Source organism: Erpetoichthys calabaricus, chromosome 10 (genome assembly GCF_900747795.2).
Source record: "Erpetoichthys calabaricus chromosome 10, fErpCal1.3, whole genome shotgun sequence".
In the NCBI taxonomy this organism is placed as follows: domain Eukaryota; kingdom Metazoa; phylum Chordata; class Cladistia; order Polypteriformes; family Polypteridae; genus Erpetoichthys; species Erpetoichthys calabaricus.
The window spans coordinates 6,209,509-6,281,597 of record NC_041403.2 but is presented as its reverse complement, the minus strand read 5'-3'; the positions used below and the strand labels follow the sequence as shown (position 1 = coordinate 6,281,597).

The 72,089-nt window shown below is 42.1% G+C and overlaps 1 protein-coding gene across 1 annotated transcript; it reads left to right on the top strand.

Moving 5' to 3' along the window:
• The first annotated feature begins 14,350 nt into the window (after positions 1-14,350).
• On the top strand, positions 14,351-67,718 carry LOC114658750 (cytochrome P450 2J2-like). The gene is made up of 9 exons (XM_028810794.2): positions 14,351-14,591; positions 18,660-18,822; positions 20,416-20,565; positions 20,903-21,063; positions 32,516-32,692; positions 45,361-45,502; positions 54,473-54,660; positions 57,632-57,773; positions 67,195-67,718. The coding sequence occupies exons 1-9, from the start codon at positions 14,400-14,402 to the stop codon at positions 67,380-67,382; spliced, it is 1,503 nt and encodes a 500-aa protein (XP_028666627.2). The 5' UTR covers positions 14,351-14,399; the 3' UTR covers positions 67,383-67,718.
• The last annotated feature ends 4,371 nt before the right edge of the window (positions 67,719-72,089 follow it).

Here is a 72,089-nt window from a genome sequence, read left to right as displayed (position 1 = left end):
TCAGTTTCGGTTAGCGCAGGGAAGCCGCCTACTAAATTTCGTGAAGATGGGGCCATAAATAAGAAAGTTTAACATGGCGGATGTTGTCGACCGTTATGACTGTTACTCGTAGAATTTTGAAATGAAACCTGCTTAACTTTTGTAAGTAAGCTGTAAGGAATGAGCCTGCCAAATTTTCCGAAGATACTTTCCTTTTCCCGGTCCTTCCCGTCTTCTGGCATCCCGGTGGGGCAAGTTCCCTGGACAACATTTGTCACTACAGTATATATAAATATATGTAGCTGGTCCTCCGGGTACTCCGGTTTCCTCTCACAGTCCAAAGACATACAGGTTATGTGGATTGGCGATTCTAAATTGTCCCTAGTGTGTGATTGGTGTTTGTGTGTGTGCGTGCCCTGCAGTGGGCTGGCATCCTGCCCGGGGTTTGTTTCCTGCCTTGCGCCCTGTGTTGGCTGGGATTGGCTTCAGCAGACCCCCGTGACCCTGTAGATAAGATATAGCAGGCTGGATAATGGATGGATGGATATGTAGCTGGAAATCCACAAATGGAGCACATGAATCACTTACCTAAATATATCTGTTCAGAAGATTTCACACCCATTGTAATACCAAGGAGACTAAAAAGAATGAAAGGCGTTATCTTTACCAACTGTTCACATCAAACAGCTACCCAAAGACATTCATTCATCAGACAATGCTTACATAGGAGATGCCAGAGACTACAGCAAACCATTGACTTCAACTTGACCCCCCATCCTACCTGGCATACACTACCTTATCATCACGGGTTATCAGAAGGTACAGGACATACCCTGTCCCGAGCAGGCCTCAAGCATGCTGATCACAGTCCTTTTTAATGTCAAAATCAAGAAATCAGCAGCAGAGGCACAGAGCGCAGTTTAGAGCATACCATGCAATTATGGGCTATGGAAAAATAAATTTTAATGTATTGTATCGTATTGTATGTAATTTGTGTCCATTAATTGTGTGTCCAATTATCGCCCTGTGGCCCTCACTCCGGTAATCATGAAGTGCTTCGAGAGACTGGTTCTCCAGCACATCAAGGACTTCGGTCCATACCAATTCGCATATCACGCGAACAGATCCACAGAAGATTCCATCGTCATAGCTCTCCACTCTGTGCTGAGCCATCTGGAGCAGCAGCAGCAGAGCTACGTCCGGATGCTCTTTGTGGATTACAGCTCAGCTGTCAATACAATCATTCCTGACATTCTCATCACAAACTGATCACTCTTGGCTTACCCCCTCTCACATGTGTCTTGATAAAAGACTTTCTTACCAACCGGCTCCAGACTATGAGACTCTGCCCCCACCACTCCTACATTCGCACACTGAACATCGGTACCCCACAAGGCTGTGTGCTGAGCCCCCTCCTGTACTGTCTCTATACCAATGACTGCAGTCCGGCCCACAACAACAACCTCATCGTCAAGTTTGCATGACGACACCACAGTGGTCGGACTCATCTCAAAGGGAGACAAGACAGCTTACAGAGAGGAGGTCATGAAATTGGTAGCCTGGTGTTCAAAGAACAATCTGGCTCTGAACATCAGGAAAACCATGGAGATCATTGTCGACTTCAGGAGGTACAGCACCGACTTAGCTCCCGTTTACATCAACAGCGAGTGTGTGGAGAGGGTCCATACTTTCTGGTTTCTTGTGTCCTTATCTCTGCTGACATCTCCTGGACAGACAACATCACAGCAGTCATCAAGAAGGCTCAGCAGCAGTTACACTTCCTGAGGGTCCTCAGAAAACACAACCTGGACTCCAACCTGCTACTGACCTTCTACCATCGAGAGCCTGCTGACGTATTGTATCACAGTATGGTATGGCAGGCAGGAAGAGGCTTCAAAGAGTAGTAAAGGCAGCACAGAAGATCATCGTCTGCCCTCTCCGCTCCCTGATAGACATTTACACCTCAGCAGAGCAAAAAACATCATCAAGGACAGCTGCCACCCTGGCTCTGATCTGTTTGACCTGCTGCCCTCAGGGAGGCGCTACAGGGGCATCACAACAAGGACAAACAGACTCAGCAATTGTTTTATCTCCCAAAAGCCATAACCATTCTAAACTCACACATGCACTGACTACACAGTCTGACCCCCCAACCCCTGGACTTCCTTCTATCCATCAACTGTGCAATATCTAATATCTAAATGGTACTGATAATAACTGTGTAATATCTGTATACTGTACAATATCATTACTCTCAGGGTCCAACATCCACTACTCACTGCACATGATCAGCATTATTGTGCAATATTTAAATAATGTGCAATAACCCAATAGTGTAATAGTTATTATTCTTTCCATATGCATACTTTTTTGCAGCTTCTTTGCACCATCTGTTTATTTGTTTATTTATTTGTTGTGTTTTACATATATGTCTGCACTGAAGGAGCTGCTTTTAATCTCATTGTACATGTGTATAGTGGCAATAAAAGGCATTCTATTCTATTCTATTCTACCAGCAAGCCCGCGATTCTCGAAAGAATCGCAAATCCAAGGCGTGGCAGAAGCCTCCGTGTATTGTTTTTATCCATGCGGTCTCGTCTTTGTTGTTCTGTGGCTGTGTCGTAAGGTAGACGTCGTTTACTGTTAGGAAGCATAATCCAACTTACATTTAATACTGAATTACCGTTATGTGATTCACATATGCCACACTGACTGCTGGCACAGTGGATTAGAGCTTTGGGCGCCACATACTGACTCTGGGAAGTACGGGCTCGGTTTTGTATTACAAATCGTTGAGCTCTTTCCATTTGGAGCCGTGACTCCTTTGCCTCTGCTGAGACCGACTGCTGGCACAGTGGATTAGAGCAAGTTTAGTTTACAGGTTGTGTTGTTTGGGCGCCACCCACTGACTCTGGGAAGCCGCTGGGTTTGACTCTGGGGCGCTGCGGTGCATTGCGCATGCGCTTCGGTGCGTCCGCTGTCCATGCATAAATTAAACTGTCGTTTAGTTTAACGCCACACGTATACAGGAACATCGCAATGCAGTCAGAAAAGAGGACCCGCGATCGCTGATTTACACACATACAAGTTCAGCCAGACACACATATGAATGGGACTCAGTGCAAGAAAAATTCAAGACTGACACAAAGAGTGCCAGTGAGCTGGCTGAATCATGGCTCTCAAATGATAACACCATTAACAGACACTTACACGTGAACCCAGCATACGCGACCTTGAAAAAAAAAAGAACATGCAAATAATAAATAAGACTTTATGACCAACACCTCCAAACTCCCACCCACCTATCCAACAACAACAACAACAACATTTATTTATATAGCACAGTTTCATACAAAAAGTAGCTCAAAGTGCTTTACATAATGAAGAGAAGAAAAATAAAAGACAAAATAAGAAATTAAAATGAGACAACATTAGTTAACATAGAAAGGAGTAAGGTCCGATGGCCAGGGTGGACAGAAAAAACAAAAAAAAAACTCCAGAAGGTTGGAGAAAAAAATAAAATCTGTAGGGGTTCCAGGCCACGAGACCGCCCAGTCCCCTTTGGGCATTCTACCTAACATAAATGAAATAGTCCTCTTTGCAGTTCTGGTTTTTCACGGAGTCACTTGATGCTGATGGTCATACAGACTTCTGGCTTTTAATCCATCCATCATTGTTGGGACATCATGGTGCTTTGGGTAGATGGTGGTGGCGCACGCCACCACCAACAGGACACCGGAAAAGGAAACAGAAGAGAGAGTAGGGGTTAATACAGTTTTTGAATGAATAGTTATTATAATGAATTAGATATACAGAGTATCAGGATTAAATTACAGTGAAGTTATGAGAAGGCCATGTTAAAATAATGTGTTTTCAGCAGTTTTTTAAAGTGCTCCACTGTATTAGCCTGGCGAATTCCTACTGGCAGGCTATTCCAGATTTTAGGTGCATAACAGCAGAAGGCCGCCTCACCACTTCTTTTAAGTTTTGCTCTTGGAATTCTAAGGAGACACTCAGTTGAGGATCTGAGGTTACGATTTGCAATATAAGGTGTCAGACATTCCGATATATAAGCCGGGGCGAGATTATTTAAAGCTTTATAAACCATAAGCAGAATTTTAAAGTCAATCCTGAATGACACAGGTAACCAGTGTAGTGAAATCAAAACTGGAGAAATGTGTTTGGATTTTCTTTTCCTGGTAAGGATTCTAGCAGCTGCATTCTGCACTCGTTGCAAACAATTGATGTCTTTTTTGGGTAGTCCTGAGAGGAGTGCGTTACAGTAATCTAGCCGACTGAAAACAAACGCATGCACTAATTTCTCTGCATCTTTCGATGATATAAGAGGTCTAACTTTTGCTATGTTTCTTAGGTGAAAAAATGCTGTCCTATTGATCTGATTAATATGCGATTTAAAATTCAGATTACAATCAACGGTTACCCCTAAGCTTTTTACCTCCGATTTGACTTTTAATCCTAATGCATCCAGTTTATTTCTAATAGCCTCATTGTATCCATTATTGCCAATCACTAAGATTTTGGTTTTTTCTTTATTTAATTTGAGAAAGTTACTATTCATCCATTCTGAGATACAAGTGAGACATTGTGTTAGCGAATCAAGAGATTTAGGGTCATCAGGTGCTATTGATACATACAGCTGTGTGTCATCAACATAGCTGTGGTAGCTCACGTTGTGCCCTGAGATAATCTGACCTAATGGAAGCATGTAGATTGAGAAGAGCAGCGGACCCAGGATAGAGCCTTGTGGAACACCATATAGAATATCATGTGTCTTTGAGTTAGAATTACCACAACTAACAAAGAATTTTCTCCCTGCCAGGTAGGATTCAAACCAATTTAAGACACTGCCAGAGAGGCCCACCCATTGACTAAGGCGATTCTTAAGAATATTATGATCAATGGTGTCAAATGCGGCACTCAGATCTAAGAGGATGAGAACAGATAAATGGCCTCTGTCTGCATTTACCCGCAAGTCATTGACTACTTTAACGAGTGCAGTTTCTGTGCTGTGATTTGTTCTAAAACCTGACTGAAATTTATCAAGAATAGCATGTTTATTGAGGTGCTCATTTAACTGCATAATGACTGCCTTCTCTAGAATTTTACTTAAGAAAGGCAGGTTAGAGATGGGTCTATAATTTTCAAGAGCAGAGGGATCGAGATTATTTTTCTTAAGTAGGGGTTTAACTACCGCAGTCTTAAGACAGTCTGGGAAGACCCCCGTATCTAATGACGAATTTACTATGTCAAGAACATTATCAATAAGCACACCCGATACTTCTTTGAAAAAATTTGTTGGTATTGGGTCAAGGGTACTGGTGGAGGGTTTAATTTGAGAAATTATTTTATGTAAATCAGGTAAATCTATCCTAGTGAAAGACTTTGTTTATTATGGGGTACTGGGGTTTAGGAGGATCCACCCCTCCTTATTTGCTATATATTGCCTTGGGTTCCTGTAAGTTTAATTATTTTCTTCTGACGATGATTACTGGCAGGAATCGAAAGCTTAGGAATAAAAAGCTATTTTAAGATATGAGATTCATTTGCTCCTTTTGTGGATTTCTAGCTACAAATATGCAAACTGTACCTTCACCTCCATATATATACAGTAAATATATATATATAGGGCGGTACGGTGGCGCAGTGGGTAGCGCTGCTGCCTCGCAGTTGGGAGACCTGGGGACCCGGGTTCGCTTCCCGGGTCCTCCCTGCATGGAGTTTGCATGTTCTCCCTGTGTCTGCATGGGTTTCCTCCCACAGTCCAAAGACATGCAGGTTAGGTGAATTGGTGATTCTAAATTGGCCCTAGTGTGTGCTTGGTGTGTGGGTGTGTTTGTGTGTGTCCTGCGGTGGGTTGGCACCCTGCCCACGATTGGTTCCTGCCTTGTGCCCTGTGTTGGCTGGGATTGGCTGGGATTGTGTTCGGATTCAGCGGGTTGGAAAATGGATGGATATATATATATATATATATATATATATATCTATAATAATAAAAGGCAAAGCCCTCACTGACTCACTCACTCACTCACTGACTGACTGACTGACTCATCACTAATTCTCCAACTTCCCGTGTAGGTGGAAGGCTGAAATTTGGCAGGCTCATTCCTTACAGCTTACTTACAAAAGTTAGGCAGGTTTCATTTCGAAATTCAAAGCGTAATGGTCATAACTGGAACATATTTTTTGTCCATAAACTGTAATGGAGGAGGCAGAGTCACGTATCGCGTCATCACGCCTCCTACGTAATCACGTGAACTAAAAACAAGGAAGAGATTTACAGCACGAGTCACACGCGGGAACGAAGGTAAATGACGTTAATTTTTGACTGTCTTTTAATACTGTGTAAGCATACATATTAACACATGTGCAATTAAACGTTAATCCCATTGGGATTAATAAAGTATCTATCTATCTATCTATCTATCTATCTATCTATCTATCTATCTATCTATCTATCTATCTATCTATCTATCTATCTATCTATCTATCTATCTATCTATCTAAACGTGTGCATTTACGGGGTGATTTCTCAGGCTTAAAAGCTCACCTTTTATCAAACGCGGGAACAAAGGTAACTGACGTTGTTCACTGTCTTTTAATACTGTGTAACCATACATATTAACACATGTGCAATTAAACGTGTGCATTTACGGGGTGATTTCTCAGGCTTAAAAGCTCGCCTTTTACTAAAAAGGTAAATGCAAAACTATTTTCAATCAGTTTATTGAAACGCTCCCGTTAAGGATTGCAATAACATATTCGCGAGATAAAACAACGAAGTAGGGGGAAATGGAGGAAGAGCCGCAAACAGCGAAGAGCAAAAAATTAATTAAACAATTGAGAACGGAGCGAGTTAAGCATACAAGCATGTTCATAAGGGAAACAAAGCACGGTCTAAAACGTAAGTTTAAATTAAGTTTATAGAAACGCTCCCGCTGCGGATTGCAATAACATATTCGCGAGATAAAACTTTATTGAGAAGACACGAGGTATAAACAAACCACACGCCGTGGCGCAACGTTAGGGGCAACAGTTTCAACCATTCTATGATCTGCTTCTCGCAACTGAAAGACGGCACATGGCGGATGTTAGCCGACTTGCTGACTGCAACGTTAGGGGCTTCAACTATGGCGCTGACGCCACATCTCAGTGCCAACACTTTGCAGACTGTACTTAAAAGACACGCCCTCCTCACTGGACAGTTAAAAAGACCAATCAAACTAACGATGACATCAAGTATTACCCAATCAAAAGTAGGAAAGGAGGCATCTTCATAAAATGCGTGTGGGATGATTTGCATGAGACGCTGCTTTAAAAAAAAAATTATAAAAAAAATACGGGATAAATCCCGTCCAGTATTGATTCAAAACGGGACGTGCAATTTCATTCTCAAACGCGGCACGATTCCGTATTTTAAAGGACGGGTGGCAACCCTACAGTGCCAGGTAACCACCCATACAATCACATTGTGATTCAGACTAGGAATGCAATGAATGTAATTACCCCGATCTACATCCAAGGCGAAAGTCTTGCAACATTCAAAGATGATGGTTTGGGATAAGTACACCATACAACATAAAAGAGCTTATGAAGCCTTGAACCGAAAAAAGCAAGATCTCAGAGATCGTAAAAAAAAAAAATTGGAGGTAATGTCGTTTTACTCGCTGTAGATTTTAGTCAAACATTACCAGTTATTCCACGAGGGAGACCAGCAGATCAACTCAACGCGTGTTTAAAATCCATGCTTCTCCCACGCTCGGTTATATGTCGCGTGTTCTCGGGTAGGTACACCAAAAAATGTATACATTTAAACATGTAATGGGCAAAGAAAAAATGAGGTATACCCGAAGGCACCGCAGTAGTACTTAATGTAACTTTACTTCTTAAATGTTAATGTTTTACTGTTTAATAATTTATACGGTTGTTATATGTTGTTCAAATTCTTTTTATCAAAATACCAGTGACAGCGCAATGCACGATAACATGGAGTGAATACACCATACGCATCTGCCCACGGCCGCCCTGGTGTGCGCAGATAGGAGTTGATTCTACAATAAAATAAAATAAAGATAAAAAGAGTAAAACAATCATCACCCATAAAGCGGATAGTAGACGTGACGTACTATATGTGTACCACATTTCAAGTGTATAGGTGAAACGGTTTGCGAGCTACAGGTCATTTAAAATCCTGGACAGACACACAAATTGCCACGGTAGCAAATTACAGAAGAAGATTTTACTGTTTAATAATTTATATTTATATGAAATGTGCTTCTTATATATTACTTCATATTCTCATATGATAATGATGTTAATGTTTATATTGATTTCTGTGTTATTAAAACTGCATGTATGTGTGTATATGTATATATATATATACTAGCAAAATACCCGCGCTTCGCAGCGGAGAAGTACTGTGTTAAAGAGGTTATGAAAAAAAAAAGGAAACATTTTAAAAATAACGTAACATGATTGTCAATGAAAGCCCGTTTCAGTCAGTAAGTCTTATGTGTGTGTTTATGTATGTGTGTATATATATGTAGATGTGTATATGTAGATATGTATATATATGTATATGTATATTAATGTTTATGTGTGTGTGTATATTATATATATAATATATATATATATATATATAAAAGACAGCAACAGTTATAACAATGACAACACAATTACATTGACAATCATGTTACGTTATTTTTAAAATGTTTCCTTTTTTTTTCATAACCTCTTTAACACACTACTTCTCCGCTGCGAAGCGCGGGTATTTTGCTAGTATATATATATATATATATATATATATATATATATATACAGTAGAACCTCTGGTTACGACCGCTTCCGAACACGTACAAATCGGGTTACGACCAAAAAGTTTGCCAAAATTTTGCATCTGTTCACGACCACACGCTCTGGTGGTGAACAAGAACACTGGCAGCCAGTTTCCATACGCGCGTTCGTACGCGCCAATGATTTCCCATTCTCCATTTTCTTTTGTTTGCATATACAGGGCCTAACAAAGCAGCTGATGTTGCAAAAGGAGTTACAGTGTTAACCAAGCAGAGGTCTCAAGTGCTGGAAGAGGTGCAAAAACTGTTGCTGGTGTGGCTGAATGAGAAGCACATTGCAGGGGATAGCTAAGCGAGGTGATCATATGCGTGAAAGCCAGGAAGATTCATGGTGATTTACTGAAAAAAAATCCTTCTTCGAGTGGCGGAGGTGAGGAATTTAAAGCCAGTAGAGCAGGGGTGCCCAATACGTCGATCGCAATCGACTGGTAGATCGGAAAGGTAGTGCAGGTAGATCACGTTGCATTTAGAAAAAATTTTTTTAAACGTTAGTCTATCATATATCCTCCCTATGGCATTTGCCACTTGATTGACATACAGGCGGCCAGTCTGAGATCTCTTTTCTTCTAACACACTGGCCATCCCGCACACACGATTAAAAATGTGCGAGCTACTCCAGAACTCCGGCTGTGATCTAGTTAGCCTTCCAATTTATATCGACTAAAGAAGGGATTTAAAAAAAAATTTGTTTGGGGAGGGTATGGGCTGGATGTGGAATTGGAAGAGGATTTTTTTTCTCACAATGTCACAGTCGAAGTGCGTTTGTCTGATCTGTCAAGCTAACATTGCTATTCCAAATAAGGAAAATGTGGAAAGGCACTTTCAAACTGTTCGTAAAAATTACAAAACTGACTTCCTTCCAAAAAGCGATTTGAGAAAGGGAAAGGAGAGGGAACTAAAATCGCAGTTAATCGGACAGCTGTCATTTTTCACTCGGCTGAATTCAAAAGCAAAGGCAGACACAACGAAGCATCGTTCCAGGTGAGTCACTCGATCATTAAGCATGACAAGTCCTTCCAAGATGGAGAGATGATAAAAGAGGCCTTCGTTGAGACAGATGGCTAAGGAGAAACTCCTGCTGAGATTTCAAGACCCCTGTCTGGAGAAAAAGGAGTTTCTTCTTGTCATTAAACATGCAGAACACAAGCAACTTAATAACGATCAATGGCCGCTAGACTTGGTATTTTTTTTCCGATCTGACCAACATGTTGAATGAGCTTAATTTATAGCTGCAAGGAAAAGAGAACTCCATGGTCAATATGATTAGCTCAGTTAATGCTTTCAAATGAAAAATACAACATCTGTCCTCAAAGCTGCAGCGCCTTGATTTGGGGAACATCCAAAACCTCGCGTCAGAGCTGGAGACACAATGGAAGGCGTGAGCGCAACTTGACAGCATCCGCTACACGGGACAGATTGAAAATTACCTGTCAGACTTTGACAGACGGTTTCAAGACTCTGGCCAGACGGAAGCCACTCCTTAGTAAAAGGAACAGGCAGCCCGCCTGGAGTTTGCCAAAAGGCACCTGAAGGACTCTCAGACCATGAGAAAGAAAATTCTCTGGTCTGATGAGACAAAGATTGAACTCTTTGGTGTGAATGCCAGGCGTCACGTTTGGAGGAAACCAGGCACCGCACATCACCAGGCCAATACTATCCCTACAGTGAAGCATGGTGGTGGCAGAGGATGTTTTTCAGCGGCAGGAACTGGGAAACTAGTCAGGATAAAGGGAAAGATGACTGCAGCAATGTACAGAGACATCCTGGATGAAAACCTGCTCCAGAGTGCTCTTGACCTCAGACTGGGGCGACGGTTCATCTTTCAGCAGAACAACGACCCTAAGCACACAGCCAAGATATCAAAGGAGTGGCTTCAGGACAACTCTGTGAATGTCCTTGAGTGGCCCAGCCAGAGCCCAGACTTGAATCTGATTGAACATCTCTGGAGAGATCTTAAAATGGCTGTGCACCGACGCTTCCCATCCAACCTGATGGAGGTTGAGAGGTGCTGCAAAGAGGAATGGGCGAAACTGGCCAAGGATAGGTGTGCCAAGCTTGTGGCATTATATTCAAAAAGACTTGAGGCTGGAATTGCTGCCAAAGGTGCATCGACAAAGTATTGAGCAAAGGCTGTGAATACTTAAGTACATGGGATTTCTCAGTTTTTTTATTTTTAATAAATTTGCAAAAACCTCAAGTAAACTTTTTTCACGTTGTCATTATGGGGTGTTGTGTGTAGAATTCTGAGAAAAAAAATGAATTTAATCCATTTTGGAATAAGGCTGTAACATAACAAAAGGTGGAAAAAGTGATGCGCTGTGAATACTTTCTGGATGCACTGTATATATATATATAGCATTTTTAATGTAGGTAGATCATTTTGACCTGGTCATTTTAAAAGTAGCTTGCAAGCCAAAAACAGTGTTGGCACCCCTGCAGTAGAGGATGGTTTGAAAAGTTTCACAAGAGAAGTGTCATTTAATTTTTTTTCCCTGTGCTTAAAACTCATTAAAAAAATTGTTTACAGTGAGTGGTTCATAAGGGTCTACCGCCAACTCTTACAATGTTAGTTTTGACTGTTGTTCAAGGTTTTCTCAGTATTATTCAATGTTTTTACATTTAGTTTACTATTACACTGTACATTCTATGGTATAATTAACTATTTTTGTGCTTAAAAAATATATATATTTACATACAGTTCATACGGTCTGGAACGGATTAATTATATTTACACACAATCTTATGGGGAAATTACGTTTGGGTCACGTCCAGAGTTTTGGAACGAATTACAGTCGTGACCAGAGGTACCACTGCATATACAGGGTGGGGCAGAAATAACTCCCACATTTCAAAGGAGGATTGAAAAAAAATGGTACGAGGTATCACCAAAAACTTTTTATTTCCCAAATGTAGATATAAACAAGTTTTTTTACTTTAAGTTTTAAAAATTATATCGTCCAAATGGTGGCCTTGACGGCTGATACACATTTGGAGCCGTTCTTGGAAGTTTTCCATCACTCTCATTAGCATATCGGGCGAAATTCCTTCAATTTCTTCTTCAATGGCCTCCTTTAGTTGGGCCAAGGGCCGAGGACGATGTTTGAAAACCTCGGCCTTGAGATACCCCCACAGAAAAAAAGTCACAGGGACTTAAATCAAGCGAGTGTGGTGGCCACGGTCTGGAACACTTTCATTAGCACATAAACCGAACCGCGTGTGAAACGCCCTCTGCGTCACAATTACAGATTCGCCATTTTTGAAAAAAGCCTCCACTACAAAGCCTCGATGCTCACCCGACCATGGCATGGTGACGACTGAAAACTTTATTATGTACCCTACCTAATGGAACGGACCGCACCCTTCTACCTGCTTTGGGGACCTCACAGTGATTTTTCGAAATGTGGGAGTTATTTCTGCCCCACCCTGTATGTACCACTAGGGGGCATTACAGCACCCCAAACACAACTCACAGATTTATAAATAAAACAGATTTATTGTACAAATACCTTGAAGAGGTTTCTTGTAGTCAAAATAATTCTTCTCTTATCTCTTTCTTAGCTCATTGGAAGCATTTCTGGGTCAACAGGAAGCCCCAAAAAGCAGGGCGGCCCCCGTGAAACCCAACAAGACTACCCAAGGGGACTACAGGTTCCAGCATGCTCTGCGGGTGTCTGTATGGGGATCCCAAACCAAGGATGCTGCCATATAACACACTGGGGGAGCCTGTAGTCCTGACAGCTTATCTCTCCCTGTCCTTCTGCCACACTGGACTCCCAGCTAGATAATGTTCTTTGGTCCAACCCTGCCAGGATGTCAGCATGCCTACTTCTGCACTGGGGTCTGCTGCCACCATCCTGGCTAAGGCAGGGAACACCCTGCCACTCTTTCTGCACATTTCCCACCTGAGCTTTTTGGCCAAGGGAGTTCATCCATTACAATATATGTATTAATCTAAAGTATAATGTTATTCACAATTATTACTTGGCACTGTCAACTCAAGTCAAGTTGGGGAGCATGCACTGGTACAGTGTGTTGCTGCACCCACTACACGTCAAAACAGCTCGGGATCCCGGCTGGCAACCCCCCAGGCAGACACGTGGTCCAGTCCTACCCTCCGGAAATGACCCTCTATCCGCCTCAGCCAGGTGTTACGTGGGCGACCTCTTGGCCTAGTCCAGCCACTTGGGTCCCCAACAATGAGGATCTTACGAGCTGGATCACCCTCGGGGAATCGTGCCACATGGCCGCAGTGCCATAACTGACGCTCCCTCACAATGCAGGTAATGTGCCTCATTCAGGATTCCATGAGCAACACAAAGTCAAACCAACGGTACCCAAGGATTTTCCGGAGAGACACAGTACCAAAGGCGTCCAGTCTTCATCTCAGGTCACTGGATAACGCCCATGTCTCATAACCATATAACAAGACAGGAAGCACCAGGACTCTAAAGACTTGGACCTTCGTCCTTTTGCATAGATATCAGGAGCGCCACACACCCCTTTCCAGCGACCTCATGACCCCCCATGCTGTGCCAATCTGTCTACTGACTTCACAGGAAGAGTCACCAGAGACATGAATGTCACTGCCAAGGTAAGTAAACCTCTCAACGAGGTCGATGCTCTCTCCGCAGACAGACACACTGCTGATGGCTGTGCCCAGGAGGTCATTAAAGGCCTGGCTCTTTGGTTTTCTTCCAGGACACTCGCAAGCCCAGACACTCAGACTGCTCACTCAGTCTCTGGAGCGCCACGATCAGAGACTACAATGACTCCGCAAAGATCACAGCATCGTCACAGCCTGGCACTGTGTGAAAAAGCAGTTGCTCCAAGTGAAATCTACCCGCTGATTGAACACGGCCAGGCATTTGTCACTATTACGATGACAATCTTGATTTTTTTTTTTTTTAATGATTATTATTATGTTTTTTCGTTGAGCTTTGCTGTGCCCTTACAGCAGTTGTATCTCCTCCAGTTACTATTCGGTGGTGAGTAGACTACCCATAGTCGTGAAGCTGCCTTTTAAGGGGCTTTAGCAAGGCTGTGTGTTTCCCGGTTTGTCTTCGGTATTACAGTAACAGACGTGAACGATCAGACCGACAAGACGCAGGTGTCTGTAACGTCGCACTGCTTTTAATAAACCAACTGTGGATTTGTGGCTGCGGATCTCCCGACACTGGCTTAGTGAACCTGTAACGGATAACTCGGTTCAGTTATTTCAGTTTTTCTCTGACACACAACTTCGTTCATCATCTTTTCTTAATGTGGGGCGCAGGTGTGAAGCCCTGGACTGGACGCCGACAAGTTCGGTGAATTGTAATCTCGTTATCCTGACCGAGCAGACAGAGCCCGGCTGTCGCGTGTTTCGAGGAATGTTATCAGATGTCATTCCCTTTCATGAGTTGTTCTCCAGTTGTTCTCCATCCAGGCTAATATTGGGCGCGTGAATGAGTGACGTCACATTCAGTGCCCGCCCTAGATGGGCTGCACGAATTCCGTCGGCTTCAAGTTAAAGGCAGACTGACAGCCGAGCGGAGCGCAATTCAGTCCGCAATGTCGGTCTGGTGGCTGTGGGAGCAGCTGGACGCCCGGAGCGCCTTCATCTTCATTGTGGTGCTGTTGCTTGTGTCTGATTACCTGAAGAACAGAAATGGCAAAAACTTCCCGCCGAGTCCTATTTGGATGCCGTTTGTGGGCGACTTGTTCAGTATGACTTCAGATAAGCCGCACCAGTACATGGCAAAGGTGAGTCCGAACCCCCGACTCTTCTTGTTCTTCTTCCTTTGACTGTCCGACTCCAACACTTAAAAATAAAGACGACACATACAACCAAAAGTGAATAATAATAATAATAATAATAATAATAATAATAATAATAATAATAATTCTGGGCGGCAGTTCGGTGGCGCAGTGGGTAGCGCTGCTGCCTCGCAGTTGGGAGACCTGGGGACCTGAAGTTCGCTTCCCGGGTCCTCCCTGCGTGGAGTTTGCATGTTCTCCCCGTGTCTGTGTGGGTTTCCTCCCACAGTCCAAAGACATGTAGGTTAGGTGCATTGGCGATTGTAAATTGTCCCTAGTGTGTGCTGGGTGTGTGTGTGTGTGTGTCCTGCGGTTGTTTGGCACCCTGCCCGGGGTTTGTTCCCTGCCTTGCGCCCAGGGATTGGCTCCAGCAGACCCCCGTGACCCTGTGTTCGGATTCAGCGGGTTGGAAAATGGATGGATGGATAATTATTTACATTTATATAGTGCCTTCTTAGTGCCAGTCTGTAGTTGCAGAACAGAAAAGATGGCACTTGTCCAACTGCAGGTCATCAGTATTGTATTTTCAGATTCTGCCTGCATGCTTTTCTTTTTCTTTCTTCCATTCTTTTTTATGAAACCGCAGTGTGTCATGGATAAGCACTGGCTGTCACCTGTACTGCAAAGCAGGGCAATGCCACAGTGGAACTGTTTTTGGTTCTCAGAAGGACCATCCATGTGAAGGTTTCAGAAAGAACTGGTATTTATTTAGATCCATAACAGATTTTATTAATAACCATGAAGAGATAGTGTGATGGACTAGCACCCCATCCAGAGATTGTTCCTGCCTTGTGCCCCAGTGCTCACTACTTTAGAATCCAGCATCCCCACCACTCTGCACACTGGATAAGCAAGTTAAAAATGGATGGATGTGAGTTATAAAACACTGATGAGCTCTGCTGTGGCATACAATGATGCAGGATAAGTTTATTCATTTTTTAAAATTTGTTCAATCCTCTTCCGTTGCCCACTACACATTGAAGATTTCTGCTTTATTCAAATACTGTATTGGCTACAAGCCCAGATGTTAGGTGATCGCCTTTGTTTGTCATTTTTCAATAGAAATGTCTGCTAAGTGAATAAATGTAAATGCAGGACTGATTTTATCTCTTCATGGAGTGAAATGGCTCCTTATGAAGCTTTAACGAGGAACTACGCAACCCAGTAAAGAGCTGTTTAAGAGCTGTTATTTTAAATACGGTGAGTGCTTATGGGTTGAAACAAAAAATGTCACCCGCATCTCTCCATGTCAATTGCCACTGCATCTCCAGTCTCATTTTAAAAATAATCCAAGGAATGGGAAAACCAGACCTGGACAATGCCTACCCTCCGCACTTCATCTGTAAGACACTTACACTCGACTGACATGTTGACAGCCTGGCATATGTCACCTGCTACAGGTGACAATCAGCCAGTGCTTATCCATAACACACTGCGGTTCCATAAAAAAGGATGGAAGAAAGAAAAAGAAAAGCATGCATCTATCTATAATATAGTGCATTTTACATCTATCTATCTATCTATCTATCTATCTATCTATCTATCTATCTATCTATCTATCTATCTATCTATCTATCTATCTATCTATCTATCTATCTATCTATCTATCTATCTATCTATCTATTGTGGATGAAGGTTCGAGGCAAACAGCAGGCAGACAGCAGATGTAGAGTAAAAAAGCAATTTCTTTATTCCTGATGAGCAGAGAGACCACTGCAGGCCCTGTCAGTTTGTGTCACTGACAGTTACCAGCAATAGCCCAATCTTGCGGGGGTTGAGTTCCCTTTTTATAATTGATACATCTTACAGAGACAGCTTATCATGAGACAAGGTTACACAATTCTTTGGGGGGGTTCAGTAATATGCCCAAAAACTACAACACATTTGTTCAAAACAACTTAAGAAGAAGTGAAAAAGCCTGTTGCTGCTGATTTTACAATCCTAGATGTTTTTTAAGATTAACAGTTTCCTGAGTACAGACTAAAAAGTCAGCAGTTTGACAGAAATGTTGCAAGTTTGTTCTTTTAGCTTTTGCACATAAATACTTAATACTTTGATATGTAAGTCTCATTAGAAGCAATTAATCCATAGCTTATTAATACAAACTATTAATATACTTATACTGTTAAAATGATTATAGAAGTAATGGTTTTTCTCTTTCCCAGTTCCCCCCTTTGAACATAAAATGTTCACATTAGTAATTTAAACAGAGTCGGTAAGTTCATCATCATCATATTCAGAAAGTAAAGGGGCGGTCAGGGATTCTTGGGATTGTTGGGAGTAAAGGAAGTAGGATTTTGTGACAGAGGCATCTATTAGTCTCTGCAGAAGACCACGGATACAGGGGATGAGGCAGCAACCACAAACAACTAGTATTGCAAAGGAAATTATGGCAGTGATGAAAATAGATTTGATCCATCCAGCCCATGATCCGAACCATTTAGCAAATAGTTCATCCAGTGGATTATCAATACCAGAATTTTCCGCAAGTTCCTGAAAAAAGGGCAGTGAGGCCAGCAAGTGCACGGGTTATTGATCCGTCAGGAGCGGTATTGTTAGGGATAAAAGTGCAACAGTTATCTCCAAACATGGCACATACACCGCCTTTCTCAGCTAAAAGCATGTCAAGTGCGATTCGATTTTGTCAGGTCATGAGAGATGTTTTATCTAGTTGTTCATGAATGCCTTCGACGGCTTCACGAGTGTATTTTAGAAAGTGTTGTTAATTGTGATAAAGGTAATTTATCCAGTCTACATTTTTATTTATCATTGACCACCAGAAAATAATTGATTCGAACCCGGCGGCCACTTGATCACATGCTTTGTATTTGTTTGGAACACCTATGGGAACTCCGATACAATCTATATATACACCTTTGCCATGTAAGGCGTGGTCATATTTGTTTTGGTAGGTAAATCCCCATTCAGATTGTTTAAATCTATGAGGTTTAGGTGTAGGGATATTAGTAGCAGATGAGTGAAGCGGTAGAATGTGGAAGGGCATAATCAGTTGGACTAGAGTACAACAGCCACTCCAATCAGAGGGAAGGATTGAAAGTAGCATATTTTTTTTACACCACCACCATATATCAGCACGAGGGGTATTGTGGGAGGAAAACCAAGAATGAGAAAGGTTTTTATGGGTGTTGGCGCCAGGAGTTACATTGTAAGTCTCCTGACACCACCGAGGGAACAGACTACCAACCTTTGGAGAGGATGAGTTGAAACTTTTCCGGGAGAAGCAGGTGTAATTAGCCCAATAGGTGCGGTACATTGGCGGAGTCATAAGGGGAAAGGGACGAAAAAGGTGGTGGAATGAGGTGCATAAAGGGTCAGTAGAGGGAGTTGGGGAAGAGAATAGCTGTAATACACAAGAGTCCTGCTGGAAGTGAGGGGTCAGCTAGGGGAAAAGGGGTTGTGGCCAGGTGAGGTTGGGCTGTGGCACAAGCATAGCAATTTGATTGGTTTACCTGTGTAGCAGAGAAAAACACCCACTGGAGCCAGCGATTGTGGTCTCCATAGCCTGTTTCCACCGCAAAGGTGGATGACAAAGAAGTAAGAAGATAGTACCAACACGGCCCTCCCTATTTACTGATAAGTTACAAAACAAAAATAACACGTGAAGGCATGAGAAAAGACAACAAAAGCAAGTGGCACTTAGTCAAGTGGTGCCTAAACGTTATGGCTCTCCTGATGGGTCCTCTGATTTGGAGCTCATCTCTGTGATAAATGACTCCTTTTTCTGGGCCATCGCCCCTTTGAGGCTCCAGGCCCTGAAGGGGCAGGGTCAGTTGCCCTCAATGAGCGGTTTCTCAAGATTGTGGAGGAAGAAAACGACAAGACTGTTAGCAGCTGTGCCCCCTTTCAGCCCAGGGTGGTATGACCTACTTGAGAATATCTTGGATAGTGATCCTTAGATGTGCCTGTGTGACAACAGATACTGTACATGAATATATTTTGAGAAAGAGAGAGAAGAGTGTGTAAGTGAAGAGTTTACCTTTGATTTCTGTTCAGCTTACAGAAAAGTATGGAAATATCTACAGTCTGCGACTTGGGGGAAGTAAAACTGTGATTGTCAACGGGTACAAGTTGGCCAAGGAGGCTCTGCTGACGCAAGGATATGCCTTGACTGGCCGGCCACAACCTGCTATTTATGGCAGGATCTACAAAAAACCTGGTAATCATCTGTATATACTGTATATTTATATTTACACATAGTATATAATAGGCCTGTGTCACCTGATTACTTTTTTATGTTTTTGTTAGTAATGTATAAGTAGAACTGTGTGTGCTTATAGACATTTCCAGATGTGAAAGTGGGACCTGAACAAAGATCTGACCAGAGGAGGGCGCTCTGCAAGTTTCTTTGTATAATGGGACTTGAAGGATGAACCTCCTAATGACAGTGAAGTCCACCACTGCAGTGAACATCTTGAATGATTACTCAGTAGGAATGAATAGATAGCAAGCTGTGAAAGGCACTATATAATAGATAAATAAGTAAAAAAAGCATAACATTAGATAGACACAGACAGATGAAAGGAACTACATAATAGATAGATAGATAGATAGATAGATAGATAGATAGATAGATAGATAGATAGATAGATAGATAGATAGATAGATAGATAGATAGATAGATAGATAGATAGATAGATAGATAGATAGATAGATAGATCTTTACTTATCCCCAGAGGGAAACGTGTTAGATTTTTTTTTCAGAAGCTCAGAAAATAAATAAATATTAATATAATATAATATAAGAGGCAACAGCCTCCTCTCAAACATACTGTACATCAGAATGACTAAAAGGAAAGGAAATGAAAATGATTGAAAAACCTCTGCCTTGGCTGTCACGGTCCTAATGAGGCATTATGGCAGGCGTATTGCTATTGTTTTAAAAGACCCCCCATTAGTGTTTCTTGACCCACTAATGCTGAATCATTTGTTGGCTGAAAGTCCTCAGTGTTAGTGTGTCTCAGAGTTGAGGATGTCCACCATTGTTCATTATGTCTTATTAAGGTTTGTGTTCATTCTCCCCTTCGCTATAACCTCCAGCTTGTCAGGAGTACATCCCATAATTGAGCCTGCCTGTCCTTTTTAGTTGAACTCGTTGATTTGGTAGGTCTCTCTTGAAGTGATGTCACCAGCCCAGCACATTGGCCAGCACAGAGTTGTAGAAGATGTGATGTTTCTCACTTCCTTATTTTTTATTCAGGATATCAGTGTGTAGTAGTCTGACCTTCGGAATGTCACCTCTTTACCAATGTGCTCTTCGGGCTCTTCTTGTGTCACATTTCTGGACTTGTCATCGTTTAATAACCCATCATTTGCTATTTTGACACCTTTTAGTCTCCCCTCTAAGATCTGGATATTTTGTTGCCTTTTTGTTTCAATGTCATTCTTTTCACAATGTACTCTTTGTAGTTTGAGGTCTAGTGCAGTCTGATCCTTGGGGTGCTGGCACTTTTGGGTAATCTGTCCTTTAGTGTAACCATATTTTGGTGGTCTGTCACTTGACTGGTGTTAATTAACTTAGTTGACTTCACAAAACCATTCGGAAGCATCCATTGTGAATCAATGTGGTCAATTTCACACTCCTACTCCATGATTTCCATTTGTTCCTTAAATTCAGTTGGACTATTTTAGTGATGCAATGTTTACAGATTGAATGGTTGCCATTTACCTCCTCTTCCTCTGATGTCCCCTGTCACCCAAACAACATACACTTTCTCCTGACTCTAACATGCATTCCCCCCCCCCCATGTAGGCATGGCATTAAGTAACGGGTACACCTGGAAAGAGCACAAGAGGTTCACTTTGACTACACTGAGAAACTTTGGAGTTGGAAAGAACAGCTTAGAGTCCATCATCTTGGAGGAGGCCAAGTTCTTTGTAGAAGCCTTTGAGGAGGAGAGAGGTGAGTAATCTCCAAGTTCTTTGAGCTACTTTAAGTTGGAGGAGTAAACACATGGCTTCCAGATTGGATGATTTCTGCTTTGAACTTGTTATTATATGGAAAGCACATTGCCATCATTTGAACAAAAGGGGCTGCCATGGCTTTTCATTGGTAACAAATTGCATGGCTGACTTCCCAATGTAAGTAGACTGAGGGGTTAATGAAGACAGCATCACCTTATCAACGTTAACTGAACCGCTGCTGCATGGCTACTGCATAGTCATGACATTTAGGAGGAACGCGTTCATGAGAAGCATATCTTGACCATTGTTATGCTTTACTATCTTTAATTTCTCAGGTCAGCCATTTAATCCTCATTATACGATTAATAACGCCGTCTCCAACATCATCTCCTCAATCGTCCTTGGTCATCGATTTGAGTACAGTGACAGCCACTACCGAGAGATCCAACATCTGATGAACAAGGGTGTATTTTTGGAAGGAAGTTGGTGGGTTTGGGTAAGAGAACATTAAAAATTGGAACAATTCATGAATGCTTTATACTTTATAGGTGATGATGAGCAAAACGATGGGCACAAAATTGGTTTCCTAGGAAAACTCTGCGTTTCGCTTCACAAAAAAAAAAAAAATCGTGAAATGAGTTGCATTTCTCTTTGGAAGCCTTTTCATGCAATAATTCTATATACAGTATGTGTCTGCTTCTCATTTAGTATTTAAATTAAGACCTCTAGTGAAAAAAATGTATTGGTGAAATCGACTTCATTTGATCGTGATTGAAATCCAATGGAATGAAGAGCCATGGACATCCAGGATCGTGAACAGTAACCCGTTTATTCCTTTATACAAAAGTAAAATGGGGCAGTACTGACGCACAATACGTACACTGGCTGCTCTCTGTTCCATCTCGAGCATCCACTATGCTTTTTTTTTGCCGTACTATACCTTATTACAATAATTGTATTATTCATTATCCATCCATTTTCCAACCCACTGAATCCGAACACAGGGTCACAGGGGTCTGCTGGAGCCAATCCCAGCCAACACAGGGCACAAGGCAGGAACCAATCCCGGGCAGGGTGCCAACCCACCGCAGGACATTATTCATTATATTACACAATTTAATTATACACTGCTATATTATTACACAATAAATCTGCTTATTATCCATTACTTATTCCTTACTTTGATTCCCTTTCTACTAGTTACTGTCACCTCCATTTTATATAACGAGAACATAGTGAAAGCAAACAAACAGAACAAAAAAGCAAGACGTGAAGTTTTGAAAATAAGAATAAAAACATAAATATTGTGAACTATTTTCATCCATAAAATACAGCATAATATACAGGATATAGTATAAAAAATAAAATAAAAAATTGGGAGTGCGTTCCCCTCGACTTTCTCGTGTACTCAGATAGAGGAAAAGGTCATCAGAGCCACTTCCAGTTGTGCAATATTTCTGAAATATTATATCTCTTTGTTTCTCATCATAACTAATTGATAATATCGATACACAATTACTTATCTTTATTTATAATCAAACTTTATATTAAAATGATATCCACTTTTGGAGGTCGAAAACGGTGGTGGAATTTTTTCATGATTACATATGCAATACCGAGATTACATGCAAAGTAAAACAAATTATAGTCACCTAAAAACAGAAAAAGTGTTAGTATTATATAATACTAGGAGGCTCCACCCACACGCCAAACCTGGGGGGCAGGTGCTGGGCCCCCATCTATCCTGCAGCTGAGCCGCTCTGTTAGAGAAAGCTATTGCATTTAAATATATGGTACAAGCCCCCCGGCCGCTTTGGCACCCAACTCCCAGTTGCGGCCTAGTAGGCCGCCCCATGACTTTCTTGATATTTTAGTTTATAATTTAAAAAGCAGAATAAGAATCTGAAAATCTAACAACATCACATTAAAGTTCAATAAATTCTAAAAAGAATGATACCAAACATATATATGTAGGTTTGAAAATAAGCCCGATTTAAAGCGTGACAAAAAAGTCACTTAAAATCCATCCATCCATCCATCCACCCATTTTCCAACCCGCTGAATCCGAACACAGGGTCACGGGGGTCTGCTGGAGCCAATCCCAGCCAACACAGGGCACAAGGCAGGGAACCAATCCTGGGCAGGGTGCCAACCCACCGCAGGACACACACAAACACACCCACGCACCAAGCACACACTAGGGCCAATTTAGAATCGCCAATCCACCTAACCTGCATGTCTTTGGATTGTGGGAGGAAACCGGAGCGCCCGGAGGAAACCCACGCAGACACGGGGAGAACAAGCAAACTCCACGCAGGGAGGACCCGGGAAGCGAACCCAGGTCCCCAGAACTCCCAACTGCGAGGCAGCAGCGCTACCCACTGCGCCACCGTGCCGCCCGTCACTTAAAATCGTCACATAAAATCATTGCACTTTTAGGCTTAGGATTTTATATATATATATATAGAGTAGATGTGTCCCAATAAATTGCTAATCGGCAAAACTGCTTTTAGCTACATTTAATTATGATAATTTTTTTTTTGTTCTTTATTTCACCTTATACAATTTCTTGTATTAGGAATTTGTTAGTTTTTTTCGCATACCCCTTGGGGTCAGAGCACAGGGTCAGCCATTTGTACAGCACCCCTGGAGCAATTGAAGCTTAAGGGCCTTGCTCACTGCTCTTTTGGCAGTGACGGGGATTCGAACCGGCAACCTTCGGGATACCAGCGCAGATCCTTAGCCTCATAATGATGGTGGAAATAAAAAATATATATAAATTAAATGTATTACCAGGAACACGACAGGGATTTAGCAGCTTATTGTTGCAATTAAATCTTTATATTTACATGGCATGTTCAATGTTTAAATGCTATTGTTAAACTGATGATGTATAAATTATCCATCCATCCATCCATTATCCGAGGTCGAGTTCCTCGGACAGCAGCCTAAGCAGGGAAGCCCAGACCTCCCTCTCCCCTGCCACTTCCTCCAGCTCCTCTGGGAGGATGCCGAGGCATTCCCAGGCCAGCTGGGAGATTTAATCCCTCAAGCTTGTCCTGGGTCTGCCCCGTGGCCTTCTCCCAGTGGGGCATGCCCGGAACACCCCCCCAGGGTGGTGTCCAGGGGGCATCCTAACCAGATGCCCGAACCACCTCAACTGACTCCTCTCAATGTGGAGGAGCAGTGACTCTACTCCAAGTCTCTCCCAGATAACTGAACTCCTCACCCTATCTCTAAGGGAAAGTCCAGTCTCCCTGCAGAGAAAACTCATTTCGGCCGCTTTTATCTGTGATCTTGCTCTTTTGGTCACTACCCAAAGCTCGTGGCCATAGGTGAGGGTAGGAACATAGATCGACTAATAAAATCGACAGCCTCGCCTTTTGGTTCAGCACTCTCTTCACCACGACAGACCGTTGCAGAGCCCACATTACTGCGGATGCCGCACCGATCCGTCTGTTGACCTCCCGCTCCATTCTTGCCTCACTCGTGAACAAGACCCCGAGATACTTGAACTCCTCCACTTGAGGCAGTAATGTGTTCCCAACCCGGAGAGAGCATTCCACCCTTTTCCAGCTGAGAACCATGGCCTTGGATTTAGAGGTGCTGACTCTCATCCCCGCTGCTTCACACACGGCTGTGAACCACTCCAGTTAGAGCTGGAGCTCACTGTCCGATGAAGTCAACAGAACCACGTCATCCGCAAATAGCAGTGACGAGATTCTGAGGTCACCGAACAAGACCCCCTCCGCTCCTTGGCTGCGCCTAGAAATTCTGTCCATATAACTTATGAACAGAATTGGTGACAAAGGGCAGCCGTAGCAGAGTCCATCCTCAACAGGAAACGAGTCTGACTTATTACCAGTAATGCGGACCAAGCTCCTGTTCCTCCTGTACAGGGACTGAATGGCTTGTAACAACGAGCCTTGTACCCTGTACTCTCGAAGAACACCCCACAGTATGTTTCGAGGAACATGGTCAAATTCCTTCTCCAAATCCACAAAACACATGTGGACTGGTTGGGTAAACTCCCATGCCCCCTCCAGGATCCTGGCCAGGGTGTAGAGCTAGTCCAGTGTTCCACCACCAGGACGGAATCAGCATTGTTCCTCTTGAATCCGGGATTCGACCATCGACCGAACTCTCTTCTCCAGCACCCCTGAATAGACCTTACCGGTGAGGCTGAGGAGTGTGATCCCCCTATAGTTGGAGCACATCCTCCGGTCACCCTTCTTAAAAATGGGGACCACCACCCCGGTTTGCCAATCCAGAGGTACTTCCCCCGATGTCCATGCGATGTTGCAGAGACGTGTCAACCAGGACAGCCCCACAACATCCAGAGCCTTGAGGAACCCAGGGTAAACCTCGTCAACCCCAGGGCCCTGCCACCTTGGAGCTTTTTAACTACCTCGGTGACCTCGGCCCCTGATATGGACGGGATCCCCCCCCCCCGGAGTCCTCCAGCTCTGCTTCCTCTAAGGAAGACATGCTGGTGGGATTGAGAAGATCCTTGAAGTATTCCTTCCACCGGTCAATAACGTCTGCAGTTGAAGTCAGCAGGGTCCCATCTCCACTTTACACAGTGTTGGTGGAGCACCGCTTTCCCCTCCTGAGGCGCCTGACAGTTTTCCAGAACCTACTCGTTGCTGACCGTAAGTCATTTTCAATTGCTTCCCAAAACTCCTCCCATGCCTGAGTTTTTGCCTCTGCAACAGCCGATGCCGTCACACGCTTGGCCCGTCGGTACCCCTCAGCCGCCTCTGGAGTCCCACTGGTCAACCAAACCTGGATGTATAAATTAAAATAAAATTAATAACAGTTATTGAAAGAATATTGTTATATTAAATACAGTTTTTAATATCGTGTACACATTTATATTTCTAAGATACAAAAATTCGGATGGTTGTTTAAATAAAATACTACTTCCGGTTGAGTAATTTTTCTTAAATTTCATTTCTGTTTGTTTTTTATCATTAAAAATATCTATACATAATTTGAATCGTCTATCTGTAATCATAACCATAGTTTACTTGAAAATTCATGAAAGTATTCAGTTAAAGTACCACTGGAACTGGTGCTGGAATGGCCCAGTCAGTCAGTCACCCGACTTGAATCCAATTGCAAATCTATGGAAAGAACTGAAGATCAGAGTTCAGAGAAGAGACCCCCAGAACCTTCAAGATTTGAAGACGGTTTGTGTTGAAGATTGGGCCAAAATCCCACCTGAGCAATGCATGCGACTTGTTTCTTCATACAGGAGGCGTCTTGAAGCTCTCATCACCAACAAAGACTTTTCTACTAAGTATGAAATACATTTCAGTAAGTGTGTTCAATACTTATTCCCTGTGTCATTCCACTTTATTTATTCTTTGTATGTGTGGATTACTTGGGTTGTTACCGACATCTGGGGTAAATTTCATGTCAATAGATTTACTGAGAAACAGGTGTGAAAGATGCCCGGACACAGACAGACACTGAGACAGCCAGATGTTGAAAACACACACTTTTAATTCCTTCTGCAGCAACTCACACCATACAGTCAGTGCACCAACCCACAATAATGGCTCACAGTCCTTTTCTTCTCTTTCTATTGCCGCCTCTACTCCACTCCTCGTAAGCTCCATCCTCTTTCCACCCAACTCTGGCTCCCCAAGTGGGGTGAGGTGGCCTCTTTTATAGTTCACCCGGATGCACTTCAGGTGCTTCAAAATCAAAATAAAACAGAGGTGCTTATAGTGAGTCCATCAGCTGAAGCCCAAATTGGTCTTGGACTTCTCGGCTCTTTCTCTGACTTTTGCAAACCTCAAGTCCGCAATCTTGGTGTTATCTTTGACAGTAACCTCTGTGATAGATGGACAGGAACCCTGCCCCGCCGGGATGCCTGGAGGAAGGAGGAACCGGGAGAGCAGCTCTTCTTTTACCTGGGCACTCGGCCAGTCCTTGCTCTCTGGGGGACAGCACTTCCGGGACACTAGGAAGTGCTGACAGACCAGGGATGGCTTATGCCCGGAGTGCTTCCAGGTGCAAGGGCAGCACTTCCACCACACTGGGGAGTGCAGCCGGAAGTACATCGTCAGGCATTCGGAGCACATCCGGGACAAGACAACAACAACAACAACATTTATTTATATAGCACATTTTCATACAAAAAGTAGCTCAAAGTGCTTTACATAATGAAGAAAAGAAAAATAAAAGACAAAATAAGAAATTAAAATAAGACAACATTAGTTAACATAGAAAAGGAGTAAGGTCCAATGGCCAGGGGGGACAGAAAAAACAAAAAAAAAACTCCAGACGGCTGGAGAAAAAAATAAAATCTGCAGGGGTTCCAGGCCATGAGACCACCCTGTCACCTCTGGGCATTCTACCTAACATAAATGAAATAGTCCTCTTTGTAGTTAGGGTTCTCACAGAAGGACTTGATGATGATGGTCATACAGACGTCTGGCTCTTAATCCATCATTGTTGGAACATCACAGTGCTTTGAATAGATGATGGTGGCCACCACCAAAAGGACACCAGAAAAGGAAACAGAAGAGAGTGTAGGGGTTAGTACAGATTTTAGAGCCACCATGAAAAGTTATTATAATGAATTGGATATACAGAGTATCAGGATTTAAATTATAGTGAAGTTATGAGAAGGCCATGTTACAGTAATGTGTTTTTATCAGTTTTTTAAAGTACTCCACTGTATTAGCCTGGCGAATTCCTACTGGCAGGCTATTCCAGATTTTAGGTGCATAACAGCAGAAGGCCGCCCGCCTCACCACTTCTTTTAAATTTTGCTCTTGGAATTCTAAGGAGACACTCAGTTGAGGATCTGAGGTTACGATTTGGAATATAAGATGTCAGACATTCCGATATATAAGATGGGGCGAGATTATTTAAGGCTTTATAAACCATAAGCAGAATTTTAAAGTCAATCCTGAATGACACAGGTAACCAGTGTAGCGACATCAAAACTGGAGAAATGTGCTGGGATTTTCTTTTCCTGGTTAGGATTCTAGCAGCTGCATTCTGCACTCATTACAAATGATTGATGTCTTTTTTGGGTAGTCCTGAGAGGAGTGCGTTACAGTAATCTAGCCGACTGAAAACAAACGCGTGAACTAATTTCTCAGCATCTTTCAATGATATTAGAGGTCTAACTTTTGCTATGTTTCTTAAGTGAAAAAATGCCGTCCTAGTGATCTGATTAATATGCGATTTAAAATTTAGATTACAGTCAACGGTAACCCCTAAGTTTTTTACCTCTGTCTTGACTTTTAATCCTAAAAGGGGCCGCCTCACTCCAATCAGAGAGCCAGAGTCGGGAGGAGGAAGATGGAGCTTGCGAGGGAGGAGTGGAGGCGGCCGAAGAGAGAAGTAAAGGACTGGGGGGTCGTGAGTGTGTGGAACCCACTGTATATAGTGCATAATAAACTCGTGTGTTTGAAGAGCCGTTGGTGTCGTGTCTGTCTGTGGTTGTGCTCTCTATTACACCTCTCATTTGAGAAACAGATTAATTCTGTAGTTAAGAGTTGCTTTTTACAACTTTGTTTTTTAGGGAAGATCAAGCCTTTTTTTTATCTTCTAGGGATCTTGAGAAAGCTACTCAGGCTTTTATTTTTTCTCGCCTTGATTACTGCAACTCGCTGTATTCTGGGATTAGCAAATCCCTGATACGCAGGTTACAGTTGGTCCAGAATGCTGCCGCTCGCTTTCTGGTTGGGGCAAGAAAGTCTGATTCTGTTTCTCCAATATTAGCTTCTTTACACTGGCTGCCTGTCAGTTTTTGAATTAATTTTAAAATCTTGTTGCTAGTTTGTAAATCTTTACATGGGGCTTGCTCCTGCACTGAAAAAAGTATAACATCCATTCAACTTAAAATAATTAAGATAATGATTCACACTTAATATTTTCAATCTGAACCAATATAATTCTTTTTATCTTATTGAACCCACAATTCTGCGGTGGGTTGGCACCCTGCCTGGGATTGGTTCCTGCCTTGTGCCCTGTGTTGGCTGGGATTGACTCCAGCAGACCCCCGGGACCCTGTGTTTGGATTCAGCGGGTTGGAAAATGGATGGATGGATGGATGGATGAACTCACAATTTTTAATTTGAGACAAATCATTTAAAGTGATTGGGTGTAATTCATTTGTTTTATACTGAAGTAAATCTGTTTCTTAAGTTGAGGAAAATCATTTAGAGTGATTGGGTGTGATTCCCTTGTTTTATACTGAAGTAAATAAATTTTTTAAGTTGTTATAATTTAAAATGTTTTCTTTGTCATAACTTGATTTTATGCTATTAGAAATATGAACATAACACATTCCAATGCTGTACTTTTTACATTCATTTAAAAATCTAGTGCAAATACACAAACATTTTGCGGTGTAAATCTTAAATATACAGCAAAAAGTTATTAAATGTGTATTATCATGGTATTTCCCTGTACTTATCCTTTACTTGTTTTCTCAAGGGTAAGTGTTCTCGTCAAGTTTGTTATTGGGTTGGTCTATTGTTGCACTTTAAGTTGAACACACACATACATAGCTATACGTACACACACAGACCCTAACCACAACAGTGCCCCTATAAAGGACACACACATGCTGATTAACCTCTAGCACTTTAAACCACACAAGTGCTTTAGGAATAATGCAGTCTGTCACTTAGCACTTCAAGAGACTTACTTATTATCGACACGAACAACATACAATGTTTTAATGATATCTCAGACCTAAATATTACTTTTGGTCTACAAGCATACATTTAACACTAGAATTACCAGAGTCTATGAAAAAACTTGCAGATCTGGCACACCTTAAAACCATTTGCACCTCTCCGCCAGTGTCCTTTGTCCTCTAAATGTGCCGATAAAGACAAGATGCAAGCATCTGGCTATTCCATCCCCCCACTGACTTACAACGTGCACGAGCGTCTCACAGCTCATGCCTTGATTGATTATCTGGGAGTGGAGTGGAGTTTTAGAGTGGAAATAATAGATCTTTATTTGGAACACACGCATTTCAGTGGTAGTGCTGCTGCTTTGCAGTAAGGAGACTGTGGAAGATTGTGGGTTCACTTCCCGGTTCCTCCCTGTGTGGATAGCGCTTTGAGTACTGAGAAAAGCGCTATATAATTGTAATGAATTATTATTATTATTTCATGTGTGTTCCGTTTCTACAGTAATCTGTGTAAACACATTGTTAAAACAGAAACTTTTTTATATTTTACTAATAAATGTTACAAAGGCATTATGTAGGCATAATTTATCACTCTCAACCTTATAAACCTCGCAGCACAGGTATAATGGCAAATGTCCGTGGCTGCTCCAGGTGCTCAAAGAAATCTAACTTATTACTTCAATCACTCTAGACATTAAGACAAAGCATGGAAGGTTAAAAGCAGCATGGTATTTATTACAAGAATAATAATAAAAACCACTGGAACCAAGAATAACAGAAAATAGGTACTGATAGGAATGTCTGAATATATATATAGTCTTTAGAAAAAGCTTATGAAAAAGTTACAGATGACAAGGATGAATGTCCCAGGGAGACGTTTGATTTAGCAATCGATGTTCATGATGCTATTCTGATGACCAGTGATGTCTTCATTGCTGTTATTTCTTCTTCTGACGTTGCTTTCAAATGAGGCATATTTATTATGAAATGTCATGCCGTGGTTTCACAACACATGCACCTGATTGGCTGGCTGTCAATATGATTGATGAATTTTGTTCAAACTCTTTAATCTATCTTTTCCCAGATTAATAAAGTTCTTTGATATTGCCTCATGTCCATCTTTCCCAGGCTGTAAACCCAATTGTTGTCCCAGATGTCCATATCAATAGCCTGAGGTGTCGGCTCAGTCTTCCTTTCCCAGGCTGTAATATCAAATTAGCACTAAGCTGTGAACAACTGTTATAAAAGTGAGGTGTAAGGGAAGAGGATATGCCTTTTTTTATCCTAAATGTAGTTTATCTGTTGTCTTGTCTTGAACAAAATATAATGGAAAATTAAACCAAAATGTACAGATTTTATACACCATAACAAAATGTTTCTACAGCTTTCTTGAAAGTATGTTTTATTACGAGTTCTTATACTTAAAATTAACAGTTGAGAAACAGGGTTACTTACCAGAAATCCTCCGTTATAAAAGTCTGCTGCTGAAAATGACCAGACCTGTATAGCCACGTCCACTCCACTCGGGAAAGTCTTCTTCTTTTTTAGCAGTTGGAAAGCCAGCATGCTGGAAAGTTCTACCGGAAGAATATACAAATGGCCCCTCTCACACAGCACACAAACAACCTAAAATATTAGGTTAACTAATTTTTATGTTTATTACCTCCACCATAACTTACTTTGGAACAAACACATTTTTTTACTTTGATTGAGATCTGAAATCAAATATTTCAAGCTACAACACTAAATGAGTAATCTTAAGTTGCTTGAAAGAGAAAAGTTACGTTGAATGAACAACATCAATGTTATACTTTTTTCAGTGTGAACTGTGTGCTTTACACCAGCCATCTCGAGTGCTTTATCTTCTGGTCAGTTGTCTCTTGCTGTCCCTCGTACCAATTGTAAAACTAAGGGGGACAGACAGGGCTTTTGCAGCTGCTGCTCCTCACCTGTGGAACTCTTTACATCGTCACATAAAGGAGTCGTCTACAATTGAACTGTTGAAAACGAGATTAAAGACTCATTTCTATTCACTTGGTTTCCGTGACCTTCAGTAATACTGATGGTTTCCTCATTGTGATTATGTAATCTTACTTCTATTTATTATTTATTTTATTTAAGTTCATTTATTTTATTTCTATTTATGTTATTTATGTTAATTGTATGTTTTTTTTTCTTCTTTTATTGTTAAGCACTTTGGCCACAGCATTCCTACGTTGTTTTAAATGTGCTATATAAATAAATTGTCATTGAATTTGCTTCCTGATGATCTTCCAGCAGCACTTCCTTGTGGGGTGGAAGTGCTGCCTTCCAGGGTTCCATAATTATCCAGGCACCCCCTGGCGATGACCACGGGCCCCAACAGGGATGAGCTTCCAAGCTCTGTTCCCGTGGCCCCCACACAGAGCAGCTGCCTTCTCGTGGCCCAGGGGAGGTATTATCCCTCTCCTGGTCTTTCCGGGTGTCCTGGCTGGGCTGAATCCCCAGCCGTCCACCACACACGTTGCGTTCAATACTTATTTTCTCCATTGTATATATGTATACTTTGTGTATATTCCCAACCTCTCCTCCTTATCCTCTAGATGGGTAGCACAACTAGTCTGAACTTAACTTGAGCACAAGTTTTTGACTGTATCACTAAACTTTCATTTAAATGGAAGATAAGCAAACTCCAGTACATGTGTCCAGTGTATCTATGCCCTACAGTGTTTTACCACCTTTTGTGTGTCGTGACCCCCTTTTTCCCACGGAGTGGTGGCTCTGAAGCTAGGGATATGCACTGGCAATCGGAAGGTTGCCGGTTCGAATCCCGTAAATGCCAAAAGGGAGTCTGCTCTGTTGGGCCCTTCAGCAAGGCCCTTAACCTGCAATTGCTGAGCACTTTGAGTAGTGAGAAAAGCGCTATATAAATGCAAAGAATTATTATTATTATTATTCCCATGTAAGTGTCTTCACAGTCCTACAAATAATTGGCCTGGGGGGTTCCCTTTGATGAATCAGGCATGATCGTCACAGCAGGGAGGAGCACTGGAGCACCGACCCAATGTGACCCACTCGCAACCCACTACCATTATAAAACATAGCAACTCATGGCCCACCAGCGACAGCCAGAAACACAAAAGAGGGTTGTGACCCAGTGATCGAGAAACTCTATTTCTTCCATTTCTCTCCACCTCTAGTATGTAGTCAGTATAAATGGACACTAACATGCTGGTTTAACATCTTTTTGAAATGATCCCATAAGAAGTGACATCTCTTCTTTTCTTATTCCTTTTAGGCTTACAATGCGTTTCCTGGGCTCATGAGGTACTTACCAGGGGGTCACAATGAGCTTTTCTCAAGCTATGGAAAAGTTCAGGATTTTCTGAGAGAAGAAATCAGAAACCATAAGAAGAACTTGAACCCAACATTCCCTCGTGATTTCATTGACACCTACCTCATGGAAATGGAAAAGGTCCGTTTTGTGTCAGTTGTATCTTGGCCAGGTTTAGAAATTGGTGAAATGTACACGTTATGATACTCTCATTGTGCAAAGAGCATACAAAATGAGCAGGATGGGGAAATGCAGTAACAGAGTCGTCTTTTAACATGAGGCTTAGTTGTCCAGGGTGGTGTTCTACATGAATGAGAAACAATGAGGAAAAACAAAGAGAAATAAATTAATTAGGGTGCAAATTGAGCATAGAAGCAAAAGAGAAGTTTAAGATCGTAATGAGAATCACATTTATTGGCCCAGTCTGCTGGCATGCAAGGAATCCAATTCTGTGCTTTTTTTGTTGTTGACTCTCCATGTGTTATGTGACAGACAAGATGAGGAGTACACACCTGAGATAAATACAAGACAAAGAATGTAAAGACATGCATACAAAGTGCATGGCAGTGCAGTAAAATAAATATTCAGTCAAGCATTAGTTTTATGTACGAAATGTCACAAGATAGTGGAGTTGAGGGCAGGGGTAGCCCAGAACCATTTGTAAGCTTGATGGCCTGCTGCTGTTCTTCTTTCTGCTTGTTTTGGACTGGCAGATGGCAGAAGTTCAAAGAGCATCTGGATGTGAGGCGTCTGACTTCATTTGTCCGTTCTGTTGAAATGAGTCTGGTATCTCTGCAGCCCAGGAGCCTCCACTCCTGGCGGGGCTAACTTCCTTGACAGTACTTGGTATTTTGTGAGTCAGACGATCCTCCAACAACCCTAATCGTAACTCTAGTGAGAGGTCACTGATGATTTTTATCCCCACCCGCTTCGTGAATCTGGAATAGTTTGAGTCCTGAAAGGTGGGAAGTCGAGTGATGGTGATCCTTGAGTATTCGCTGTAGCCTGTTCTTCTCATGTAGTTCTACAACCCATTTTCATACAAAGGATGTGCTCAACGTGCTTTAGGAGATATCAAAGAAGTAGTGACATCCAAAGGAAAACAAATTAAAATTAGATAATAATAATTATGCATAAATCTCTATATATGTAAAATCTAATGTATGTCTGTCTGCTTCTCATGAGAGAACTACTTAACAGATTTAGATCGGGTTTTTTTCTATAATTTGGTTGAACATTCCGGCTGATTTTGCGACTTCTCTCATTGCGTTATGTATTATAGTTCGCTTGCGGTACCGATTTATTTGCACGAATCTGAGAGACACGCAGCGGGGCGGGACCTCGCCACTCACATTCCAGCCTAGGAGCGTTCCTTACTTCCGCTTACCTTGTAAACGAGAAACTATTTAATAGAGTTAGATCATTGTTTTTTTTATAATTTGCTTGGAACATTCTGTCTGATTTTGCAACTTCTCTCAATTGCGTTAAGAATCATAGTTTGCTTGCAGGAGCGATATATTTGCATGAATCTGAGACATAGGCGGCGGGCGAAGGGGAGGGGGAAGCGTGACATCAGGAGTGGGGAGCCAGGCAGGGCCGTCCTCACTGTCCTGTTTCACTACTACGTGGGCGGAGCTGCGGGGGGTGGCTATTATATATAAATACGAATAATGCACAGTTACATAAGACAGATTTATAATTAAGAGACATATAGTCCTTAAATATACAATTGTTCTTTTAAATTTCTAAATGACTGTCCAATTATAAGGTCAGCTAGTCAGAGTGGCCAAAAATAAATAAATAAATAAATCATCAATCAATCAATCAATTAAACAAAAACCCACCAGTTTAATTTGGTTTCTTTGCTGATCCAAAGCACACAGCAATGGACGAATTCACAACAGGTGTGGTGGTTGCTGTTGTGGACGCTAGAGGCACTGTTGCCCCGCTAAACCCACCAGACAGACGTCCCAGACCTACTTGTAAAAAGCACCAAGAAGACTTTTAATATTTTTCTTCCAATAAAGTGCACAAAGCACCGCACACTCCATAATTCTCCAATAATAATCACAATACAATAAACAATCCTCCACTCCCAGCAGCTTAGTCACCCAACTTCCCAAATCCGGCTCTCCTTGCTGGGTTTCCTAAAGTCCTTTAAATAGTCCATTACCCGGAAGTGTTTCTTCTCCGGGTCAACCACCACATCCTCATTCCTCAAATAGCCCGGAAGTATTGCGGTCTTCCGTCCTCTTGACTTTGAAGTACTTCCGGGTTGTAGTAATAATGTAAATACCCAGGTTCTTTGTGAGCTCCCCTGGCGGCACCCACGGCCCCCAACAGGGCTGAGGAAACGGACTCCATGTCCCAAGATGTTCTGAGGGAATCCGGGGAACCGTTGCCATCCAGGGGAGCGTCCCAGGGGAGGCAGTATCCAGAAAAGACTGCCTTTCTCCATTCTTCTTGCTTTGGGATGTCATGACCAGATTGAACAGCCGGCCATTGTGGACGAAAAAGGCACACTGGAAAGCAGACAGATAATATTTTCTCAATTCACTTTATTTATTCATTCGGAGTCGCAGTAAGTAGAGATTCAAAAGAGCATAACTTATTGCCGCAAAGCTCAATTGAACCCTGATTAAAAGCCAGGAGGGGTTTTTTATACTTCAGCATCTCCTGATTAATAAGACAGAAAGAACATCCTTATCATCTAAGTAAAGTTAAACAATATGTCTGTTGAGCTAAGCATTATCTGTGTTTTGGAAGCTAAGCACAGGAGAGACGCCTTTGCATAAACTACATGTTCAGTTCTGCAGCCTTGTGACCTTGTCCCTGAAACATTCACTCTGAGAAAGGGAAAACAAGAAACAGCTTACATTTTATTCATCTGGACACTATTTCTCCTGAACCCTGGAAAAACATATTTTTGTTAGTTCATAAGCCAAAGCGTCTCTCACTGGCAAGTTACAAAATAGTTATTATAAAAATTCTAATTTACTAAACACACAAAATACATGGTGCTGAGGAGAACATTCTTCTTCTACATTCCCCCCTTTTTGAACCAACAAAAATATGGGTGACATAGGAGTAACAAGGGAGAGAGTAGGAGAAGGGGAAGGAGTGGAAGGAAAGGAGGAAGAAATGGGAAGCATGCATTCTTCGTGTAACATATAAGCCTTGGCCACGGAGGCAGTGAAATACTGGGACACAAGATATCTAATTAGGGGGACTACACAGCAGGCCACAAGCAACAGAATGATAAAAGCAACGGCCAGTGAAATAAAAACTGACCTGAGCCATCAGCCCCAGGGGCTAGAAATGCCAGAAGTGGTAGCTAATTTATTTGAAAGGGCAGTTAAACCTGGCAAAGCACGGTGATTGATCCATCGGGAGCCGTATTATTAGGGATGTAAGTGCAGCACGCATCACCAAACATAACATACACCCCCCTTTTCAGCAAGGAGCATATCTAATGCTAATCGATTTTGCCAAGTCATAAGGGATGTTCTATCAAGCTGTTCATGTATCCCTTCAACAGCCTCTTTAGTAAAATTCAGGAAACGCTGTTGGTTGTAATATAAGTAATTAATCTAATCTACATTTTTATTTATTGTAACTTGGGGGAAAATAGACTCAAATCCGGCAGCAACTTGATCTCGCGCTTGAAATTTATCAGGGACTCCGTGAGGGACACCAATGGAATCAAAGTAAACGCCAGGGCCGTGAAGAGAGAATGTGGAGGGGTCAGCAGAGCGGGGTCGACGACGTCGGCCAGAGCTGGACGACATGCGAGGAGAATTCAAAGGGAGGAGGCGGAAAGGCATATCAAGTTGGGTTAATGCGCATGTGCCAGTCCAAACAGGGGGAAGAATATCAAGTAATTTTAATGTACTGCACATCCACCAAACATCAGCACGCGGAGTGGACTGTGTCAACAGGAAAAGTGATAATGTAGAATTAAATGAGGTGGAGTTAACCTGGAAATTCTGGGAACAGAAGAAAGAAGGGATATGACCAACATTAGTACCTCGGAAGGGGGAACTATAATTACTAGAGAAGCAGGTATAATTGCCTTCATGAGACTGGAACATCGGGGGAGTCATATGAGGAGTGGGGGGGGAAAGAGGAGAGAAAGTGTAATGCAGTTAGAGTCTTTTGGTGTGGACGGAGAGGTAAAAAGGGCAAGGAGACAAGGAAGACCAACAGGGTAAATATTAGAAAGAGGGAAAGGGACGGTAGCCAAATGTGGCCTGGCCGTAGCACAGGCGTAGCAATCAGATTGATTTACTTGCTTAGCCGAATATAATACCCACTGTAACCAACGATTCTGATCGCCATAGCCAGTTTCAATTGAAAAAGTGGATGAAAGGGTGGAAATATTCATAATCTTAACAGAAGAAAAGTCTGGACCAGAAGTTGGGGTGACAGGTGTGTGTGCAGGAGAATGAGAGGTGTTAGTCACAGGATTGTCAATCTTAATTAGAAATCTCCCTAAAGGGTCTGTTCCAGATACATATGCCCCTAATATATAGGTTCCTGAGTCATGTAAAGAGGAGTTCTTCAAAATGATGATGAAGGGGTTACAATGGTTGTCAACACATTTATGAGAAGCATGTCCTTTTATGATAGAAAATCAATTTTTCAAACCGTATTTTTGGGCCTCAAAAGGTTGAGAACCCCAGTCCTCAGTTCCAGTGTTAGCAAAAACCCATTGCCAGGTGTCGCAGTTACCCCCCTAATAATACTTCGTAACAGTCATACACACGTATTTGTCAGACCAGGTCCACTGGGCTTGTCGACCAGTCCCACAGTTGATAATAGAGCAGAAATCAGCCTGTACTGATGTGGTGATTCCTAACAGGAAAGTCAAGGTGACCAGGGCAGTAGACAAGGGAAAAGAAAGCATAGTAGCACAGCAATCAAGGGTGCCATCTCTTGCAATGTGAGGCGTGAATCCAGGCGGGCAATCCTTCCATTTTCACTGCATGTGGTGTGGATAGAAGAACTTGGAACGGTCCTCTCCACCTCGGCTGATGCCAATGTTTCCTCCGAGTGTCATGGACGAGGATCCAAGTGCCTAAGGGAATCGGCGTGTCTTTAGATGGAAGACTAGTCCTCCAGGCCTGGTTAACCTGCTCGTGGACTTCTTTCAGAGAAGCTCGGAGACCTGTAAGACAAGAGAGAAGATCATTGTCCACAGTATGCAGGTTAACATTTCACATAACCATGCCCACAGGCATGGGTGTCCGGTCAGAATTTCAAACGGCGACAGTCCTAATTGCCGGTGTGTTCTTGCCCTCAATCTCATTAAGGCCAGAGGCAAAGTGTCTGACATGGTACGGGCGGAAGGAAGATTTTGAGAAAATCACCAGTGGCTCAGTGTGCTATCCTTCCATAATCAATTTTCCCTTGGGACCACAGTGCTAAGGAAACATGGGGAACCGAATCTCCTAAACAGAAAACGCTTTGTGAATATGTGAGGTGCACTGAAGCAACTGCTTTAGTAGACAACAAAAATACATGGAATGTGCAAAGTTTCAGGGCATGTGCTGGAGGAAAGAAAAGATTCTAACCAAGGTGTGTCCACTTCAGTAGGGAAATACTGGGCAGTATAAGGCAGGGTGTCCGGGACTTGTAAGTGAGGAAAATAGGCATGAGGGGAAAGAATGAAGGGCTTTCAAGAGGAAGGTGTGCGGGGAGATGTTCAGGGTCCAGGCTGTAAAAGAGGGCTTGGGGTGTGAAGTGTGGCACAGGAGCTTAGGAATGGAGCAGCAAAAATCCTTGTTCAGTTAAAGAAAATTGAGACTGACAATTTAAGTCATAAGATCCCATCCCAGCAGTTTCACAGGACACAAATGATTTAACAGAAAGCAACGAGTCAATAATGAAACTGTTAATGCTGAGCTGTAACTGCACAGGAACCTCCTTCAGCGCATGGCTCCTGTGTCCATTTCAAAGGCAGTTTCTTTGCCATTAAAGTCAGTAAAAGATCAGTTTCAGCATGACGAGTAAGCAAAGGAAACTGGAAAAAGTGGCTGGGGTCCCTGATATTTCTTAGGACCAAGGAATGTCATTAGGCTCAGGGAGAGGGGGTGACGGAGGCGCTTGTGTGGGCAGTTGCGTCTGAAATGTCCAAGTTCACCGCAGCAGCAGCAGGCATATGACGCTGCAGGGTTAGGCATCTGAGCGAAAGGATTATTAGGGCTTGATAAATGGAACCCGCGTCCTCTTCCGTGCCCTCGCCCTCGACCTCCAAAGAATTTTCCGCGTTCTCTCCCCCTAGCCAGGTCAGTTCTTCCAGTATAGTAATTTATTTGTGCAACCAAAAGTTTGGTCTGTGTGTCTGACTCTTTTAATTTAGTCTGACTGTCAGCATGCTCTGCATGACGCTTGTCTTCCTCGAACATTGCGGTCTTCCAGCCTTTTGCAGGACGTGCAGACTTTGCTTTGAATGGCACTTCTCAGTCCCGAGATGAAAGGAGGCACTGCAGCACGAGTTCTATCGTTTGTATTGTCTAGCCCAGAGTGATTAGCCATCAGATCTTGCAATCGGTGAGCTGGCTGAAATTAGTGACCAGTTTGTGCCCTTTTTATATTTTTTTCTGCCAGGGCTCCTTTCAAAGACTCTCACTGGGCAAGGAAAGGACCTTCATTCCAACACCAAGGGACACCGTTATGATCACCGTGATTTACAGTTGCCCATGTGGTGCTCAGCTGTCGACGGAGCACCTGTGTCCACTCTGCAGCATTTGTTTCATACATGTTATCCAGCTGCTGTAACAGCTCCACAAATTGCAGTCCACGGACTGCTCGTGCGCTGGGAGACAGATGACTCTTTTAATTTCTGCCATTGCAACCCAGTAGCACCTTGTGAATGATCTGAATTATCTTCCTCAGGGTCAATATGTGAGGATGGGTCATAATGATATTGTTCATCGTAAAAAACCTGCTCCAGACGGTTTGTCTGTTAACAGGGGTGTTGTTGGAGAAGAGGGTGCAGGAGGTGGAAGCGGGGGAGTTTTGGTAAGGAGGGGGTGGACAGATTACGGGGTATAGGGGGTCTTTCTTTTCGGTCTGCTTTCTTTTACTTTCAGGCTTGGGCGCTGTCTCTATCTTCACTTTCTGCAACGCTAGCAATAATTCTTCCTTGTCTTTTTTGTGTTTTGACTTCAGCAGCCAGCAGGTTGTTACGCCTCTGCTTATTCCACTTCTTCCATGCCTTTTAAAATCCAACCCAGTCTGCTTCTCTATTAACTGTTTAGGGGACCCGCCTTTCAATCCCGACAGTGTACTAGGAGCCTGGTGATTCTCTGAAAATAATCCTTCTAACATTAGGTTTTGAGGACCCTGGGGGACCTGTTTGACTGGCGTGCCATCATAATTTCCCATAGTAAGCGGCAGGCCTTCAACAGAGAGCAACTCAATCCCCGATTATTTCTCGTCCCACTTGTCGTCCCCGGAAATCAACCAGTCGACAAGTGGAAATCAACCTCCCCTCTTCCAAATTTCACACGTACTCTAACTGCCCCTTTCACCTCTATTCCTCTTAACTCTTTTAGGGCGGATGTCGACTTTTGTCGACAGGAGGGGTTGAAGGCGGATGTCGACAAAAGTCGACATCCAGGGATAGAGGGCGACAATCAGCTGTTAATGGCGACAAATCTCACTGTCACATCACAGGCATTCCCTCTGTGCTTGGAGGAATGCTAGACTCGTTGACTCGGCAAATAAACATTGCGTGTGCGTGAGTTGCGAAATGTAAACAGGCAAGATGGCACCGACATGTGAAAAGGCAGCGAAGCAAGTGCAGAAAAGAAAACACTCGCATTATGCGCATTATCGCGGAGTCGGACTCTTGATTTTTCAGAATCGGACTTTATTGGCAGTGATCAGGAGATCGAGCAAGAGAGTTAGAAGCAGGCATCAGCTGATCAGACACCAGCCAATGCCGCGCGAGCGGATCTGCTGCCAGTTGCGTGCCTTCGCGCAGCCGATGCATCTACGGCAAGGTTCGCATGGGATAAATACACAGACATTGATCCGTTGAGAGCCAATCTGGCTACCGGAGTTTACAAGACGGCTTGGCTTGCTGTTGGACACGACAGATCACCAGCTGCTGTACTTCAGGCTGCTCTCTCCTGATGCTGCTTTTCAGCTACTGTCAGACGAGACAAACAGGTAGGCAGAGATTTTTTTTGAATCGCGGGCTGCGTTTGCATCGCATTCTCGTTTTTCAAAGTGGAAACCCACAACGAAAGACGAGATGAAGCGCGCTGTGGCATTACAAATAGAGATGAGACAGAATTGGTGATATAACTTCAGGGAGCATTGGTCCAAACGTGTTTTGTCCCCAGGTGGCTTAGGTACGTGCTGCTGCAAAGTTTTATTCACTTCTGTAATAAACAGAAGCAAATCCCATGGGGTGAGCCAGGCTATAATGCCATACATAAAGTTCATAAAGTTTCAGAAGATGAAAAGAGGTGACAATACGGTTTTCATGCTGGCAGAAAACTTGGTGGCAGTGGCATGGCATGATGGCAAATGGGTGACTTGTCTCTCTACAGTACACACTAACAATATATGTGAGAAAGTGCAGCAACAGACAATTGAAAAATAGGCACCAAAGCAACACGTATTGTAAGGAGTGCAATGTGGCAATGACTGAAATTGGCTGCTTTGAGCGAGATCAGACTTTGCTGTGTAAAATGTATGTGATATGTATGTGAAATCATAGAGTATGCAGGCTCATACAACATGCAAGACAGTAACATTTGTCAAAAGTAAATATTTTTTGTTGATTTGATAAGTTAAACAATTGCTTTGTGTTCTTTTTTAAAAAATGTTAGTTTTTGGAAAAATATTCAGCCCTGGGAGAAAAGAAACAAAAAAAAAATTAGCCCTAAAAGAGTTAATATAGGAACGTGCCACTCGGTCCTTTCTACTCGAATTCTTAAGGGATGACTTACTAGCATTCACACTGTGCCGTCACTCTCTATGAATCCCTAAAACCCTTCTAGGTCGATACGGTATGATTCTCTATTCTTTCAGCATGCTTTTATTTTTTATTCTCTTTTATTATTATTTTCTTTTTTCTTTTCCCCGTATACTTCTATTTCTTCCAGCACACCAGTCAAACCAATGGGAATCCCCCGAATCTACTCACCACGACTCCTTCTGCCTGCCTGGAAAAATCCCATCCAGTTGCTTTTCGTTTCGGTCAGGAGGAGGTCAGCGACTCCCCACGCAGGAAAACGCCCAAGGTTGGCCAGTCCTAACTTTTACCGGAGCTGGTCCTCGATCCGCGGAAATCGGTCCACTTGGACGAACCCGCCCAGGGAGTCGTCTGCCCGTCTTCTGCCCCACGTTGGGCGCCAAAAACTGTGGACGAAAAAGGCACACTGGAAAGCAGACAGATAATATTTTCTCAATTCACTTTATTTATTCATTCGGAGTCGCAGTAAGTAGAGATTCAAAAGAGCATAACTTATTGCCGCAAAGCTCAATTGAACCCTGATTAAAAGCCAGGAGGGGTTTTTTATACTTCAGCATCTCATGATTAATAAGACAGAAAGAACATCCTTATCATCTAAGTAAAGTTAAACAATTTGTCTGTTGAGCTAAGCATTATCTGTGTTTTGGAAGCTAAGCACAGGAGCAGGAGAGACGCCTTTGCATAAACTACATGTTCAGTTCTGCAGCCTTGTGACCTTGTCCCTGAAACATTCACTCTGAGAAAGGGAAAATAAGAAACAGCTTACATTTTATTCATCTGGACACTATTTCTCCTGAACCCTGGAAAAACATATTTTTGTTAGTTCATAAGCCAAAGCGTCTCTCACTGGCAAGTTACAAAATAGTTATTATAAAAATTCTAATTTACTAAACACACAAAATACATGGTGCTGAGGAGAACATTCTTCTTCTACACCATCAATCACACTGTGTAGGAACTGAACCAGCAGCTACTGTGGTCCACTGAACTCCCTTAGCTGTGTCAGGAGGTCTTTTTTTTATGATGGAGTCTTTCTTTCGGCCCTCCATATCAAGTCCCGGGGTCATTACACATCTCAGAAACATGAAAGCTTTATTGTTAAGTATGGAGAAGGAAAGTGAAACTAAACATCGTGACCATAAAAGGTGGAAGAATACAAGATGCAAGCAGAAGAAGGACAATACTTTCATACTGAAGAAACAGGAAAGGAGATGGAATTTGCATCTGGGAATTTTCTTTTCGATGTTACAGATTATCTCTCTCTATATAAAATCCAACATCTGTCTGTCTGTCAGCTTTTCACGAGAGAACTACTTAATGAATTTAAATTGATTTCTTTTTCTATAACTTCCTTGAACATTCCGGTTGATTTTCCTTCTTCTCTCAGCGCGCTAAGTATCAGAGTTCGCTTGCAGTACCGATTTATTTGCGCAAATCCGAGAAACACGTGGGGGGGGGGGGTTTACCTCCTCACTCACGCTCCAGCCTTGGGGCATATCTTACATCTGCTTAGCTAGCGAATGAGAGAATTACTTAACAGATTTAGATCTGGCTTTTTTCTATAATTTGCTTGAACATTCCGGTTGATTTTGTGACTTTTCTCATTGTGTTAAGAATCACAGTTTACTTGCAGGAGTGATATATTCGTGTTAATCCGAGACAGATTCAGACTCATAGGACAAATAATACAGCCAATCAATGAATCAATAAGTAAGGTATAATGTGCAGAAACTGCAACATAACCTTAAAGAGTATCAGCATTTAGTTTGGGACATTGGGAGGCCTTATTGAATTGCCTGATATTGAGTGGGAAGATAAGACCCCCAGAGTTTCTTCTTAGCACACCATGGTGGAATGAGCCTGTGGCTAAACCTTCTCCAAGAGAGCACCTCCTGGAGGGGATGAGGGGGTTTTCCATGATGGCATCCAATATTGCCATCATCCTCTTCTCCACAACAGCTCCCAGAATGGCCAGGGCTTGTCCATTCATGGCACAGGCTTTCCTTACAGGTTTGTTCAGACATTGTGCGTCCCCCGGAGACCACAGCATAGAACACTATACTGGCTACTATGGACTGGTAGAACATTTCCAGCAGCTTGCTGCACAAATTGAGGACCTGAGTCTCCTCAGTAAGTCTAATCTGTTCTGGCCATTCTTGCCCTTTGATGGATGGCAGGTCAACTGATGTTAGCACAAATGAAGAACATACATCCATCCATTTTCCAACCCGCTGAATCCGAACACAGGGTCACGGGGGTCTGCTGGAGCCAATCCCAGCCAACACAGGGCACAAGGCAGGGAACCAATCCTGGGCAGGGTGCCAACCCACCGCAGGACACACACAAACACACCCACACACCAAGCACACACTAGGGCCAATTTAGAATCGCCAATCCACCTAACCTGCATGTCTTTGGACTGTGGGAGGAAACCGGAGCGCCCGGAGGAAACCCACGCAGACACGGGGAGAACATGCAAACTCCACGCAGGGAGGACCCGGGAAGCGAACCCGGGTCCCCAGGTCTCCCAACTGCGAGGCAGCAGCGCTACCCACTGCGCCACCGTGCCGCCCAAATGAAGAACATTGACATTTTTATTTTAGTGCATGTATTGTGTATGCCCATAATTAAACAGGACATAAACCTTATATTAGATGTATTAGTAGTGATCAAAATAGAAGTAATGATAGTGGAAGATCTAACAGCTCCCTGATAAAACATGGACGATACCAAAAGTTAGAAATGCCTGAACAAACGTATCAGGAAAGCCTGCTCCATCACAGGGCCATTCCTGGGCACACTGGAAGCTGTTGTGGAAGAGAGGATGATGGCATTTAATGCGCATGGCACTTGTGTCATTATGTAGAGTGAAGGATGCTATACTGTAAGGGGTAATCTAAATTGACTATAGTGCCATGCAATGGTTCTCACCTTGAATGTTTCTTCATTGACAGACTGGCAGTCCTCCTTCCTACTTCTTTGTCTTTTTTGTCTGTGAACCATTATTGTGAGAATCTGGCCTGTGACCCATAGGGGATGCCACTGAGCCCCCAAGCCTCAAACATAAAGACAATTACACAAGTCACCTAATAATTTACTTTGACAAAGACCATCATGCAGGTTATTATTCTAAGCTTTCACACAAACACACTTGCTTCTTCTTTCTCTTCCTTACTCTCTTTCTACTTCTTCAGGTGAGTTTTGTACATCGTCTCCCAACTCTGACTCCAAAAATGGAAGTGAGGTGACTGCTTTTATACAAAACCCAGGAGTACTTCTGGTGTCAGGGTTTAGCCCATGGGAAGTACTTCCGGGTCAAGCGGAAGCTCCCCAAAATAAGAACAGATTCTTTTGTTAGTGCCCTCTGGTGGCACCCAGGGACCCCGACAAGGTTGCCCTTCAAGTCTACAGGTCCTAATGATACTCTGCTGGTGTCTAAGCTGGGAGCTGACCAGCACCTCCTCTTCCCTTGTTGGGGGGATAAACTGTCCCAGGCCATTCACTATACCCCACCTGCCCAGACTGGGATAGAAGTTAATAGCCATCCAGGCTGGGCTGCTTCTTCCATTATACTGTCCATCCATTATGACCTCCCGGTCGACCCGCTGAATCGCCATTCACAGACTTTATTTGTTCCAAAGAAGAAATTTATATGATTATATTAATTACATAATGTGAAGAAAGTACTGCATGCATATGTGACAATTTCATACTTGTAATGCCACCATTACATTACACATTGTTTGTATGATTCTATTAAAAATACCTGCACTGCTGTATATGACACTGACAATGGAATATTTTGTGTTTTCTTCAGCGCAAAAACGACCCTGCAGCCGAATTCAACGACGACACTCTGTGCTCAGACACCTTTGACCTGTTTGTGGCTGGAGGGGAAACGACTGCCACGACCCTCCGCTGGGCTCTGCTCTGCATGGCTCAAAACCCACACATACAGGGTGAGTGTAATTTCAAATGTTCCATGATCAACAATCGAAAACAATACCATTATTTTTGTATAGCCCAAAATCACACAAGGAGTGCCACAATGGGCTTTAACAGGCCCTGCCTTCAGACAGCGCCCCAGCATTGACTCTCTAATAAGACTAGGAAAAACTCCCAAAAAAACCCTTGTAGGAAAAAAATGGAAGAATCCTCTGGAAAGGCAGTTCAAAGAGAGAACCCTGTCCAGGTAGGTTGGGCATGTAGTGGGTGTCAGAAAAGGGGGGTCAATACAATACAACACACAGAACAGAACACAAGTAATCCTCGATACCATATAATAGTGCAATAGAAATATTACAAGTACAGAGCAGAATTTAACAGTAGATGATATCACATAATAGTATTTGGATTTGTTTAGAGTCCTGGAGACCTCGGACATCAAGATGCCTATTGGCCATTCCACAGCTGAGTAAGTGCTGGGCCAGCCAATGCGATGAAAGGACAGGTCAGAACTACAGGGTCATGGGGGTCTGCTGGAACCAATCCCAGCCAACACAGGGCGCAAGGCAGGAAACAAACCCTGGGCAGGGCGCCAGGCCACCACAGGGCACACACACATACACACACCAAGCACACACTAGGGGCAATTTAGAATCACCAATGCACCTAACCTCCATGTCTTTGGGCTGTGGGAGGAAACTGGAGCACCTGCAGGAAACCCACACAGACACGGGGAGAACGTGCAAACTCCATGCAGGGAGGACCCGGGAAGCAAACCCAGGTCTCCTTACTGCGAGGCAGCAGCGCTACCACTGTGCCACCATGCCGCCCTGTGTGACAATATACAGTATATAATATATGTTCAGATAAAAAACTGCAATTTGTCAGGATGATACATCGAGTTCAGTAGGTATCCACTAAGAAGGAACATTTTTACATTTTGGGATAAAATACCCCATTGGAAAAAGTAAATACCACCAAAATCTCATAAAAACTTTTCATGATGTTACAAAAAAAAAAAAGAGAACTAGCTGACACGACTTTTTGTTGTTAATGGTTATTAATATTATGCTAATTTACATAATCTGCACTGCACTGAGAGCTGGCTTTATGCAAATGAAGCAGGCAGCAGAAGTGGCATATAGCACCACTAATCAATAGGCTGGATGGATGATTAAAGACAGGTGTGTGTGCTGAATAGGAAATAAAAAAGATGTGATTGTATCGTGAAATGGAGAGAGAAAGTTCAGCAAAGCTCAAGGAAGACATAAAGCTCAATGATCAGCAAGTGCTGTTTGTTACTGTTGACTACCGACACTCTTAGACGTCTCCCGGCTCTCATCTTGACACTGTCCTTTAAGTTCATTCACATAAATCTGCAGATTTCTATTGATACAGATTATTTCAACCAGGAGACAGAAGAATGTAATCACACAAGCATTTGCCTTAACACGAGAATTACCAGAGCCTACAAAAAAACTTGTAGATCCGTCCCACCTTAAATCGCTTCGCACTGCTTCGTCACATCCCCCACCGCCACACAGTTTTCTCAGCTCAAGTCTGTTTACCTGCGTGTCAGTTGCTTAGAGTTGTATAGAGTGAGAAGTCAAGCAAAATGACACCTATTATAAATACTATATGGTTATTTGGAACACATGCATTTCATGTGTGTTCTGTGTCTACAACAATCTATATAAACACATCGTTAAAACAGAAACGTTTTTCATGTTTTAGTAATAATTGACAAAATGTAGACATGAAGTGTATAATGTGTGAAGTCTGAATTCAAAATATCAAATAAACACTTTCACAAAAGGTACAAATATAACAGAGCAAGTGCGCTTCTATTCAAGAATATAACTGCAGAAAAAGAACCCGCGTTAGGGTGCGACATTGACACACATTTGCTATGACTGTTTCGGTGGCGCAACGGTATCAACTGTTGACTGGTAATCCAAACTTCACGGGTTCGACCCTGGACGAGTCTGTTTTGAGAAGTGAGCCTGCTCTTATTCTTACTATTTTAGAATAAAAACATACATTTGATTCCAGTCTGTAACAGCTGGTGTAAATTTATGAAACTTGTAAAGGTTAGCTTTGTTTTGTTTTTTATTCAGTTTTATTCTCTCAGTCACATTCACGATCCCACTTACCCCCTATCTGACACTGCTGTTTTCACATAAAGATGCGCTATAACAGAGGTGAACTCAGATGATGACGACGGTTCTACATTGGAGCAAGAATGCACGCCACATTTTTGCCATCACTGCATTAAATAATTCCTCCCGTATAAGTAACATTTCTTGGACTGCCTTCTTCCATCTCCGAAACATTTCTAGACTTTGTCCTGTTCTTATGCAGCACAGTACTGAAGTATAGGTTAATGCCCAAGTCACCTCACGTATAGATTACTGTAATGCTATTCTATCTGGTATCCCACAAAAACTTACCCATCGCTTACTAGTCCTTCAAAATTCTGCTGCCAGGATAATAACCTGCTGTTCTAAATCTACTGAACATATTACACCTATTCTTTCTCAGCTTCACTGGCTCCTTGTTAACTACCGATTACAATACTAAATACCGTTCTTAATATTTAAAGCTGTCCACAATCTCACTGATATCCTACAGACTTGCACTCCTCTCGCTCACTCAGATCCTCCTCTGCAGCTCGACTTTTTGTACCACACATCAAACTCTGTTCTATGGGAGCTTGAGCGTCTCTCATTGTGCTCCTCAACTCTGGAATTCTCTTCCCTCTCAAATCCGTCAGCTCGATTCAATAACACATTTTAAAACTACCCTCAAAACTTATCTTTTCAAACTGGCATACCAATTGTGAATTTTGCACTGTTACTGCCAGTTATCTTTGTTTGTCTTTCTTTTAACAGTGAAATGATACACTCAATGACAAAATAAACAAATTTATTGTATACAAATTGGCTTAATAATTTCTGAAAACATTTCACCCATTCCTCTCTCTCTCTCTCTCTCTCTCTCACACACACACACACACACACAATGTGGTTACTTAAATATATACAGGATAGGATCTAAAATCTTTGAAACAGAACTGTCTTATAGCTTTTTCTGTGTGTTACCACTCTGTAATTCAAGAGTATTCAGTCTGGCAATATGGCACAGCCTTAGTTTGTGGAAGACAGACACAACTAAAGACATGAACATAAAATGATGGTTGTCAATTTCAAACTGTGTTTCCTCAATGTGCTCCATCATCTGAACCAATCTCAGCCCGAACAAGCTGATTGATCAAAGATCCACTGACAGCTTGTCCTAATGTCGACTGTTGGATAACATGCTCAGCTACTTTGACCACCTTGACTGGACCCTCAGAAGGAATCATCAGACCTCCTTTGTTTTTTAATGTGAGCGAATGGTAGCTTTGATCATATGATGCTGGTACAGCAGCTGTTACCAAACTAGCACGGCTCACATCACAGGACAGCTTTCTCAAAATTCTGTCTAAGGGCTACCTCCCACTGCTTCCTGAGGTGGATTTCTTTGGGAAACCTTCAAAGTTTGAGAAATGTTAACAGCTAACAAGCATCTACATAGTTAGTGACTAAATACGTTTAACCAAAACCTTGTTTGGAGGCTCACTTGAGCACATAAATGCAGAGCTTTGCTAGCTTAGCCTGGCGTAGCTAAAGTAAAGATTATAAAATGGGATTTTCTAATGGCCAAATATAACCAAAACAATTGTTCAGCTTTACCTATGAAATGTAATCCCCGTGATCTGGTTTGGAGCGTACAGTGGTTTGTACAATCCCAAGCAGCACATGCGTGAGGCATCTTTATCCATTACTTCATTCCACAGCAGTGCCACTCGCAATATGGCAGCGACAATGACGTACGATGCTGCGTCTAATAATTCTATGTCTAGATAGATAGATAGATAGATAGATAGATAGATAGATAGATAGATAGATAGATAGATAGATAGATAGATAGATAGATAGATAGATAGATAGATAGATAGATAGATAGATAGATAGATAGATACTTTATTAATCCCAAGGGGAAATTCACATACTCCAGCAGCACCTTACTGATACAAAAAACAATGTTAAATTAAAGATTGATAATAATGCAGGTAAAAACAGACAATAACTTTATATAATGTTAATGTTTACCCCCCCCGGGTGGAATTGAAGAGTCGCATAGTTTGGGGGAGGAACGATCTTCTCAGTCTGTCAGTGGAGCAGGACGGTGACAGCAGTTTGTCGCTGAAGCTGCTCTTCTGTCTAGAGATGACACCGTTTAGTGGATGCAGTGGATTTTCCATAATTGATAGGAGGCTGCTGAGCGCCCGTCACTCTGCCACAGATGTCAAACTGTCCAGCTCCATGCCAACAATAGAACCTGCCTTCCTCACCAGTTTGTCCAGGCGTGAGGCGTCTTTCCTCTTAATGCTGCCTCCCCAGCACACCACTGTGTAGAAGAGGGCGCTCGCCACAACCGTCTGATAGAACATCTGCAGCATCTTATTGCAGATGTTGAAGGACGCCAGCCTTCTAAGGAAGTATAACCGGCTCTGTTCTTTCTTACACAGAGCATCGCATCAGTATTGGCAGTCCAGTCTAATTTATCATCCAGCTGCACTCCCAGGTATTTATAGGTCTGCACCCTCTCCACACAGTCACCTCTGATGATCACGGGGTCCATGAGGGGCCTGGTCTTCCTAAAATCCACCACCAGCTCCTTGGTTTTGCTGGTGTTCAGTTGTAGGTGGTTTGAGTCACACCATTTATCAAAGTCATTGATTAGGTTCCTATACTCCTCCTCCTGCCCACTCCTGATGCAGCCCACGATAGCAGTGTCGTCAGCGAACTTTTGCACGTGGCAGGACTCCGAGTTGTATTGGAAGTCTGATGTATATAGGCTGAACAGGATTGGAGAAAGTACAGTCCCCTGTGGCGCTCCTGTGCTGCTGACCACAATGTCAGACCTGCAGTTCCCAAGACGCACATACTGAGGTCTGTCTTAAGATAGTCCACGATCCATGCCACCAGGTATGAATCTAATCCCATCTCTGTCAGCTTGTCCTTAAGGAGCAGAGGCTGGATTGTGTTGAAGGTGCTAGAGAAGTCTAGAAACATAATTCTTACTGCACCACTGCCTCTGTCCAAGTGGGAGAGGGATCAGTGTAGCATATAGATGATGGCATCCTCTGCTCCCACCTTCTCCTGGTATGCAAACTGCAGAGTTTGTCTGGAGTTCAAAATGGAACTGTCTTTCATAAGGCAAAATGGCGGTTTAATGGAGAGGCAGAGGAAATCATGTCATCGGGGCCGAAACCAGAAGTGGTGTCATTGGGGTTGGGTGAGATTTCCCGTTATTTGTCTGCAGAGGAAAGAGAAAAAGAGTTAGTTCACTTCACCATCCCATGGTCTGGCATGGAATTACCCTCCTTCGAGCCCATTAGCTGCCTCCCATGTGCACATGTGTGTGACAATATATACACACACACACACATGATTAACAAAATAATAATGATAATAATGGAGAATTCAATACAGTTTGCTTTAGCTACTATGGATTATTAACGCTGGTGGTTGAGTGCATGTCTGAGTACTGTTTGTATATTTGCTTACTTCAAGGTGACAAGTAGCCCCTCTTCAGGGCTACCACTGACTCGCAAATTGGTTAACCGGCGAGTAATATGGTGTTGTACCAGCTGCAGCAGGAAATCAAAACTCAAAACTGACATCCGACAGTATTTGAAGAACATGCAGATATCGCTGCACTTCTTCATAGATTACACATAAGCTTCTTTTATTTCTTTCTAGTAGTGGCGTCAATGTTTTGCCTGCATACATCGCTGTGTCAGGAGGATTTTTAACACGAGGAGGTCAATGTTCAGGTCTAATAAAGCCAACTGATCCAAATTTTGTGAATCCGATGAAGGATGAACCGCAAACCCCACATATTTGATAATTGCCCCCCACAGGTAAACACAAAACTACAATCTAGGCTGCAGGTTGGCATTTAACAGAGGCAAACGAATGCAAATGTGATGTCATATTGAAGTCAATTAAGTGCCACTACAAGACACAACTTAAACACGTATGTTTCTCAGAGTGCATTCATTTAACCTAGATTTGAACACCTGTGTAGACAGGGCCTAATTATCTGAGGCTATAGATGTAGGAGGGAAGGTGGGGAGAAGTTATAAAGTACAATATCTTATAAACAGTGGTAAGTCTATTGGATCTGAGGCATTCCGATAAAGTCTACAGAATAAAGTATACAAAAGGGGAATGCAGAATAATATAGAACTCTAACAAGACAAAACATTATATTCTGCAATATACTGTGATACTTGCCCAGACACCACCAGTCGGAAACCACATCTTTATAAAAGTCACACGTTTATTTAACATTAATAAAGACATTCCCAACACTACACACAATGCACAAAGCAATAATCACCACTGAATCCAGACTTCACAATGTCCTTGGCCACCTCTACTCTCCTCCTGGGAGCTTCGTCCTACTCCCTCTCCCAACTCTGGCTCCCCGACTGTAAGGAGGCGGCCCCTTTTATTCCTGCCCGGATGTGCTCCAGGTGGCTGATGACGTCCATCCGACAGCACTTGCTGGTGTGGCAGAAGTGCTGCCCTTTGCCCCGGAAGCACTCCGGGCATCCCTGGCAGGTTCCTCCGCCATCTTGCCAAGTGTGGCGGAAGTAACTATATCTGGGTCCCACGAGGCTTAAGGCGCCCCCTGGCGGTGGCCACAGGTCCCAACAGGCCAGAAGCTGTTTGTTCTTCTCCCGTGGTCTTCTCCTGCTCCAGGGCGGTTGCCCCCTCATGGCCCGGAAGCTATTCCTGCCACCTTCCGGTCCTTTTAGGCATCCCGGCCAGGTAATAACCCCGACAATCTGCCACAATACCACAAATACTTGCGTATAAGTGGGGTCTTGAAACCCAAAAAATCGATCAGAAAATCAAACCCCGACTTAAACGTTCAAAAATATGACACTTATTTTTTTTTTTTTATATCTTCTTGGTTCCTCCAATCTCTCACCAGTTTCTCAGACACATCGAATTTTGTTGCAGCAGCGCAGTTGCCAATTTCTTTTGCTACTTCAATGACTTTTAATTTAAAACCAGCTTCATATTTTCTTCTGATCGAATGCTTCATCGTAGATAAGGGATGCTCTTACGATAAAGGTGTATGAGGAGGTGAGATACAAAAAACACAAAACAGTGCAAACGTCGCTTCGGAATAGTTTGGGTATTACTGTGTGGTCATGTAGGCACAATGCATAGAAAACAAAAGGCCGTGTGCTCTGTGGTGACTCTCTCAGGTGGGTGTTAGCATATTGTAATCTCTTGGACCAAAAGTTTGAGTTTTCCGCATTCAACTTATACGACCGACATTATAAAATACCGGAAATTATACGGTAAAATCAAGCCCTTATCTGCGAGAGAACTTATCCACGAGTAAATATGGTAAATATTTCCATGCATCACCTGTCTTTTTTTTTTGTGGAATTGAGTTAAATATATTTGAATATAATATATATTTCACTTGTGAAAGATCAGCCCGGCAACAGACAGACACGGACTCCAGATGTCCCAAAAACTTGCATTTTTATTGCACCACGCAATAACACCGTGCAAAACCACAAGCTCAGTCCTTTTTTATTTCTCTTCAGCCGCCTCCACTCCTCTCTCGCAAGCTCTGTCTTATCCAACCCGACTCGGATGTGCTCCAGGTGCTTCCTAATCTTCTTCAGGCAGCACTTCCTGGTGTGGCAGAAGTGCTGCCATCCAGGGCTCCATAATTGTCCAGGTGCTCCCTGGCCCCAACAGGGATGAGCTTCCAAGCTCTGTACCTGCGGCCGCCCATGCAGACCAGGGCGGCTGCCCTCTTGTGGCCCAGGGGATGTATTGTTTCTCTCCCAGCCGTCCACCACACACTCTATACTTCATTCCAATTATAACCCGATTTTTTAGTTGTGCTTTTTCACGCCAATAACAGTCTGTCTGATGTGCGTGAAATTTATTTTGTAACATTGACCACTGTACGCAGTCCTTTAAATCTGCTCACAAGGTTGTCCAAGTCAGTACACAACTTTATTTTCCTTTCTCCAACCCCCAGATGCCCAATTTAGCTGCACTTAAGGCCGATTTAAACTTCTGCGCTGAGCCTACGCCGTAGCTATGCATGTAGCCTGTGCCGTAAGCAATTTATACTTACGCATTGCACTGCGCATGCCTGAACGCTCCGTGGCGGTGTGTGCTGCATGCAAGAAAGGCAAATGATCTGTTAAAATGTGCCAGTTTTTGCCCTCCGCAGGATCAACGCTCCTATTGCTACACATTTTCTTCTATAGGAGAATGTCTCTCACACTCTTCCACTTTTTCATACATTGACCGACTTCCAAACCGATGTCGGCTGGTAGTTTGTGCCTGAAATTCGTTGTCATCTGATCATCTTTGTAGTGTTGTGATGAGGTATCATTTACATTTTCTAACTTTTTTTTTCCCAAGTGTTTCCTCAATCTGTTCCGTGTTTACTTCAAAATAGTGGAACATGAATGGAAATATGTAGTTATCAAACTGACCGATTGGAGCCGTAGCGTTCACGTCAATGCAACGCAAAGTCACATTTTTGAGTAGTTGTGCATCAGGCTACGTCATAGAATGACAGAGAAGTATAAATCAGCCTTAATTAAATAATGAGTCCACTTAAAGGCAGATTTGGTTTAGCAGAAAGCAGTTTGAATCTGAATTGAACAGTGATAACGACTGTGTGGATGTGCATCTTATCCAAGGTTTTTCTACTTTACACCCAGTGCTGCCCGCACGGCCTCCCAGTACAATTATTAAAAGATGGACGAATGTATAAATGATATCACACATGCTTTTTTTGCTTGACTCGATGAGTGCCACAGGGATAGACTCCAAATGATAACCCTGTGATGTGATGTTCTTGGTTCTCTTTCATACTAGAGAAAGTCCACGCCGAGATTGACAGTGTATTGGGCCAAACTCATCTGCCGTCGATGGAGGACAAAGCCAACATGCCGTACACCGAGGCAGTGGTTCATGAGATCCAGAGGGTGGGCGACATTGTTCCCGTGAACCTTGTGAAAATGACCACGGAGGACATGACAATTGGAGGCTACTTAATTCCAAAGGTGACCTAATAAAATAAAATCTAATAAAATAATAAAATGAATGCTGTATACACTCATACTTACATGTCATCATTGTTCCTGGGCTCATTGGCCGCTAAGGGTGCTGGGAAGCTGAAGAGTTGTCCCATAAATGGCCTGACGATGGATGTCTCTCTAGTTCAGATTTCTCCCATCTCTGTCAGTTGCTTCCCATTTGATGGATGTAGGAGAAGAACTTTTTTAAACAGCACATCTAGTGTGTGGAGCCCAGCCATTCCTATCCATTAATCGTTGAACTGAAGCAAAGTCTTCAAGAATGGCTTACTAAAAGATCCATAACACTTTTCAGTGGCTCACATTTTCCTCTCTTCCTCTCATTTGCTTTGCATGTTTCTGCTGTACTGTGCACTTTTTATCAAAATTTTCTTAATTCAATCAAGCTTTTAAACATCTGTATTTTGAGTAAGGGTCTATCTTCCCCAGATACCCCCCCAACCACACACACACACACCTTTATCAAATCCTGTGTTTCTCTGGTGGGTATCTCAGTTCAGCTAACATATTGGTATTATGATGGACGTCACACACCAGAATTTTAGCCTATTCTTTACAACAAGATGTTTATTCTTTAAGGTTCACTTCTTGTGTTACCAAATCACTAACATTTCTTTTTAAGTCCCCACTTTTTTTTTCTTTCTTATCCTTTGGACCTTTAAGTCCAACTTGCATAAAATTGCGGCCACAACCAATATTTCCTTTGCAGCTTGCTACACTTATCTCTTGACAATTGGAAGCTACTTAATTCCAAAGGTGATCTAATAAAATAATAAAATCTAATAAAATAATAAAGTGAATGCTGTATACGCTCCTACTTACATGTCCTCATTGCTTCTGGGCTCATGGGCCGCTAAGGCTGCTGGGAAGCTGAAGAGTTGTTCCACAAATGACCTGACAATGGAAGTCTCTCTAGTTCATATTTCTCTCACCTCTGTCAGTTGCTTCCCATTTGATGGATGTAGGAGAAGAACTTTTTTAAACAGCACATCTAGTGTGTGGAGCCCAGCCATTCCTGTCCATTAATCGTTGAACTGAAGCAAAGCCTTCAGGAATGGCTTACTAAAACATCAACAGCACTTTTCAGTGGCTCACATTTTCCTCTCTTCCTATCATTTGCTTTGCATGTTTTTGCTGTACTGATAGATAGATAGATAGATAGATAGATAGATAGATAGATAGATAGATAGATAGATAGATAGATAGATAGATAGATAGATAGATAGATAGATAGATAGATAGATAGATAGATAGATAGATAGATAGATAGATAGATAGATAGATAGATACTTTATTAATCCCAAGGGGAAATTCACATTTCTGTGCACTTTTTATCAAAATTTTCTTAATGCAATCAAGCTTTTAAACATCTTTATTTTGAGTAAGGGTCTATTCTTCTTATTCTACACCCCACACACCTTTATCAAATCCTGTATTTCTGTAGTGGGTATCTCAGTTCAGCTAACATATCGGTATTATGATGGACGTCACACGCCAGAATTTTTGCCTATTCTTTACAACAAAATGCTCATTCTCTAATGTTAACTTGTTGTGTTACCAAATTACTAACATTTCTTTTTAACTCCCCACTTTTTTTTTTTTTCTTATCCTTTGCGCCTTTAAGTCCAACTCACATAAAATTGCGGCCACAACCAATATTTCCCCTGCGGCTTGCTACACTTATCTCTTAAAATGTCTGACCTAAATTCAGTTCTGCCAACTTAACTGCTTCACGGGAGTTTGTTTCTCTTATAGTTGCACTCAAAGTTGTCAAGTCACTAAGTCACGGGGGTCCAAGAACTACAAACCTGTATCTTGGCTGGTCTCTTCTTATAATAAATGCTGAAATGATGTTCTCCTACATCCATCAAATACGAAACAAGAGTTACATCTCACAAGGTGCTCCTTTGTAGACTATCTAGGGGACACCCTGGTGGTAGTACAAGGACTACCAACCCATATTTTGGCTGTTCCCCCTTTAACTAGCATTAAAGCAAGTGTCTCAGTATGAGGATGCATCCCATCCTTACCACCAATTGTGTCCCACAGGGGTGCCATGCTCTGTTCTTTTTAGAAGTACAGCTCATAGTACAGCTAAAATGGAACTTCGGTCGTCAGAAGAACTGAGCGATGATTGCACTGATCCCATGGCTCCTCTTGTATATATAAATGATTATACTACAATGTATATTGAGGGTGTAAAAAAGGGTAGTGGGGGTGTGGAGCTTCATAGTAGCTTGGCATCAGTGATGGTGTTAGACTGAGAGCCTGTGGGCCACAAGGATATGAATGTTGTATTTTAAAACAAGTTAGCTCTATCTTTTCTTTTGTACCATATTTCCATTCTTTTAATATTTCTGTCATGGTTACTCAACTGTGGTGGGGTTGGCACCCTGCCCGGGATTGGTTCCTGCCTTGTGCCCTGTGTTGGCTGGAATTGGCTCCAGCAGACCCCCATGACCCTGTGTTCGGATTCAGCGGGTTGGAAAATGGATGAATGGATGGTTACTCAATGGGGTATGTACACCGGGTTCAGACTATGAGCTGCATTTTTTTAAAAACAACACATTCCCAGGGATCATGAGCCCCCTTGCTAGTCACAATTGGTGGTGAGGACGGGATGCAGCCTCATGCTGAACCACTTCCTTTAATGATAGCTAAAGTGGGGATCCAGCCAAAATATGGGGTGGTAGTCCAAATACTACCACCAGGGTGTCCCCCCTGGATGTCTATAACGGAGAACCTTGTGATATTTAGCACTTGTTTCCTATTTGATGAATGTAAAAGAAGAATTATTTTTAGACTGCATTTCTCATGAGGTGTAGTGTCAGACTTTATTTAAGATATTTTTTGTAAATTTGTGTCTCCTCTTTGTCACATTCTTATTTACTCATTTCTTTTTTGTGGTATGGAGAGTGACTGCTGTTTTTGTTTTCAGGATACGACCGTACTCATTAATCTGAGCTCAGTCCTCAATGACAAGAATGAGTGGGAGACCCCTGACACATTTAATCCTGGACACTTTCTCACCCCGGATGGGAAGTTCCAGCGAAAGGAAGCCTTTATGCCTTTCTCTGCTGGTAATGGGAATTTTATTTTTGCAATTTTTAGATGGGTATGGAGCTTACTTTTTTTTTGTCTTTTCAAAATAAGAATAGCCAATGTCTCTTTCTTCTTAATTTTACGAGGTGTAACAGATAGAGGCACTGTCGACCCCTTGAACCCTCAGATCAGTTGTCAGACACCAGATAAAAGTCCAATATGACTTTATTTTATAATAACTATGTGCACCAAGCACACTCCACTCCGCTATACTCATATAATAACCCAATAATAAATCAATAATCAATCAATCCTCCACTCCCAGACGCGTTGCCACCCTTCCACCCAGCTCAGCTCACTCGTCTGGGTTTCCCACATTCTTTTATAGTCCATGACCTGGAAGTGCTCCTGAACCCTTGTCCATGTGACCCGTTAGCATTTCCGGGTTGGATGAAAACTCTCCTTCTTCATCCCGGAAGTACGTCGTTTCCTCTGTCGCAGTAATTAAGACACACTTCCGGGTTATAGGGCACATGTAAGTCCTTGAGCCTCCCTGCCACGGTGTCCAGCAGGGTCGGGAATAAAAACTCCATTGTCCATGATTCCCTGCTGGTCTTTGGGGCACTTCCATGCTACAGGGAGGGCTCCATCTAGTGGCCTGGGGGTATTGGTCGGGATGAATGACTGGCCATCTCCCACAGAGGTTACCAGTCTTGTTCTTATACAATGTAGGATATCATTCTGCATTTGAATTTTTATTTTTCTTGGGTTTAATACATTTTTGTTACTAACCCAATGTTATTTCTGATGCTTTCCCAGAGAGTACTCAGTTGTTCAGAACCCACAAATATGGAGACCCTTGTGAGGTCCGGTGCTCCTTCTCGACCACTCAGGTCTGCTGATGAATGGTGTCTGGTGACACCACCCCTTTGAGGCATCAAATCTCAATCCAGACTCTTTTCACGTGTAGCTCCAAGCTGGTGGAATGAACTGCCCACCCTCTATTAGAAATTCTGACTCCTTCAGTGTGTTTAAGTTTTGTGTTTGAAGACCCTCTTGTTCGATGAATTTCTGTCTATCTGTCTGAGTACCTGCACTTTAGAAGAGGTCACCCACCTAAAGCTAAGCAAGCTCAGGCTTGGCTGGTACTTGGATGGGAGACCATGTAGGAAAACCTTGGGTTTCTGCTGGCAGAAGGTGTTGGTGAAGCCAGCAGGGGGCACTTACCCTGTGGTCTGATTGTGGACCCCAATGCCCCAGTGCAGTGATGGGGGACAGTGTGCTGTAGTAATGGCACCATCCTTTGGCTGAAACATAAAACTGAGGTCCTGATTCTCTGTGGTCATCTTTCAAAAAGAGTAAGGTCCAAGCTAAATTGTCCACCACAGCCTAGTCATTGTGGCCCCCTAATCATCCCCTGACTCTAATTCGCTATCTCTCTCACCACTTCACCACCTAGCAGCTCATGTGTGGTGAGTATAACTGGTGGAGAAATGGCTGCCATCACATCATCCAGACGGGTGCTGCACGTCAGAGGTGGTTGAAGTGGCTCCCCACTTACTATGTAAAGTGCTTTGTGTAATGAGAAAAGTGCTAAAAAAAATGTAAAGAATTATTTTTACTATTATTAGTTCTTAATGGTTTTGAAATGTTCTTGTAACCAGTGTGACTCATTTGTATTGTTCTGAGCTCTTCACTTTTGATGACCAATTTTTGTCCCTGAACTGATGCTTACTCGATTGTGCTGACCTCTTTTGTAAGTTGCTTTGGATGAAAGCATCTGCAAATTGCAGAAATGTAAAGGTATATTTTTCAGAAGATTTTTTGGTATGTAGAATTCAGTTCTATTATTGGGTGTTTTTGCATTGATGCTAGATGCTGCAGCCAGCCTAGTTAAATCTGCTGTGCCACTAAAGCCTAGCAATATGGGCAGTGCCCACTTTGCACTACACAGTAATCTTCACAGCTATAATGTCAGCAACTTACCAGTTTACAAGTAATATGTCAGTGATTGGTTCGGGATACTTTGGAATGATCTGGGCAAAGGAAAGAGCAAATAATGGTTGGGAGTTGAGAGCAGGTAACAACGTCCAGGAGATGAAACTGATGGCGCGAGTTAAAAGTACAGACAATGACTCACCAAAGGACAAACCAGCAGAATGAGCGTCTTTGGTGTTTTTAGGGAAGAAATACAGAATCGCAAGTCAAAAATGGAAAGAGCGTATAAACCAGAGAAGCAGCTAATTCTAAACCGCACTTGAAAACTTGAAGCACTTGCTGACACCAAAGGCGTTTTCACACTCACAGTCCATTTCTTTTGTTCCAAATCAGGGGGTGACTTGTGACTTTGTTCCAATTTCCAGTTATCGTATATACTCGCGTTTAAGCTCTCCCGTGTATAAGATGGGGCTTGGTTTTACTGTATAATTTCCAGCATTTTAGAATGTCAGTCGTATAAGTTGAATGTGGAAAACTCACGCTATTGGTACAAGGGATTATGATATGCTAACGTCCATCTGAGAGAGTAACCATGGAGCACACTGCTTTTTTTTTTTTATGTATAGTGCCTACGTGACCACACGGTAATACCTGAACTATTCAGAAGCGATGCTTGCACTGTTTTGTTTGTTTACACCTTTATCTACGATGGAGAGTTCGATTAAAAGAAAATATGAAGCTGGTTTTAAATTACGAGTTGTTGAAGTGGCGAAAGAAATTGGTAACAAAATTCGATGTGTCTGAGAAACTGGTGCGAGATTGGAGAAGGCCAGAAAAAAAAAATGTAAGTGTCGTACTTTTGAACGGGCGTACAAGTCGGGGTCTGATTTTATGACCGATTTTTCGGGTTTCAAAACCCGACTTATACGCTTAGTATATACGGTACTTCGGTTTCGGTTCATGTTGGAAAGCGCACTAAACACCCTGCTGGGCTTGTCTTTCATTGAGTGCAAACGTTTTTTTCTTTTTTCCTGGGAAAAAATATCACAGAAGGTTCATAACAATAACAACAACATTTACTGTATTTATATAATACATTTTCATACAAAGAATGTAGCTCAAAGTGCTTTACATGATGAAGAAAGGGAAAAAACACAAATAAATTAGAATTAAAATAAGGGAGCAATAATTAACATAGAATAAAAGTAAGGTCCGATGGCCAGTGAGGACAGATTAAACAAAAAAAAAAACTCCAGACGGCAGGAGAAAAAAATAAAATCTGCAGGGGTTCTGAGGCCACGAGACCACCCAGCTCTCTCTAGGCATTCTACCTAACATCAATGACCTCAATCAGTCCTCATTGTATTCAGGGTTCACATGGAAGAACTTGATGATGACGGTCATGTGGACTTCTGGCCTCTAATCCATCAATGGAGGGATTTTGATCAGGTGGTGGTGGCGCAGGTCACCACCCCAGAAAACCGGAAAAAGAACAGAAGAGAAAGTAGCAGTTAGTATGGATTTTGAAATGAATACTATGAATAATAATGATAATTAATTGAATATACAGAGTATCAAGATTAAACTAAAATGAAGCTCTGAGAAAGCCAAGTTAAAGTAATGAGTTTTTTAACTCTTTCAGGGCTGATGTCGACTTTTGTCAGGGGTAGAGGACGGTGATCACTGGTAAACTGCAAAAAAGTCACCCTTATATTTTAGTTCGACTCTCTTTGCTAGAAGGAAAGTTACATAGCTTTGTCAATTTAACCTCGATTCCCTATGCATGCATGAGTAGCGAAGAGCAAACAACCTCTAAAATGGCACTGACATCTGGCGAGAGACCCAGATGCAAATTTGTGCAAAGCAAAATACTCCATGGACGTTTTACGTAATTTCGTTGAGTAGAACTCTGATTTGTCGGACTCAGAGTTTGATGCAAGTGATCTGGAGATGGATATTGAAAACGAAAGTGAGGTACCAGCATCATCTGATTGGTCCCCAGATGATCGTGGGGCTGAACACTTTCATATAGCTGATGCTCCTACAGCAGCATTCGCCTGGGAGGCCCAACCACATATTGTGTTACACTGCAAACACCACCACAACCCACCTGCTGTGCGAAGACAGCCATGCAGCAGGCCCACTGTGCATTCCTGCTGTCCATTGAGGTGCCCCCAGCCATCAGAGATGTAATAGACTTTTTATGTTGATTTATGTGTGAAATCTATTGCTTTGTGTGTTTTTCAGAAAACGGAGTTTTTTGGAAAAAATATTCAGCCCTCAAAGAGTTAAAGTGCTCCACTGTATTAGCCTGATGAATTTCTATCGGTCAGCTATTCCAGATTAGAGGTGCATAACAGCAGAAGGCCGCCTCACCACTTCTTTTAAGTTTAGCTCTTGGAATTCTAAGCAGACACTCATTAGAAGATCTAAGGTTACGATTTGGAGTGTAAGATGTCAGACATTCCGAAATATAAGATGGAGCGAGATTATTGAAGGCTTTGTAAACCATCAGCAGTATTTTAAAGTCAATTCTAAATGGCACAGGTAACCAGTGTAGTGACGCTAAGACTGGTGTGATGTGTTTGGATTTTCTTTTCTTAGTTAAGATTCTAGCAGCTGCATTCTGCACTCGTTGCAATCGATTGATGTCTTTTTTTGTTGGTCCTGAGAGGAGTGCGTTGCAGTAATCTAGTCGACTGAAAACAAAAGCGTGAACTAATTTCTCAGCATCTTGCAATGTTATAAGAGGTCTAAGCTTTGCTATATTTCTTAAGTGAAAAAATGCTGTCCTGGTACAGTGGAACCTCGGGTCACGACTGTAATTCATTCCAAAACTCTGGTCGCAACCCGACTTGGTCGTGACCCAAACTAATTTCCCCCATAGGATTGTATCTAAATACAATTATTCCGTTCAAGACCGTACGAACTATATGTAAATATATTTTTTTTAAAGATTTTGAAGCACAAAAATAGTTAATTATACCATAGAATGCACAGTGTAATAGTAAACTAAATGTAAAAACATTGAATAACACTGAGAAAACCTTGAACAGAGAAAACTAACATAGCAAGTTCATGCTACAACCTTACGAACCGCTCGCTGTAAATACTTTTTTTAATGAGTTTTAAGCACAGGGAAAAAATGAAAATGAGAAAAATCCTTAATTTATACAAAGGCTAACCATAAACAACCAAGAAAACTAACCTTGCATGAGTCGAGTTTTGGCATTAAGGAAGGGGGGAGGAAGAACTAGCCACTCGTAGAAGAATAGTTTTGCAGCAAATCGGCATGAATCTTCCTGGCTTTCTCACATAACATCACCTCGTTTGCTATATCCCCTGCAAGTTGCTTCTCGTTCAACCACACTAGCAACAGTTTTTCCACCTCTTCCAGCACTTGAGGCCTCTACTTGGTTAACACTGTAACTCCATTTGCAACATCAGCTGCTTTAATGGCCTCTTTCTACTTTAGAATAGTCTAAATCATAGATTTTGACTTCTTGTACTCGGCGGCAAGATCAGTAACACGAACACCACGCTCATACTTTTCAATAATTTCTTTCTTTAATTCAATTTCAATTTTCTTCGAACCTTTCTTCTCACCAATACTACCACTCTTCACTTGCTTAGAGGCTATGGTTAATTGCAAATTGAATGCAAAAGCACACGAAATACAGCACAAGAGTTCACAGTGAATGCACGCACATCTGACCGAGAAATGTACAGGGAGAGACTGAACACGTGTGGAAATCATCTGCGTGTATGAACCAGAAGGAAAACTGGCTTGTTCATCACACAAGTGTGTGGTAGTAAACAGATGCAAAGGTTTGACGAACTTTTTGGTCGTAACCCGATTTGTACGCATTCCGAGATGTTCGTGACCCGAGGTTCTACTGTAATCTGATTAATATGTGATTTAAAATTGAGGTCAGAGTCAACAGTTACCCCTACATTCTTTATCTTTGTCTTGACTTTTAATCCTAATGCATCAAGTTTATTTCTAATAACCTCATTATATTCATTATTGCCAATCACTGAAATTTCTGTTTTCGCTTTATTTAGTCTGAGAAAATTACTACTCATCCATTCAGAAACACAAGTAAGACATTGTGTCAGTGAATCAAGAGAGTCTGGGTCATCAGGCGCTATTGAAAAATAAAGCTGTGTGTCATCAGCATTATGCAATGAGATAATCTGACCTAATGGAAGCATGGAGTTCGAAAAGAGCAGTGGACCCCAGATAGAGCTTTGTGGAACACCACATAGAATATCGGGAGTCTTCAAAGTATAATTTCCACAACTAACAAAGAATTTTCTACCTGTCAAGTAAGACTCAAACAAATTTAAGACCCTGCCGGAGAGGTCCACCCACTGACTAAGGCGATTTCTAAGAATATTGTGATCAATGGCATCAAATGCGGCACTCTGATCTAAGAGGATGAGAACAGATAGACGGCCTCTGTCTGCATTTACCCACAAGTCATTGACTACTTTAATGGCTGGAAGACAACTTAACAGTTATGTGCTACTGCTGGATGCCATTTTTGAGACTCTGAAAAATATACATAAAAAAAAAACTCAATGGGGACTTTCAATTTGCTCCCCCAAGTCAAGTCAGGACGTGATAAAATTTATTAGTCTTGTTTTTTTCCACTTTGCGGTTCCAGGAATTGGTAAATCATTTTCTTAATTTATGGAAACAGCATCAATTACATTTAAAGTTAGTAAAAAGGTAACGTTCATCACAAAAGCTTTTATGATGGAGATTGGGCCCCTTTTAGGCAGGGAATGTGTCATTGCAGTCTGTCAAGGAGGTTCCCACAGATTTTGTCGTTATAATGCGTCCTATGTAAATGGACATCCAAAGAATGGGGGGTCTTCCAGTATGTGCCTCTGTTACAAAAAGGACACGTTTCAAAAAGGCAACTGTACAAAGCAAGGCGAGCTCTGTTGATGTCCTTCACTTTTCCAACCATAGATGGATCCGGTGGGTTTCATTTAACTATATGATGTGGCGTAGTCTCCAATGTATGAACATCACCTCAGTTTAGTTTATCTGAAATCACACATCTAATATTTGTTAATAACATTCATTTTGGAATGTTTGATTAACATTTACTAATTCCATTAAAGTTAGTGTGCACATTGAGGGGACGCATAACTTTGGTGGTGTAAAATTAGAGAGTTTGATCGTCTGGCTCACGGGGCACTGCTGTTTGTTTCTCGCCACCACTGTATGTGTTTCAATCGACCCGATCTCAAGTAAATTGACACTTTTTCTTATTTTTTTAAAACACGGTCAACTGGTGCACACAAGAGGGAACGTGAGGTTAAATCAGGTATTCTGGTTACTCTAATCGCCTGGTAATTGTGGCAGCTGTTTTATGTGAATGGTGTTATCTTTGTACCTATGTGCGTATTTATTTTCACTTCTTTGTTGTATTTAATGCTCCATTTTAACTTTTGACTCACACTGTGAATGAGTTTCCATAATTCCTGGCAACAGATACTTATCTTGACTACCAGAGCACACACATATTTTCTACCCATAATGCACAGTATTTCATGTAGTTAGATTGGTCGTATGTTGAATCACATTCATACCTCTTGAGAACCACTCCTGGGTTATAATAATAATAATCTTCACCATCATCCTCTTTAATAAAATCCCTGTGTGCGTCCAGGTGTCCGTGTGTGTCTTCTGGTGAAGTGCGCTTGCGCAGGGCACGGTGCGATGAGCGATATTACTGTCAGAGAAAGTTACAAGAGTTTTACGGAAATAGAAACCAGTATTACTGCGAGAGGAAATTAAAGGTACACAATACAGTGACTCATATTACAGCCACATACAAGCCAGTATTACTGTCAGAGAAAATTAAAGGCATATTACCGACGCGAACGCCTGTATTACCGCCAGAGAAAATTAAAGGTATATTACGGACGTACAAGCCAGCGGACGTACAAGAGTCACAGAAAATTAAAGACACACAATACACGGCGGCAGCCCACGAAGAACGGTCAGCTCAGCAAGTAAACATCAACAAAAGAAAGGCTGAAAGAAAGAAAAATACGACCAACAAAAAGAATGAGGTCAAAGTCCCTTGCCATTTAATATAGACTGTTCCTACTAATGTTTATGCACTACTGTTCTAGCGCCCGTTATTGTAACGGGCTAAATGACTAGTAATAATAATAATTATTTACACTTATATGTTGCTTTTTCTCACCACTTAAAGCGCTTTACATAGTGAGTGTAGAGCCACTTCAACCACCACTAATGTGCAGCACCCATCTGGAAAATGCAACGGCAGCCATTTTTGTGCCGCTACGCCCACAACATATTAGCTGTTAGGTGGGGAAGGGTTGAGAGATAGTCATCCAAATAGAGACAGGGGGTGAATAGGGGGCCAGAATGACTAGGCCGTGGGGGCAATTTAAGCCAGTATTTCACGGACACCACCCTTTCCAAAGGGTCTCAGGATGATTGCTTTGGTCCACACCAGAGTGTGATGTGTTCACATTAACCTAAATGTGTTGGCAAAAATGGCACCAAACAAAATAGGTGTGAACACACCTTAAGAGTTACCTTGAACAAAGGTTCAGGGACACTGAACCTGCCGACGTCTGCCATTTTTACACCTGAAGGTCACTGGTAACCACAACTCTTGTGGTCTCTTGATCCACACTGAGCAGCATTGCATAAAAAATAAATAAACAAGATGGTAAAATAAATCAAGATAATCAGAATTGATTCAGAAACACCCAAAAATAATGAAATAAAAGTGAATTCCACATACCTGAGGACCTGAGGAAAACATTATAACATTACAAACCAAAATGTATTAAACCCAAAAAATATTTAAAAAAATCAAAAATGCAGAAATGCCTGAAACCAGTTATAAGTTAGGCCTTGTGAACGGGTGAACAGACCGAGGAACGGCAATTTAACAAAGAAGAGGAGTCCATTCAGTCCATCTGGCCCTTTTGTTTAGTTAATAGCTAAGCTGTCCCAATATCTCATACAGACTCTTCTTAAAGTTTGTCAAGTTTTCTGCTTCAGAACAAATGTCGGATTACCTCCTTTAATTGTCACAATACAACACCTGCTCTTAGTACAAAAGAAAGGTGGCTTTAAACAGCCTGTCACAAAAGAAGCAACATTGGGAGCTCTGTCCTCGCTGACTGCTCGGTCAAAATGCCACACCACGTTCTGTTGCCCGCCCCTTTTTATTATAGTGTTCATGCTGGAAGGGGCGGGGCCTTCTCAGAGCTCTGTGGGTGGGGCCAGGTGACATTCTTGGATGTCTTCTCAGAGCTAGAAGGGAAAGAGGAGTTACAGTTAGCATCAGCACCCCTTTCTGCCCCATTGTGGTACCGCTTACCTCACTGGAGCACAGAAGGTGGTCCCCAGGCGCACATGTGTGACAGCCTACATAAAGACTAACTCTTACCACCTCTGAATAACTTCAGACTAGCTTTAATATTCTCGATTTAACTTTTTTTTTTTTTTTTTATCAGGAAAGCGGCCCTGTTTGGGAGAACCACTGGCAAGAATTGAGCTCTTCCTGTTTTTCACGTGTCTCCTGAGAAAGTTCACCTTCCGTGCCCCTGAAGGAACAAGCCTGACATCGGATGCCATTACTGGTTTCACGCGTGCCCCTATGCCTTACAAAATCTGTGCCATCCCTCGTGGTCAGACTGCTTGATGTTAGCTTTCTCTTGTTGCTTTTTTGAACCTTACGATGCTTTTCACTGAAGTCTCCTACTCTACCTTTTTAAGTGTTCTTATATATGCAGTTCAGATCAACAAAGATTTTGCATATTAAGTTTATATGAACCCCTTAGGCACTAAGTGATTTTTGGGATTATTGCAACTAAATTACAAACCCCAAAATAAAGTTATAAAGTTAAGCTATTAGTCATTTCGTGTAATAAAGAAACTGCAAATGGCTGAAGAGCAGTGATTGTTAAAAGAAAGTGTCTAACTGATTAAAAACATTTGTTTACACCAATAGCAACTAAATAAAACTATTTAAAATGTGGTGCTTTAGGGTTTTCTTTCCAAAAAAAACTGAATTTTACACGACATAACCAAGACATTTTAAGATGCACAACCCTGGAGTCCATTGTTTTTTGTGACCCAATCTGTCAGCTGTCATTGTGCCAGGTTTATAGGGCATATTCCATGGCATTGCCAAATTCTACTGAGTGGTACAAGGTTCCCCCACTTTTTAAAAGAACATTTAGTCTCCTGCACCTAAAATATCTTTCATAATAAGCATTGCACTTGGATTTATACTGTACATATATATATATATATATATATATACTAATAAAAGGCAAAGCCCTCACTGACTCACTCACTCACTCACTGACTGACTGACTCACTCATCACTAATTCTCCAACTTCCCGTGTAGGTGGAAGTCTGAAATTTGGCAGGCTCATTCCTTACAGCTTACTTACAAAGGTTAGGCAGGTTTCATTTCGAAATTCATAGTGTAATGGTCATAACTGGAACCTGTTTTTTGTCCATATACTGGAATAGTTGCGTATCGCGTCATCACGCCTCCCACGTAATCACGTGAACTGACTGTGAACACAGTATGTACAAAACAAGGAAGAGCCCCAAAGAGCGCTGAAGAAAACATTCATTACACAACTCAGAAGGCAGCGAAACAATAAGAAGCGAGCGAGTGACGCATACAAGCATATTCATAAGTGCAGCTACTGCGGAAACAAAGCACGGTGTAAACCATAAGTTTAAATTAAGTTTATAGAAACGCTCACACTGCCGTTTGCAATACCATATTCGCGACATACAAATTTAATGAGAAGACATGAGGTATAAACGAGACTTTGGATCACTTTGTAACAGAGTTAAAATTGCTGTAGCGAGAAAATTTTAAGTGCCGGGTCTTAGCTAACATTAAATAGTTCATAGACCTACAAAAGGTTGCCATTGATTTGAGGCAAGATTGCTTTTGCATAAACATATATAACTTATATATACATATCTACATATATACATATATATATATACATATACACATCCACATATATATACATATATCAACATATATATACACATACATATGCACACATACATACATACACACACACACATATATATATATATATTGTGATGGACGACCGGCTACGGACTCCGGTCGCCACCCCCAGGCCGCTAGGAGGAGCCTTCCGGACAGCATGATGGTGCCCCAAGTTCCAGCAGGGCCTCATGGACTCTGTAGTTTATACACACAGCCCTGCTGGATACCTTGGGGGCCACCGGGAGTCGCTGTAGGGGGGCTAGTGGGCTCTTGCGTGTCCTATAACCCGGGAGTGCGTCACAGTCACGTGACCGGAGGAAGCGACGTGCTCCCGGGATGAAGAAGAGGATGGTTTGCCCTGACCCGGAAGGAAAACGGACTTGTGGGTTTGGCCAGGAACCACTTCCGGGTCAGGGGCTATAAAAGGATTGTGGGAAGCCCAGAACACTGAGCTGAGCTGGGAGGTAGGAGGGCTAAGTGTCTGGGCGAGGAGGATTGGTTTATTGCAGTAGTTTTGTGATTTATATGAGTGTAGTGTGGAGAGTGCTTGGTGCACTGTATAACAAAAAAATAAAATATTATTGTACTTTTACCTCGTGTTCAAAGTGGTACCTGAGGGTTCAAGAGGTGGACAAAAGCCTTAACTGCTACAATATATATATATATATATATATATATATACAGTGAAATACGTTTAACGCGAAAACGCTTAAGATGAAATATCGGTTAACACGAAATAGTACAACGGTCCCGACAAACTACTATGTATTTTCATGCATTTTTTTCTCTTAACACGAAACGAAAATCGCTTAACACGAAAAGATTTCCCTTCTGGGAATGAACAAAATACAGAAAACACCAGCCACGCAGGTGAGATTTAAGAGGGGTGTGAAATGAAAGAGAGGTGGTTTCATATGTTTTGTAGAAAGGAGGCTAACTTGGCTTTGAAATACCCTCGGAATAGCCTGTGACACGAGCCAATTTTGTTTATCTAAGCAACTTTTACCCTCCACCCCTACAAACGCCACACAAAAACAACTCATCTCTAATCAGTTAGCTTTGGAATTCGGTGACGAGTACATCACAGTGTGAGTAAAAATCAGTGAGTTTGGTTAACGTTTTTTTTTCTATTTTAGAAGAATTTTTTTACGAGCACAATGGCAAAGAGCTCAGGGGGAAAGCAAACTGCTATTTCGCTTAAAATGAAGATGGAGCTTCTTAAGGCTGTTGATCAAAAACAGAAGACGAAAACGGAAATCTGTAAAGATTTTGATATTGCTAACTCTACATTATCAACAATACAGTAATTAAAAAAAGAGAGCAAATTACGGAAATGTTTGAACGGAGTAAGTTTGAGCCAGAGCGAAAATGGATGAGAACGGCCAAGCACGAGGATTTAGAGACGGCTTTACTTGTTTGGTTCAAACAAGCGAGATCTCAGAATGCTCCCAATTTTATTAAATACATGCATATATACATATTTATGGAAATAAAATGTACTCTAATAAACTTAATTTTGTTGAATATACTGCATGTTTTTTTTTGTAATATCCTTTAACACAAAATTCTTTTAACATGAAAAAATATTTCAGTCCCCTCAGTTTCGTGTTAAACGATTTTCACTGTATATATATATATATATATATACATATATATATATATATTTGTATATATATATATATATATATATATATATATATATATATATATATATATATATATATACACATATATACATATATATATATATATATATTACACATATATACATATATATATCTATAATAATAAAAGGCAAAGCCCTCACTGACTGACTGACTGACTGACTCACTCACTGACAGACTGACTCACTCATCACTAATTCTCCAACTTCCCGTGTAGGTGGAAGGCTGAAATTTGGCAGGCTCATTCCTTACAGCTTACTTACAAAAGTTAGGCAGGTTTCATTTTGAAATTATACGCGTAATGGTCATAACTGGAACATATTTTTTGTCCATACACTGTAATGGAGGAGGCGGAGTCACGTATCGCGTCATCACGCCTCCTACGTAATCACGTGAACTAAAAACAAGGAAGAGATTTACAGCACGAGTCAAACGCGGGAACGAAGGTAAATGACGTGAATTTTTGACTGTCTTTTAATACTGTGTAAGCATACATATTAACACATGTGCAATTAAACGTCTGCATTTACGGGGTGATTTCTCAGGCTTAAAAGCTCGCCTTTTATCAAACGCGGGAACAAAGGTAACTGGCGTTGTTCACTGTCTTTTAATACTGTGTAACCATACATATTAACACATGTGCAATTAAACGTGTGCATTTATGGGGTGATTTCTCAGGTTTAAAAGCTCGCCTTTTACTAAAAAGGTAAATGCAAAACTATTTTCAATCAGTTTAATGAAACGCTCCCGTTAAGGATTGCAATAACATATTCGCGAGATAAAAGAATGAAGTAGGGGGAAATGACGTAAGAGCCGCAAACAGCGAACAGCAAAAAATTAATTAAACAATTGAGAAGGGAGCGAGTGAAGCATTCAAGCATGTTCATAAGGGAAACAAAGCACGGTGTAAAACGTAAGTTTAAATTAAGTTTATAGAAACGCTCCCCCTGCGGATTGTAATAACATATTCGCGAGATAAAAGTTTAATGAGAAGACACGAGGTATAAACGAACCACACGCCGTGGCGCAACGTTAGGGGCAACAGTTTCAACCATTCTATGATCTGCTTCTCGCAACTGAAAGACGGCACATGGCGGATGTTAGCCGACTTGCTGACCGCAACATTAGGGGCTTCAACTCTGGCGCTGACGCCACATCTCAGTGCCAACACTTTCCAGACTCTACTTAAAAGACACGCCCTCCTCACTGGACAGTTAAAAAGACCAATCAAACTAACGATGACATCAAGTATTACCCAATCAAAAGTAGGAAAGGAGGCATCTTCATAAAATGCGTGTGGGATGATTTGCATGAGACGCTGCTTTAAAAAAAATTATAAAAAAAATACGGGACAAATCCCGTCCAGTATTGATTCAAAACGGGACGCGCAATTTCATTCTCAAACGCGGCACGATTCCGTATTTTAAAGGACGGGTGGCAACCCTACAGTGCCAGGTAACCACCCATACAATCAGATTGTGATTCAGACTAGGAATGCAATGAATGTAATTACCCCCGATCTACATACAAGGCGAAAGTCTTGCAACATTCAAAGATGATGGTTTGGGATAAGTACACCATACAACATAAAAGAGCTTATGAAGCCTTGAACCGAAAAAAGCAAGATCTCAGAGATCGTAAAAAAAAAAATAGGACGTAATGTCGTTTTACTCGCTGTAGATTTTAGTCAAACATTAC

Coding starts and splice junctions, on each gene's coding strand:
- LOC114658750 (XM_028810794.2), top strand. CDS start 14,400: ATGTCGGTCTGGTGGCTGTGGGAGCAGCTGGACGCCCGGAGCGCCTTC. Junction 20,566..20,902: donor AGCCTTTGAGGAGGAGAGAG/GTGAGTAATCTC, acceptor TTAATTTCTCAG/GTCAGCCATTTAATCCTCAT. Junction 45,503..54,472: donor TCAAAACCCACACATACAGG/GTGAGTGTAATT, acceptor CTTTCATACTAG/AGAAAGTCCACGCCGAGATT.